The following is a 72,089-nucleotide window of genomic DNA, read 5'->3' as shown; positions in this document are numbered from 1 at the left end:
CCCCAGTCTCTATCGATCTTGTGCTTAAAGCTTGTTCTTGTGCTGTGATCAGTGTCTCTGTGCTGTCGTTAGGTCCAGCTGTTGGGAAGATTTCTCAGCCACTTCTTCTGCTGTTGCTACATGCCATGCAGGGGCCCGTCCTTTCACGATGGTTCACTTTCTTGCTCCTCTTCTTTCTTGGGTTTCTGCTGCCTGCGTTATTCATTAAGCACACAGGCAGTTGTGGCCACCAATGTGTGACACATTAATTCATAGGCTTTCTTCGTCAATCCAGGCAGTGCACAGGTTGAAAGGAAGTGAATGTGCTATCTGCAGATGGTGTTTTGCCCCTCTGGTGTTTCAGCCAATTCCTTTCTGGGCACTGCTCATTTTTGAGCCATGTGCTTGTTTATCCTAGCCAAATGGACAGGACCTTCCACATGGTGCTGCCAGAGGGGGATTGTCTGTAATGCAGTATTCAGATATTCTAGTAGAAGACCTCATAGAAAGTAATAGCAGTTGCTTCTTGTGGACTCTTACAGATGTTGGAACAGTGAGCAACTATATGTTTGAGTGTAAGTGTAAATTGTGGCGTTAAATAATTCATAGGTCCCAAATCCTCATGTAATCTCTTTCATAGGGGTAACTGGTGTAGTAGCATTCTGATAATACCCTTTCTCATAGCTTGTCCACTGGAACCATAACCTGGTTCCAGTGGCCACTCATTAACATGCCGTGCCCCTCAACACCTGATGTGGATCTTGTTAATATAGGCAACGTCCGAGCGGGCATTGCTTCATTTATATATTTCTTTCTCATATACTGAAGTAGGCTTTGGATAGCTTTGGTATATGTAGCCTGGGGGCCTTAGCCTCTGACCACCACCTTAGACTGGTGGTGGTCAGAGGGCCCGGTGGCGCCAGTGTCCGGCAGCCTCGCCTGTGTCAGTGCGCCCCAGGGTGGCTGTGGCTACAATGTAGCTGCCATCACCAGTGTGTGAATGTGTGTGTGAATGTGTGTGTGAATGGGTGGATGATGTAAAGCGCTTTGGGGTCCTTAGGGACTAGTAAAAAAGCGCTATATAAATACAGGCCATTAGTGGTTGGGATTTAAACTCCTGATGTACTGCTCTGAAGACAATTAGTGTTACCACTGAACAGCACAAGATTTTGTCCCATGCTTATTAGGAATTCCTCATTCATGGCAAAAACAAAACAGGAGCACCAGAAGGTCAAAAGACAAAAAGAAAAACAAAACACGAGTCCAAAACCAAAAGAAAAGAAGCACACCAGAGCACAGGAAAACAGAGTCCAAAACAGATGATGTCAGGGGGCCGGCCAGCACAGGAGTCAGTTCAGGGGGCCGACCATGTGGAAGGCAACGGTGACGACGACAGCACTGGTCCGGGGGCCGGCCGTGCGGAAGGCAACAGCGGCCACTCAGGCGATGGCGGACCGGGGGCCGGCCGTGCGGAAGGCAACGGCGGCCACTCAGGCGAAGAGGGTCTGGGGGCCGCCCACGACGGCGATGGCGCCTGGCCAGTGGCCTAGAAAGTGGCCGGTTAGCTGCAGACCCAAACGAGGCAGGACCAGGCGACGCTGAAGGCGAAGACACGGAGGCAGGACCAGGCGAGGCTGACGGCTCTGAAGCTGGACCAGACGAGGCTGCAGGCGGCGGCGTGGAAGCCGGGGGCACTGCAGGCGGTGGCGTGGAAACCGGAGGCGCTGCAGACTGGACGGATCCCTTGGACCCTCCAGCGACGACAGGAGACGAAGGCCGGACGGGCACCTCGGACCCTCCAGCGGAGACTGGAGACGAAGACCGGAGCGGTCCTACGGACCCTCCAGCAGAAGTCACTACTAAGCCAGCAGTCATGGAGGCCACTAGCTGACACAAAGGCGACTAGCAATGCACTGAGCACTGGCTCTGCCCAGGCAACGCTGACATGGTGCAGTTCTCAGGTGGCTGCTTAAACTTCAGGGGTCCAGAATGAGCTGGGGACTGAGACCTAGCCTCTGGGGAAGCCCTGGAGCGGCAAACTGTGCCAATGGCGGCTAAACTATGAAAAGCACCTTGAGTTGAAATTAGACTTTCTCCCTGCATGGAGTGAATGAGTGAAACTGGTAATACTGGAGCCTGAACTACAGGTGACACTGGAGGCGCAGGGGCCTGAACTGAAGGTGACACTGGAGGCTCTGGAGACTGAACTTAAAGTGACACTGGTGACACTGGAGACAGAACTGAGAGTGGCTGCAGGGCAGCTAACTGAGCTGAGAGTGGCTGCTGAGCAGGTGATATGCTGTTCACAATATCATCTGCCGCACAGAACACCGCCCCTGAATGAACAGTCACACAGTCCGAAAACGGAAAAGAGTCCTCACTCACCACAGCCGGCGAATTAGAAGCCCGAACGTCCGGCTGTGGGGTGGCGCGCCGGCGGCGCGATCGGCGTTTCCTCCCCGCAGACGGCTCCGACGGGCCGGGCAAGATCACATCCGGCGAGTTGGGCAGCGAGGCAGGAGTGGCTGAGAGAAGGTGAGGTGTGTGCCGGAGAAAAGCCTGCATGGTCAGAGGAAGCGATTTTAGAAGCAATGGCAGGCCGGAAAAGAGCCGTTGTAGCCAGTTTTCAACAGTGCGGCGAAGCTCGTACGGAGGATTCTCCAGCCACAGCCCGAGGAGGATCTCCACATTGTAGCTGATGTCATCCTGGAGCTCCTCGGACGGATTGAGTGCTGCAGGGTCCATGCTGGCTGGTTCGTACTGTCACGACCGCGGTGTGGCAGACGTGTGGAGTTGTAGAAATGACCCAAAAGGTGGCAGCTCTGGTGCAGGTGAGTATTTATTTGGGCGATCGTGGCTCAAGAGTTGGGAGTTCGCCTTGTAATCGGAAGGTTGCCGGTTCGAGCCCCGGCTTGGACAGTCTCGGTCGTTGTGTCCTTGGGCACTTCACCCGTTGCCTACTGGTGGTGGTCAGAGGGCCCGGTGGCGCCAGTGTCCGACAGTCTCACCTCTGTCAGTGCGCCCCAGGGTGGCTGTGGTTACAATGTAGCCTGCCATCACCAGTGTGTGAATGTGTGGATATGTAAAGCGCTTTGGGGTCCTTAGGGACTAGTAAAGCGCTATATAAATACAGGCCATTTACCATTTATTTAACAAAAGAAAATACAAACAGCAATGGTGTGGGTGAAGGTGAAACAGGAAAACCTAAACTGGGTAAAACTAACAAAACAAACCAGAAACGAAGATGCAGGGAGGTCTGGGGAAATACATACGGAGAGACCCAGGGAGACCGAGGGGAAACAACACAGACGAACCAGCAACTACTATGACAGAAGACACAACTTAAATACACTCAGAGAACACTGAGAAGCGCCTTGAGGCGACTTTTGTTGTGATTTGGCGCTATATAAATAAAATTGAATTGAATTGAATTGAACACAGGGAGATTACACACAGGTGGGGAACACAGCTGGGAGTGATTAACGTGACAAGACTAGGGAGGCAAACTGAAAACACTCACATAAGACGCAGACCTTCACAATAAAACAGGAAACACATACACGCAATGACATAACACACCAACTTAACACAGACTGGGGGACACAGAACATAGGAACATGAACCATGAAACAGAAGAGTACAAACACCCAAGGTAACCAAAACCACAGAATACTAATAAACTAAACATAAACACGGAGTCACAGACTCTGGACCATGACATGAGCAGAGAGGTGGAGATGCCAGGAGGAGGCCTGAACCCAAATCATTTTAAATAGAATTATTTATTTATTTTATAAATGTTTAATTACAGGATTGCAGCATTCTCTGAACTAGGCAAATAGATGAAGGGATTTTTTTCCTGTCTTGTCAGCTTGTCCGGGAAAGTTCAAGTGCAGCAACAACCGGTGCATCAAGAAGACTCTGCAGTGTAACGGCAGGGATGACTGTGGAGACAACAGTGATGAGCTCAACTGCAGTGAGTCCAAACCATCAAAGATCTCTTTGTGTAAAAGGAGTTAAAGAAGGTTTAGCAAAAAATGTGGATTAAATCTCAACTTGAATTGGTCTCAGAAGAGCTAAAAGCTACACAAAGCCTGTTTAAAAGAAGATGAAGTAAATATTCTGATAGAATCCTTCCCACCCCCCCAACTTTATCTATAGAACAGTTTTTTCTTTTCTTTATACAAAAGTCCCAGACATACAACTGATAGTTCATTTCACAAGCAACAACTGCATGTCAACACCCCGCCCACCTCCCTACCCCGCCAATTACCTACCTACCTCCCCATGTCAGGTTCAGGGCACGAACAGGACCCAAATGCAGGACTTTGTGGTTAGTGACAGTTAGTTTGTTTACTCACTATTCATTATAAATAATGTAACAGTTTCCAAAGACGTGACTTCTTCATGGTACTCCCGACTCCCGCACAGTGCTCGTGGTCCATGGTGTGAAAGATGAAAACCCAACACTCGATATTTACAATAATGCTCTTCTCCTGTGACACACTCCTTTTCAGGTTCCTAATAAAACAGGATATGATGATCAATTTAGCGTTCACACAGACAAGAGCAAAAGACAGGTTCATATCAGAGCCAGGGCTGTACTGACTAGGTCACTCAAAGATCCAGTGTCGATTGAAGCTCAGCCACACACTGTTAAGTTGTGGACCACTGACGAGGGTAATCATCAGGACCCGGCAAAGTTTGTAGACGACAGTTGTGCGTGTCTTCAGCGCAGGAATTCCTTCCGACTATACATACATTACACAAACATCACATGGGGAAGACAGGTCAGAGAGTTATAACAATGGAAAATGCACAACATGAAGAAAGATGAGGAGAAAAAAAAGAACTCCCCCAGACTGAGCTCCAACAGGGAGATCAGTTTGAGAATAGAAAAAAAAATCAACTCGGCACATGAATCATCACACAATATAGAAGACATAAGCTTAAGATCCCTTCCCAGACCCCTTAACGCCCACTCACACCCTGGGCCATATGACCTCAGGAAATCACATGATAGGGTGGGGCCAGGTTTCACAATGAGCTCACTCGAAACCCTGGCTGATTGGGACCCACACCCGTTTTCACACCTTGGCTCATGTGATTAGCTACAGGATCATCAGGGGGTCCTTTGTCCCTCTTTGGGGGAAACTCCCACTGGGTTTAAATCTGGGACTCTCCACCATTTGACCCTTAGAACTGAAGAAGCTTCTCAGATGAGAGGTGAAACATCTTCAAGCAACTTTTCTTTCCAAGCTCCTTAGACTACGATGACCTGGATGACTGAGAACCTTCACAGACATGTTAGATTAGAGTTTTCTTAGGGACTGATATCATGTGTGTCTCCTTTCATTTAGCTTCAGTGTGCTCAGCGTTCACCTTCCACTGCAGTAATGGACTCTGCATCAGTAAACTGAACCCAGAGTGTGATGGAGTGCAGGACTGTGAGGACGGCTCTGACGAGGCTAACTGTGGTACGTTTACCACACACTCACCCACAGATGGTTGCAGTGTGACTTTTCTAGTTACTTGGACATTGAGATCTGTGTTTGCTTTCAGATTGCGGGACGAATCTGTACAGTAGCACTCGTATCGTGGGAGGTCAGTCAGCTAGTGTGGGTGAGTGGCCCTGGCAAGTGAGCCTCCACTTCAAGGGGCTAGGACACGTGTGTGGAGCCTCTGTGCTGAGTGACCGCTGGCTGCTGACTGCTGCCCACTGCGTCCAAGACACTACAGTTTACAAGTAGGAGCTCCTCCATCTGAAGTACTGAGTGTTTAGTAGTGTTCAGATGTTTGATCATTGATTGTACTTGGATCCATGATCAGACATCTAAAATTTTAAAACCTTGCCTGAGTCTCTCGTTCATAGTCATCTACTCTGGAATTTCTAGACAGCTTCCAGTGCAATGCTAGTTTTCTCTACCTGGAATTCCAGTTCTCACTCTTTGGTTGTGTCGTCTGAAATTCCATCTCAGACCCAAAATTTTAACCCCGAGCATCCAATGTGCCTCACTTTGGATGCTTTTTTTTCACAAAAACAAAAATGTTTTTTAATGATTGCCATTTAGACACACTGAACGAGATTCAGAAGATGACCTTGAATGACAGATCAGCTTAATTTATTTCAGGTAAGGTTTCAGTCTGTAGTCTGAGGCCAGTCACAGATCCTTTTATAACAATTCATGTGTGACAGACACTGTTAATATGGCCTTGAAAAGGGCTTTCACTGCCAATAAGTAGTGGACTATATTAAATAATATGTGGAGGTTATGTAACTCTATCCTAAGAACCCCATTATGTTTTTGAATTATTAGTTATTATTGTATACTTTCTCTAAATGGCATTCCTATGGCTTCCTGTGAGGAATCTTGGAATTTTTCACCACCATGTGTACTTCAATGTGTATGTTAAACAGAAATGTAGGAGTGCTTTCTTGCAGTAGTAGCTCTACAATTAGAAATATCCTGCCTGAGAGTGATGCTAAAAAAAATAGCCTATGCATTTATTAATTCTAGGCTGGACTACTCTAGGTCGTTATTATCTGGCGGTACTAAAAACTTCCTGTATAGCCTTCAGTTGATCATAAAAGCTGCAGCAAGAGCACTGACAGGGAGTAGAGAGCATCTCTTTCTTGTACTGGCTTCTCCTTATTGGCTCCCTGTTAAATCCAAAATCAAAATTAAAACCCTTCTAATCACACACAAGGTCAATTCAACTTTCATTTCAATTTCATTTTATTTATATAGTGGGGAAATAGAACAACAATTGCCTAAAGTCTTGAACAATCAGGTACCTAAGTCTTGTACTCCTGGCTTACCTTTGTTCCCAGGATATTTAAAAGTAGAATGGGAGTCAGAGCCTTTTAGCCACCTCTTATGTGGGAACCAACTCCCAATTTGGATTCAGGAGACAAACTCTGTACTTTTAAGACAGTAAAAAACCAAACAAACAAACAAATTTACTCTGAGTTTGGAACAGTTCAAAACATTGTTTTAACGTTTGCATACTTTGACAGTTTTACAGTGTCAACAGAATTCGGAGAGTATTTAAACTAATTATACAAAAGTGACTTATTACAGGCAAAAGGTAGTTTATTGTGCCATCATTAAATACTAAGAAAAACAAGAGGCTATGCAAGTCTCTCCTCAATCCTTTTAATGCTTTGTTTAAAACCACGTAAAAGTAAAGATGCCTTTAAATATAAGTAGAAATAAATTTAAAATGATCTATTTATTAATTTACATGATTAGCCATTCAGTAAAAGGACTAGCTGTTAGAATCCCTGACAGTTAGTCTTTTCACTGAATGGCTAATAATCATTGATCTAATTCAGTATTTTATTTTAAATTCAATTCCAGATTTGAGGTTAAAGAAGTTGTTTACAGCCTTGTCTGTTTTATTGATACAGGCTCTCTCACGCTGACCAATGGGAGGCCTTTTTAGGCCTCCATGTGCAGAACCAGACCAATGAGTGGACAGTAAAGAGGGGTGTGAAGCAGATCATCGCTCACAGGTACTACAACAGATACACTGAAGACAATGACATCGCTCTGATGGAGCTGGACACCAGAGTCAGCCTAACCCAGCACATCAGACCCATCTGCCTGCCTTCCTCCACCTACTACTTCCACTCAGACCAAGAGGCTTGGATCACCGGCTGGGGGACTACCCTGCAGGGAGGTGAGCTGATAATAAAGAAGTACTGAAACACTGCCCGTCTCAAAGCTCTTTCCACACTGGAAGTGATGAGTTTGAATAAAATAATGAGAAAGACAAACATTTGAGTAGTTAGTGGGAGCAGATCTGTGGAGGTAGTTTGGTTTAATATAAACTTTTACAAACAGAATCTATTTTTTTTGTTATTCATCCACAAGCTCTACATGATTTGATCTTGTTGTCTCTCAGGTGTCTCAGCGAGTGTCCTCCAGATGGCGGAAATTCTGATCTTCAGCAGTCGGTTGTGTAATCTCCTCCTGTATTACAGGGTCACAGATAACATGTTATGTGCCGGATTCCTTTCAGGAGGCGTGGATACCTGTCAGGTACAAACCATTCACACATGCTTGCAATCTGGTTGTTAGCACCTTTTCTTTAGTGCCTACTCTGATCGACTGGCCACGACTCGACTCGACTCAGATCGACTGATTTGATTGTAGAAATTATTGTAGTTGATTTGTAGAAATTTCCTTTGTTGCCAGTGTTGTGCCAAAAAGTGATTTCCAATGGTTGTCTGTGGGTTTTTCTTTTTTACATCTGATATATTTACTTATATCAGTAAAAAGACTGTCGTGAAAAAGATTTATGACAGGGTTACATATAAAACAAAGAAATTGTCTGTTTTTAAAATATCTTCATAATATTCATAATATTCTTCAAATATCTTCTCTTTTTATTTGTACCCATATTCTCATCAATCCAGGTCTTTTTTGATCACTTCAAGTAAGCTTAAAATACATTTTTAATGTCAATGTTAATTTTACCTGGATAATTAAAGCATATATAAAAGTCACTTTCTGGCTAATTGATATTCTTCATGAGAGATGTGATTGACCTATTTTTGACAGATTTTAGGTCAACAAGTTATTTATAAGACCTTAAATTCCTGCAAACACCAGAAATCACTTTTTGGCAAAGACAGCAGTAAAGCTGTCGTACACATTGCAAGGCAGTTTGAGCTCTTGTTGGCAGCTTCATCTGATTTCCAAAATCAGCGATATGATTATTTGGATCAGAAAATCGAGCCTGGTTCAAGAAAAGAAATTCCACAAATCCTTCCAGCAAAATAACATCAGTTTTTAGTGTGTAAAAGCCTTCAGAAATTCACATGGTTTGTATTGTGATGCTTGTTGGGATTCAGTCGGAGATATTTCTCAGTAAATTAAGTGAGCTGAATGTCAAGTTCTGCTGTGACTCTTCTTTCTAACTCTCAGGGTGACTCTGGCGGGCCCCTGTCTGTCGCCAACTCCCATGGGCGTTTTTTCCTGGCAGGCGTGACGAGCTGGGGCAAAGGCTGCGCTCTAAGTTTCAGACCTGGTGTCTACACCCGAGTTACCAAATACCGCAGCTGGATAAAAGAGAAAAGTGGAGTGTAGCAGCAGGAAGGTGAACAGTTCTCCGGATTATGGATATTTTTGTTGGAAATCGAACCAGATGTTGACATTTTGAACCCCAGCTTTGTTTATTGTTTGCATGAAAAGTGCTAAGGAGCAATCACAAAGACGTAAAAGAGAGCTCAATAAAATCAGCCTTTCAATTATCTATTGAAAACTAAAACACATTATTATAAAACCCCAAGTTGAAATGTTTTATTCTGCCATTTACTTCAAAGTTTACTATGTAAATACTCTGCATTTTCATTAGTTTGGAAGTTTAACCTAACCCTGATCCAAGTTTAGCCAGGAATTTAATAAATAGATCCAGTAAACTTTTTGTTATTCAATATGAAACTAAATCATCATAATACACCATGTACTGCCTGAAACTAAATTGCTTTTAGCAGGAAACCACAATTTGTTCACAGGTTTACATTAGCAAGTGAACTTAGATAGACTATAGATTAATAAGTGTTCTATACTGGTCAATCATACGTGTGTGTGTGTGGGTGGGGGGGGGCTCCAGATATTCCCTTGCTCTCAGTGTACAGAACACAGTTGACAGCAACAGTACTGACAACCTGACATCAAAATGTCACAGACAATAAAAACACATATAGCACATTTATGGTGCAGAGATTCTCGATTATTTATCGAATACGTATGCCTAAAATATGCATAACTAGTTCATATATATACAGTATGTGTAAGGTATGTATGTATGGATGCTTGTGAACTTTCTGTTTTATTTTATGCCATGTCAGCTCAGTCCCTGCTGCCACCTCCTCTCCTATCAGCTGCTCCGATCGGCCATCCTGGCGTGCACTGCTCTGTAGCAGGGAGGAGCTGGATCAGGCTGTGAGGAGGGCGTGATGGCTCTGCAGTGATATTTCCTGCTTCCTGATACTGGATTTGTAAAAATCTTGAATCGAGAGCGAGTCAGCACAAATTATTTTTTCTGCAGACATCACAGTGCATTGCAGTCTTTTTTTTCCTGCTTGGTGGCTGATCTAAAGTATACAGTGATAGATGAGCACACTGGGTTACTGCATAAAAACTCCTGAGGCAGCTGGCACAAGAAGTACTGCTGGGCCTTTGAGATTCTGCATCTCAGAAGTCTGAACGTTTTCCAGAATTATATTTTTTAAAATTATATGAAACAGCAACATAGTTTTAGCTTGCTCAAAAAATGTATTGTACTTAGTTTGTTTTCTTTACATGAGATAAAATGTCAAAGTGTTGTTTGATGCCATCACTGTTCCTTTTAATGAAGTTAAAATATGTTTAATATATGTTCACTCTTGTTACTAAGACTTGAATCATGCTGTTTGGTCAGTTTGTCATTTATCATGATTTTAATTACTTGTGACGACTTAAAGATTTCATATTTTGCTTATTGATTAATTATTGTTCTACGCTTGCTAACTTGCTAAGCTGATTAAGTGGTTGATTGAATATCTTAAATAAGCAACAACAAACTTGCAGATGATGTATTGTGAATGTCTTTGAAACATGTCATCTTAATCAATCATAATGTGTTTACACTGTTTCAATAAAAATCTTTACCAGTCAAACTATTTTCAGCTGAAACTGTCAGAAGGTTTTTTTATTTACTTTAAAAGGATTTTAGTGGGCGCAGAATCAAATAATAGACACGGACATGAATATTGTAAACTCAAGCTCTTTTAATTTATGGAAAAAAACAACAACATTTAAACTACATTCCGATTCAAAACAGGGAAACAAAAATAATATCCCTGGACAAAACTGGGCAGACTTAAAAATTAAGTGTTATTTTAAGTACTTTAAGTACATTTTTTGTTACTATGTGACCTCCAAGTGAGAACAGTCACTCACATGGGACAGAAGTGGTGGGACTAATCAAATACTTGCGGGCCAGTACAGACAGCTGTGGGTGGGTCCCTGCTCACCTGGACCCTCACTGCAGCAGGCAGTCGTCTAGCTGATGGTGGATTCTGCTCTGCACAAGCTCAGGGCTCAGTTATACAGGGCTTCCTCATCTGAATCAGAGAGGATGAGGCTCCTTGTCTTTGGCTCCTTTGTGGTGGCATCTTTACACTGTACCTGCAGCAGGGCCTCAAGGCTGGTATAAACCTCTTTTCACTCTCCCCTTGCAAGACACTTTAATATAAGGGGCTACGGCTCCTTCAAATCTGTTTCGGTCTTTCCTATACAACTTACCATTCATTTCAGATTCATTATTCTCAAAGGCAGCTTCTAAATGTGTCTCAGAAATATTAACATGAGCTACTGAAAAATCTGTTCTGGAGAATCTGGGAGTAGTATAGTATATAGAAGTATAGAGTCGGCCATTTACAAACAGACAATCATAAAAGCTACAAATGACAAAATTACTGACGTCTGACGGTTTGACAATTAATTTATCATTTTTAAGGGTGGCAACATCACCTCTGTCTCTGGCCACTCTCAGCTGTGGTAACAGTAATTTTCTCTTCTTCCTGATGGACTCTGAAACATCTTCATTGATGTAAAGACTGTAAAGCTTTCTTTCGAATGAGAGGATTAATTGTCTCTTTTTACATCTGTCCACAGTCTGCCAGCTCGTCCATTCTACTTGTATGGACCGACTCTGTGAGCGCGTTCAATTTCAGTGCTGTCACTGGCCAGGCCCAGCTTCTTCTTCTGCAAGTGTCGGACTTTATCCTCCGATGTTTCCCAAGTTTCTGCTTTTTCTTCTATTAATCCTCCGCTACGTCCTCCATCCATCCTCCTCAACTGATTTTCTAAACAATCCATCTTGGTTGTTAACTCTTTGTTTTTCTCGTGCATGCTGCTGACCGCTGATTCAAACTCGTTCAGTTTGCTTTTCACACGCTTCTCTTCAGTTTGCAGCTCATCAACAGCACCATCATTCCTTCAGAATGCTGTCCAACCTCTTGTTAGTTCTATCTATGATTTGAATTTGACAAATGGCTTGAAGCTATCTTGCAGTTGATGAGTCAGATCCTCACGTTGCTGTTCCAGCATAGCTTTTAGCGTGCAAACACTGACATAGCTGTCATCCTCTACCGTTAGCCCCTTAGCGGTGTGGAGCAGGGAAATTATTTTACTGCTATTGTTAAATAATCATCATCATTACCATTGTATTAATAATATAATCTGCAGCATTGATATTGTATTCAGAGGTTTAAACAGTGTGTCTTTCAGAAAGACTAAGTTGCAGGCAGGAGTTGACAGGAAGTTGCAGAGAGTTTGTAGAACTGAAAGCAGAGTCTAAGTTATTCTGAGTAGCAGGTTAGACGAGGCTATTTGAATTACAAGCTTATTCAAATTGTCTGTTATACTTTTATATTCTTTTACTAAGCTTTTAGTAGAGGTTCTTGATTAAAACATTTATTCAACATAGTACATGTAGTTTCAGTTAGGTTATTACACATAAGGATGAGCCTCTGGTCTGGTAAAAGGTCAGAAGTGCAACGGGTGAGATGAGAGAGCATGTAGGGTCAACACATACACACACACACATTAGTAGACTCATTTATAGGTGAGAGGTTGGTCATGTTTGTCTCTGGAAAGAGGAACAGCGTCTGGCAGGATGTGGGGCTCGTGTTCCAGATGAGACGAAGACATCCATCCATCCATCCATCCATCCATCCATCCATCCATCCATCCATCCATCTTCATCCGCTTTGTCCGGGGCCGGGTCGCGGGGGCAGCAGCCTAAGCAAAGAGGCCCAGACCTCCCTCTCCCCAGCCACCTCCTCCAGCTTATCCGGGGGAACACCAAGGCGTTCCCAGGCCAGCCGAGAGATATAATCTCTCCAGCGTGTCCTGGGTCTGCCCCGGGGCCTCCTCCCGGTGGGACATGCCTGGAACACCTCACCCAGGAGGCGCCCAGGGGGCATCCTTGTCAGATGCCCGAACCACCTCAGCTGGCTCCTTTCGATGTGGAGCAGCAGCTGCTCTACTCTGAGCCCCTCCCGGATGGCCGAACTTCTCACCCTATCTCTAAGGGAGAGGCCAGCCACCCTTCGGAGGAAGCTCATTTCTGCCACTTGTATCCGCGATCTCGTTCTTTCGGTCACTACCCACAGCTCGTGGCCATAGGTGAGGGTAGGGACGTAGATCGACCGGTAAATTGAGAGCTTCGCTTTTACACTCAGCTCCCTCTTCACCACGACGGACCGGTGCAGCGTCCGCATTACTGCAGCTGCAGCCCCAATCCGTCTGTCGATCTCCGGCTCCCTTCTCCCATCACTCGCGAACAAGACCCCGAGATGCTTGAACTCCTCCACTTGGGGCAGGAACTCATCCCCGACCCGGAGTGGGCACTCCACCCTTTTCCGGCTGAGAACCATGGCCTCAGATTTGGAGGTGCTGATCCTCATTCCCGCTGCTTCACACTCGGCTGCGAACCGTTCCAGTGCGAGCTGGAGGCCCTCACCCGATGAAGCCAACAGAACCACATCATCTGCAAAAATCAGAGACGAAGACAACGTTCCTTTAAACTGTGTTAAAAGTCATTGTGGTTTTGATTTGACGTGTGTATATATTCTGTCTGTGACATATGAAGGGGCGTCGTTAATTTAAACCCTGATGCTATAAAAATCTGTGTATGCTTTGATTAAGTCGAAGATCAAGTGCTGTCTGCGTACAGAATGGTCTTCCCACGCGTGTATTCATTAAAATCAATTGTTTGACCAAGATCTTCTGGACCATGGTTGTTTGTACTCTCCTTCCTCAATATTTGAACCTTAACAGCGGCCTTCGGGGGCATAGTTGTTAGACAGTTTCGCCTCCCTACCAAGATCTCTGTTTCAATCCCAAATTGTGGAATGCTGCAACGTGTTTTGCATTTAGATGGTACTGTAAGGTTGAAGTGCTTCGGTTGTATGCAAGCTCCATTTTGCACAATTTGCACAAAACCACGCTTTTATCAAGGCTTTGGTCAGGTAGTCTTTTGAAATGAAATTTGCCTCAGATCAGTTCAAGCAACATGCTTTCTCCTGATTCTTTGTAGCTCTGATGTGTGCATCAGTGTAATCAGTATACCAGGAAATCTTGCATTGACAAAAGTTCCCCTTTGCTTGGAATGCAAAGTGCGATTAAATTTTTTCAAATTAATTAATCGCAATTAACGCATTAAATTCCCAACCCTAGTATTTAATAAAAATAAGATTAAAACAAAAATTGTATTGTTCATACATAAAAGTGATTGTTCAGTTTCAGTATTTCTTTTTCTTTAAAAAATTGAAAATGTCTCATTTTGATGAAAATTAATTCAAAATTTAATTCAATTTTTCAATTTTATTTATAAACATTATAACATAAAATGAATTCGTCGTTCATTTAAATTGTCTTCAGTGATTTTAATGTATGCGGTTGTCAGAATGAGGACACTGCATACTTCCTGTGGGAGCAGAGGATTCAGCTGAAATGAGTGTAAGAAAGTACTACTTTGTTTTGCTTTCAGTTAACTCTCCCTCTTTGGTTTCATGTGGTTAGGCAGTGGACTCACAACCACTGTTGGGTAAGTTACTTTAAATTAGTAACTTAGTTACATTACCAGTTACTTCCATCAAAAGTAACTCAGTTACTTCAAGTTACTCGTTACTTTCAAAGTAACTAGTTACTAGGGAAAGTAACTTTGGTTTTACTCAGACTTCTCTTGTTAATGTGTTGCTTCCATAACTTTGCCAGTCTTCTAGCTTGCTTACTTGCCACAACTGCACTGTGCCACCTACCAATAGAAAGGAAAAGATAATGTGCATATTTCCACGAGAGAAATCCCACGCCTGGACCGTCGTTGACCGCCGCCATGATTCTAGCCTACGTCACAGCGTCATGTGCGCTTTTTACATCCAACACAAAGACTGCAGTCGTGGTGCTTTGATTGTACTCAGAACTCTGAAATTCTGCCTTCTGAATAGGAAGATGTAGGTAACACCAGACTGCAGATGAGCTGCATACAGGGCTGGACTGGGACAAAAAATCATCCCGGGCGTTTTGACTGACCGGCCGCCATTATAGGAAAAATCATAAAGCCTTTGAATGAAAACAAACACTGTTGTGACAGTGATGTTCACTGTTTTGATGGTATATATGTATCAATCTATCGTTTGTTGTAAGATTCAGATAATTATTTATTAAAAGTGAGACATTTTAAATGAGAATAAGAAAGAAAAGTATTTCTTTGTGCCCCCCTCTCCCTGTTAATGCCCCACCTGCCCCCCTGGCAACACTTTGCTAGACCCGCCCCTGCACAGTTACCAGCTGTCAGCTACTTAGAAAAGGATCCTGGTGTTATTTGTCTCTCAGAAACAGTTCATAACTTCCCTTCAACTCATTCATGTCACCTAAAAGGTAAACCTGTTTCTCCATCACCTGTTCAGCTCTGATGATCCAGTAAGGACATCTCCTGGTTTCATCTTCATGTTTCCCTCTCACCACATATCCAAACCGACATCATGACCAGCAGCTTTACAGCTGTGGCTCCAGCAAACATCAGCTGATACTAGAAGTTAATATTAAATAAATTCTAACAACAGCTGATCAAGCTTAAACGTGCTGCTGCTGTTTAGTGCGACATCCACTGGGCGATAAACAAACAAGAGAGAAAAGCCGATCAGCTGATCATTGATCAGTTTTCATGATTGAAGTAGAAACGGGAGAGGGAGGGGAGAGGATGAGAGAAGAAGAGGCAGCTGTGCAGCAAAGACGCAGAATAAATCCAGCTTTGTGTCTTTTTCATTGTAGCTGAAGTCCGGGACAAACTGTGTTCCTTTTCACCTCAATACGAAACGAAAATATTTTCTCTGAATACGAGACGACTCAGTTTTTTAGGGGACGTTTGGAAACTCTAATAATTAACCTTATGAACAAAATAAAGTTTAACATCAGTAACATAGCACCACCCAGCTGTATAGAAACTCTGTCATGCTAGCTAGCACGCAGTACGAAAAAGTCAGCACAACGAAAATAAACTCCACCTAAACTTGGTTTATATCTGACCCAGATAGACTGCAGGTCATAACTTCTTACCTGAAGTTCAGTTCACCTGACACTCGGACCGGCGGCCGCTTCGGGTCTCTCCTCCTGCCTCCCCTTTCCCTCATCCACCTGCTGGCCTCCACCACTTGCTAATGTTAGTGAATCTGTGGAAGCTCCGCGATAGCCACCACACGAAGCAACGAATAACGAGCCTATCTAAATCCCAGTAACGACTAACGCGTTCCTGATTTTGGCATAATAACTACTTACCGTGCTCGTTACCACAATAATAACGTAGTTACTGTAACGCGTTACTTAATAACGCGTTAGTCCCAACACAGCTCACAACAGTAACCATCATCACTGCAGAAGACGCCAGCTCAAGAGGAAGACAAGCACGTGAATAGCTTAAGTGCTTTCATAAACCATAGTAATATTAACATAAAGTGTAGTATGATAATATTACTAATGAAATGTTATAATAAAAATAACCTCACATTCACATAAACAGTTTAACCTGCTAGTAAGTGGTGTCAGTGTCTTCATCACAGTATGTGGGACACAGTTGGTGACAGAGCGGTACAGTACATGCTTCCTGTCTCGTGGTTGCACTGCACTACAGACTAGTCAAAAGTCATCAGTGTCTGAACATGGCCAGTAAACAGTTTAGTAATGCTGGTATCATTTACAAACTGGGAGGGGAAGTTTGTAGTGACCAACATCACTGTCTCCTCCAGTGGTGATAGGCCGAGTGTTCAGATGTAATTTAATACTATTACTTGAGTACTTTCCTGTGCAAAATGAATGTTTGTATTTTAAGCATCTCTGTGTTGTTCTACTTTTAACTTGTACTCTGGATGGCTGTACTGTATTTGGAGGCCAGTATTTTACTTTGCTTTAGTTCAAAGCTTTGATTACTTACTATTTTACATATTTCATAATGGGTAAAATTATTGAAATCATCTCTAGCTGATAGACATAAAAATCTATTGCATAATATTCTGCCTTTTCTTATTGCTTAAAGTGAATTATGACTTTTAATAAATACTTAGCAGGTAATAAATAAATAATTTAATAAATAAAAGCAGGTAAAATTAGTTATTCAATTAAAAAACATGTTTAAACTCTTGTTCAACCCATTTTAATTCATCTACATAAAAGAACAAATCTTCACTTGATCCTGAAAATCATGTTGGTGTTTCTACATAAATGGTCCACACTGTTTCCACACTGCTTTATTCTTTTCTTTTTTCTTTCTTTTTTTCTTTTTTTAATTCAGATGGCCCATTTAAAAAAAACAAAACATTGATATATCTCTGACCTACATAATGAGTGAGTCACTTTGATGGATTTAGCAGAAATGACAAATGTGTCAAGTACTGCTAAGGTGCTGGTGTGGTTCCCATGAGTTTGGTTGAAGGCAAATGAGCTATAATGCAGATCAAACCACAAGCAACTGCAATGGAAATTCAAAGAAAAAGAAAACTGGTTTCATGCTGGAAACCACAGTTGTTCACAGGTGTCAGGCTGCAGGCTATTTGTTTCCTCAGTAAATTCTCACCTTTTATCAAACATGCAGTCACAACGAATCATGTAGTGATCCAGTCTGTTAAAATACCGCCATCTATTCTCTGCATCATGTCCCATCATGTCTTATTTGAAAATGATTTTGTGTGGATGTGCAGACCACCGTTCCCTGTTTATATATGACTCGGCCTGCGGTTGTCCTATTTCTCTGCATGGGATGAATCTATCAGAGGTTCTGGAATTACACATGTTTAGAATTTTCAAGTCTCTCTATTTTCTTTTTATTATATATTATATCGTGGCTCAAGAGTTGGGAGTTCGCCTTGTAATCGGAAGGTTGCCGGTTCCAGCCCCGGCTTGGACAGTCTCGGTCGTTGTGTCCTTGGGCAAGACACTTCACCCGTTGCCTACTGGTGGTGGTCAGAGGGCCCGGTGGCGCCAGTGTCCGGCAGCCTCGCCTCTGTCAGTGCGCCCCAGGGTGGCTGTGGCTACAATGTAGCTGCCATCACCAGTGTGTGAATGTGTGTGTGAATGGGTGGATGACTGGATATGTAAAGCGCTTTGGGGTCCTTTGGGACTAGTAAAGCGCTATATAAATACAGGCCATTTACCATATGAAATTTTATCGGTCTGCTGTGGTCTGTATCTAAGGTAATCAATGGACACAGTTGATGAGGTAACATTTACTTCTCAAACTCTGTTTGATAATGAGGATGACGACCATTATAGATATAATTAGGCAAAGAAAAGGGAAATTAACTTTTTCAGTTATATACATAGATATATAAAACAAATACCAAAAATTCAGTAGATGTAAAAGCCAAATCTTTGTCTCGGTCAATGTAACAGTGAGAGCTGGGGGTGTGTGACTGGGAGGAACTGCTGGGCCAATCTAAACCCAAGTGGTGTTCTGTTATTAGATTTGTTAGACTGTGCTAATCATGATTTATGCAAATGTCAGCATAAATGCACTTGGCTACAGGACATCAAAGGTTGTAGTGAGGCTTTACTTTGAGCAGAGGCTCAGTCCAACAAACAGCATTCCAACACTAAGTGTGAGCGGGTCATGTTCTTCATCTCCATTTCTCTGGCTGCTGTACTGAGTTGTGGCCATTTCTACTTTAGTGAGTTGGAATGTTTTTGGATGTTTTATACCTCATGAAGGTGAGTTGGAACAAAACACTGAGACTCATAAAATAGTGATAAGTAAGTCAATGTGCAGAGTTTTTTTCTTCCTATGCATCTCTCACACATTCAGGAGTGCAGAGATTTTGAATCGGTTGTCCTCTTCACTTATTTAAATAGTTAAGACAAATTCACAACAACAGTCAACTGATGTGTTTTATATTGTAAGGCAAAGACCAACGATAATGCAGAGAAAACCACAACAATCAGTCGACCCCATGAGCAAACACTTGGTGACAGTGTCAGTAAAAATCATCCATTTTAACAGAAGGAACCTTCGGCGAAACCAGGCTCAGAGAGGCGCAACCATCTGCTCTGATGGGTGAGGGGTGAGGGGAGGAAGAAAGGACAAAAGCAACACACCCAGAGATCAAAATTATTTTTAATCATTATCAATGATTAATTATTTAATACAAACTGCATCATAGTAAGCCACCAGCAGCCTAGGTCTATTGCAGCAGAACTAAGAGAGGGTTAATGGACACCTGATCCAGGCCTGACTATAAGATTTATCAAAAAGGAAAGTTTGAAGCCTAATTTTAAATGTAGAGATCCAAGGTCTCCCGAATCCAAACTCAAACTAGAAGCTGGTTCCACAGAAGAGGGGCCTGAAAACTGAAGGCTCTCCCTCCCACTCTACTTTTAAATACTCTAGGAACAACAAGTTCAACAAGATAATACAGGAGATATAATAATGGATTGGATTTATACAGCGCTTTTCAAGGCACCCAAAGCGCTTTACAATTCCACTATTCATTCACTCTCGCATTTACACACTGGTGGAGGAAAGCTACGGCTGTAGCCACAGCTACCCTGGGGCAGACTGACAGAAGCGGCCCCTTTCGGCCCGCCAGTAGGCGGTAGGGTAAAGTGTCTTGCCCAAGGACACAACGACCAGGACAGAGAGCCTCTGTTGGGAAGCGCATCTGTAACCGGAAGGTTACAGATGCGCTTCCCAACCCCCTGAGCCACGGTCGCCCACATATGGGATATATGCTCTCTCTCTGTGGTCCCTGTCAGGACTCTTGCTGCAGCATTTTGGATCAGACTTTACTGTATCTGGACGGTTTCACTGATATTTGCATTGATTTGTTTCTTTCTCCCTTCATGTAGTTATTTTTATTTTCTCTCTTCCACACCAAACATGAACACCAAGTCTTAAGTCTCACACCAGTACTACAGACAACAGTAAATGAATGCACATCTCACTACGATTCATGTTTCGTGTTTTGTTTTTTTTGTTTGTTAGTTTTTTACACTCTAGCAGTGGTGGGTGGTGAGAATGTGTCAACTGAAGTCACACCCCGAAGAAAGACTTGGTTTCCTGTTGGTTCAGATGTATCAGGATCAAAGTGACTTAGTTCTGTAGATTACAACCTGCCATATGTGCAGAGTTTTAAACATCTGCTGAAGTTTTCTAAAACAAGGAGCTACATCTACACCTGTCAGCAACACAAACACCTTTGAGCTGTAAAATAAGTCAAAGGTGAGTTGTTGATGTTTTTGTCTCAATGCATACAATTATATTCATTTTGTACATGCAGTCAACTAATCTGATGTTTAACATGATTAAACCTGCTAATGTTCTTCAGCAATCTATTCTGACTCTCTCTGAATGGTACAGTTACCTTTAAAGTATTTTCATGACTTGGTGCCTCTTGTACCTTTGACTGATGGTTCTAATGTACCTGTTGGTCTTTGAATGATGTGTCAAAACAGTAAAACAGTATATGGTGCACAAATGAAACTGAAGCGCTACAGAGGTCAGAGATGCAACAGGCACAAGATTTGAAAAAAAGGTGTTATGGTGGTGCAGTGGTTAGCACCGCTGCCTCATATTAATAAGGTTACTAGTTAAACTAGTGATTCTAAATCAGCTTTGGCTGTAAAATGTTCTAGAAGCATAAACATAAAAGAGCTTCATGAAGGTATTATTAAAACTGCTCTGAGTGGGCAGTAAAGCTAGAGAAATATTCTGTATTTATGCTATATATACAAATGAGTATATTAAAGTTTCACCTGCATGGTGCAATCACCCACAATGTAGCTCATTCTGAGATTCAAACTAGACCATTCAACAGGGGGAAATTATGACGACCGCCGAGCAGCCATTTGCCCCCCTCCCCCAGTTTGTGATTTGAAAGCACAAACTAGTTTTCAAAGTGTTAATTAATACTGAACTTATATTTATTGTTATAAATGGAAAGTAATAGGATGTTTTTGACGATACAGCAGTGAGAGGTTCAGAACGTTCATGCCACTTTTCATTTTTGATAAAAATATATTTAAATCATTGTGGCTGCTATGTTGTCATGTCTTTAGTAAAACAGGACTTGATGTGGTCTTTTTCCAATAACAAGTGTTGTAAATTCTAAAAGATAGACGTTCCCTCCTCTGAAACATTAAGGACTCACATTAACATCCTTTTAATAATGTCAGATAGCTTGTTCTAAATGTATCCACAGTCCTAAATTTGCTATAGATACTTATGAGGGAATTCTTGGCACAGGTCAGAATTGACCTAAACTGTGCAATATTGTGTATAGGCAGAAAATATGAACTGTATGTAAGTTTCAAACAAAAGCTTTGTGAGCCTCTGCACCATGCATGCCTTCATTCCCTCAAATCCTAAATTCGGACATCCAATTAAGGCGAGCAGCATGTTCTATTCAAATAAATTGCTACAGGTATAAAACGAAGTGTAATTTAGTGCAGTAATTACTCCTGGCTCATAATTTTTTGTATGACAGATTTATACTAAATTATGTTAACTCTGGTTTACTGTATAATACTTTCCTGCTTTGTTTATTGTACATTTAAAATGCTGTAAAAAATATAAAAAAGCCGAAATTATTGGCTTTTTTGACATGCCTGTATTTAGAATCTTTTATGAAACAGTTCCTACGTGTATACAGGAAGGCTCATAATGTGTTGAATTAAGACACTAATTTTGTAGTTTTGCCTCTGTACACCACCTCAGCAGATTTTAAATGAAGCAGTTAAGATGTGATTAAAGTAAAAATAAGCTTAAATTCAAAAGCTTTTAATAAATACAAGTTCTTAGTAAATTATAAGGAATAACAACCGTTTTTATAAACAGAGTAACAAAATTAACAAACATAGTTTTTAAATATAAGCATTGTTTTTAATACTTGGATGAATATCATTTGCAGTCAATGACTTCCTGAAGTCTAGAAGCCATGAATATCACAAAACAGGCCTACGCCTTGATTTAAAAATGAGGATAATATATTATTAAAAAAACAAACAACAATAGTAGCTGAATTAAAAGGTTTGAGCACCACGGTCAACTGCCAATATCTAGAGTATCAATGTAAATATTACAAAACGCATTAAACTTTCTAAATTCAGTCAGTTATGGGATGTTTCATACATGCTACCCTGAAAATGGTGTAACCGGCACCTGCTCAACTTCCCTGTTTGATTAAACCACACAGCAGGAGTGGGCATCCTCTCTAATCAAGGCTTTCCACGTCAATGTGCAAAAGGATTGAAACACTTCCTAATACAGAACACTACCCAGCTAACAGGGGAGCACTGAGGGAACATTGTCCCACGTTACATTCAGGTAAATTTTCAATTAAAAAAACAGACGTTCTGAGAAATTTCACCGTTTACAGCGCTTCTCCCACTCACAGCCACCTTCCAGCTGTTTCTGCTCCCAGGAAATTTAGCTGTGTTAAGTTACCAGGATCACCATTACAGACTAAATGCCTTATCCAGGGGCGGATCTAGAGAAATTTTCTTAGGGTGGCATGAGGGTGCCAGCATCATGAGGGAAGTCAAATAGGGTGTCTTTTTTTTTCAAACACATATGCAGGTGGTTGCATATGGTTAAAATGATTCAATTACAGTAAGTATACACGTTTTTCATATAAATATAGTCTATAACTGAATTATTTTCTGTAGCCCATATAATTAAACACTTTAGTTACATAACACATGCAAATTTTGATTTTATGTACTGTATAGCCCAGCGGTCTCCAACCTTTTTCGCGCCACGGACCGGTTCATGCCCGACAATATTTTCACGGACCAGCCTTTAAGGTGTCGCGGATAAATACAACAAAATAAAACTAGTTCCGGTACCGTAAAAAAGAAGATTTATTCACACGTGAAAAGACCCAGGAAAACCGAGTAAACGATAAAAACGATAACAAAATAACGCTGAAAACCGATAAAAACCCTGAAAACTATACATTTCACACCTGAGCCTCAACTCTCGCGGCCCGGTACCAAACGACTCACAGACCGGTACCGGTCCGAGGCCCGGGGGTTGGGGACCGCTGGTATAGCCTATATAATAAATGACTAAATATGTAGCCCAATAAGTATAAAATCCAGAAAGCAACAGAACGTGTGGTGGTTGCTTTACAAACACAATTCTAACTTCAGTTTCACACTGTTTTTGTTAGAAAAAAAACAAATTGTACATGCTTAAATTTACACAAAATGTCAGAAATCTGCAGCGTCATGAACAAAAATCTAAACCTAACTTTTCATGACTAACTTTGTTAGGTTAACCCTCTGAGATACAAAATAACAAAATATAAATGGACATTTTTGACTCCTTTTGATTTTACATTTGTATTTCACCCTCAAATTGTTTCATTGTATTTATTTTTTTCCTGCCTTGTTTTCCTGCATCATTCTTTTCAGCTCAACCTCTTGTGTCTGAATTTAGTTGTTTTTTTCATTGACATACTGTATTAACACAACTGATCTGAAATCACACAAAAAACATAAAATCCTAGTAGTTATTTTTTTACTGTCAAAATCACAGACATGTTGAGTAAATAATTTTTATAACTTGAAATTAGAGATGGACCGATCCGATATTACGTATCGGTATCGGTCTGATACTGACCTAAATTACTGGATCGGATATCGGAGAAAAATAAAAAATGTAATCGATCCATTAAATATCATGAAAGCACCTCACAAAACTTGCAACATGCTGTAACTCACCTCAGAACGTTAGCACGTCGGAGCAGTATGCATCACGTGATAGAGCGGCTGTGGCATGCCGACCTGTCAGTGGTCTGGATAGCATTTGGAGCTTCGCTAGCAACCCGGCATTTCATCTCCGACAAAGTTATCCCAAGAGAAGTAAAGCAAGTGTGTAAGTCCATCTCTGAATGTTTGTAAAGCATTCCTGCGTTAAGCTTAACAAGCGATATATGGAGCGACTGCCTCTTCTTGCTGCGTCTTCAACTTGTGTCAAGCCAGCCTCCAATTCGAGACTTGCAGTCAAGCCAGCCTCCAGTTTGTTTTACGTTCCCTGTGTATTCAAAGTATTACGGGAATGGATGTGGAAACCGGATTTCAAAATAAAAGCCAACTTCGAGTGAATTAACAGATATGTTAAGAACATAATAACATATAATTTAGGCTTTTTTTTTTTTACAAACTCTAATGTTAGATCTATATGACACAGCCTTGTACCCTAATTGTGCCCTGTCACTATCAAGGCCATCTTATTTTGGATTTCAAAGTAAAAGCCCTGTGAATCTTCATTTTTGAACTACTCTTTCAATGACTTAATAATGCTCTTAAAAGCAAAAGTCGTATTTCCAAATACTATTTGAACTTTATATCAACACTTTCCAACCACAGTCTTTTTACAGTGATACCATATCAATATCAAGTCAGTCTGATTTTGCCTTTCATAGTAATGGCCCTTTGAAATTGTCCATAATTGACTTAATCTTCTAACGATTCAAAATGCTCTAAAATGAAAAATTCTTGTTTCCACAGGGTAATTCCACCTTAGATCAACAGTATACAGCCCCACAGTGATACCATATCAATATCAAGTCATTCTGATTATGCCTTCCAAAATAAAAGCCTTTTTAAATTGTCCATAATTGACCTAACTTTCAGTGATTTCAAAATGTTTTAAAATGGAAATTTCCTGTTTCCACAGGGTAATTCCACTCCAGATCAACAGTATACAACCTCACGATGTTACCATATCAATATCAAGACATTCTGATATTGCTTTAAAAAATAAAAGCATTTTCAAACTGCCCATATCTGAGTTGCTCCTGGAACAATTTCAAAATGCTCTAAAATGGCACATTCCTGTTTCCACAGGGTAATTCCACTTTAGATCAACAGTATACAGCCCCACAGTGATACCATATCAATATCAAGTCATTCTGATTTTGCTCTCAAAAATAAAAGCCTTTTCAAATTGTCCATAATTGACCTAACTTTCAGTGATTTCAAAATGCTCTAAAAAGGAAAATTCCTGTTTCCACAGGGTAATTCCACCTTAGATCAACAGTATACAGCCCCACAGTGATACCATATCAATATCAAGTCATTCTGATTATGCCTTCCAAAATAAAAGCCTTTTTAAATTGTCCATAATTGACCTAACTTTCAGTGATTTCAAAATGCTCTAAAATGGAAATTTCCTGTTTCCACAGGGTAATTCCACTTTAGATCAACAGTATACAGCCCCACAGTGATACCATATCAATATCAAGTCATTCTGATTATGCCTTCCAAAATAAATGCCCTTTCAAATTGAGCATATACGGCCTACTTTTTTGACGATTTCAAAATGTTCTTAAACAGAATTTTGCTGTTTCCACAGGATAATTTCACTTTAGTTCAACAGTATACAACCTCACGATGTTACCATATCAATATCAAGTCATTCTGATTTTGCTTTCAAAAATAAAAGCATTTTCAAACTGCCCATATCTGACTTGATCCTGGAACAATTTCAAAATGCTCTAAAATGGAAAATTCCTGTTTCCACAGGGTAATTCCACCTTAGATCAACAGTATACAGCCCCACAGTGATACCATATCAATATCAAGTCATTCTGATTATGCCTTCCAAAATAAATGCCCTTTCAAATTGAGCATATATACGACCTACTTTTTTAACGATTTCAAAATGTTCTTAAAAAGAATTTTGCTGTTTCCACAGGATAATTTCACTTTAGGTCAACAGTATACAACCTCACGATGTTACCACATCAATATCAAGTCATTCTGATTTTGCTTTCAAAAATAAAAGCATTTTCAAAATGCCCATATCTGACTTGATCCTGGAACAATTTCAAAATGCTCTAAAAGTGAAAATTGCTGTTTCCACAGGATAATTTCACCTTAGATCAACAGTATACAACCTCACGATGTTACCATATCAATTTCAAGTAATTCTGATTATGCCTTCCAAAATAATGGCCTGTTGAAAATGCCCATAATTTACCTAACTTTCAGTGATTTCAGAATGCTCTAAAAAGGAAGATTTCAGTTTCCACAGGGTAATTCCACTTTAGATCAACAGTATACAACCTCACGATGTTACCATGTCAATTTCAAGTCAGTCTGATTTTGCTTTTCAAAATAAAAGCTTTTTCAATTTGCCCATATATGACTTACTCTTGGAGCGAATTCAAAATGCTCTAAGATGGAAAATTGCTGTTTCCACAGCATAATTCCACTTTAGATCAACAGTATCCAACCCCACAGTAAAACCATGTAAATTTCATGTTGGTCTGATTTCGCCTTTCAAATTAATGGCCCGTCGAATTTGTCCATATGTGATATACTCTTTCAATTATTTCAGAATGTTTTAAAAATGAAAATTGCTGTTTCAACACATATTGGGTTTTCATTTTGAAAAGCAAAATCAGACTCAATTGATTATGACAGAATTGAATCATAAAGATGATGTAAAAGGAAGCTGAAATTGCCACTAGGTTGTAATTGATAGTACGTTTATATTTTAAGTCTGTGGAAAGATGTCATGGTTGGTTTGCAAGCTGTTTTGTAATTTCTTTATTTAGAATGACATCTTTCCACAGACTTAAAATATAAACGTACTATCAATTTAAGAGCATTTTGAAATCGTTAAACGAGTAGGTCGTCTACGGGCAATTTGAAAATACTTTTATCTTGGAAGGCAAAATCAGAGTGACTTGATCTTAACATCGTATCTCTGTGGGGTTGTATACTGTTGATTTAAAGTGAAATTATTCTGTGGAAACAGAAAATTTCCTTTTTAGAGCATTCCGAAATCACTGAAAGTTAGGTCAATTATGGACAATTTAAAAAGGCTTTTATTTTGGAAGGCATAATCAGAATGACTTGATATTGATATGGTATCACTGTGGGGCTGTATACTGTTGATCTAAGGTGGAATTACCCTGTGGAAACAAGAATTTTTCATTTTAGAGCATTTTGAATCGTTAGAAGATTAAGTCAATTATGGACAATTTCAAAGGGCCATTACTATGAAAGGCAAAATCAGACTGACTTGATATTGATATGGTATCACTGTAAAAAGACTGTGGTTGGAAAGTGTTGATATAAAGTTCAAATAGTATTTGGAAATACGACTTTTGCTTTTAAGAGCATTATTAAGTCATTGAAAGAGTAGTTCAAAAATGAAGATTCACAGGGCTTTTACTTTGAAATCCAAAATAAGATGGCCTTGATAGTGACAGGGCACAATTAGGGTACAAGGCTGTGTCATATAGATCTAACATTAGAGTTTGTAAAAAAAAAAAAGCCTAAATTATATGTTATTATGTTCTTAACATATCTGTTAATTCACTCGAAGTTGGCTTTTATTTTGAAATCCGGTTTCCACATCCATTCCCGTAATACTTTGAATACACAGGGAACGTAAAACAAACTGGAGGCTGGCTTGACTGCAAGTCTCGAATTGGAGGCTGGCTTGACACCAGTCTACTTCAATCATGAAACTGCTTAACGATCAGCTGATCGGCTTTTCTGTCGCGAGTCCGTGTCTCTAGTTTGCTTTTGGCTCACTTTGCACCAGAAAGAGGAAACCAGCGGATAAACAACAGCAGCACGTTTAAGCTTGATAAGCTGTTGTTAGAATTTATTTAATATTACTTTCTACTCGAGGATCTTTTTCTACGTAGCTGACGCTGGTAACTGTGCAGGGGCGGATCTAGCAAAGTTTAGCCAGGGGGGCCGATAGGGCATTAACAGGGAAAAGGGGGCACAAAGACATACTTTTCTTTCTTATTCTCATTTAAAATGTCTAGCTTTTAATAAATAATTATCTTACACCCAAAGTTTTAATTTGATGTAAAATGAATAGAAGTCAATTACTGTATATAGTAACTATTAAGTCTAATATATATACCCTAGTAAGCTATAGTACTTTTTCCTTTGGGAAGGTACTATCTGTGCAGTCTGCAATTTTGTTGAAGAAAGATGTTGAATCTATTTAATATTTCTTGAAAAATAATTGATTTCTGTGTATTTCTTTTTCACACTGCATCAAATTAAGGTTGATTACGTCGATTAAGCATCATGAGGTGGAGCGTGAGGGGTGGTTCCCTATTTTTTATTTATTTATTTTTGTTGTTGCTGGGAGTTGGAACCCTATTAGTTAGGTTGCTTAATATTTATGCTAAGTACTCTTTAAAATACCAGAATAGGGAGGATGGTGTAGGTTTAAGTTTATTAGATTGATCAGTATTGCTGAACTATGAAATTTTTTTTTTGCATACAGGTATAACAGAATAGCTTTAGTGTAGTTGTTGTTTTAAACTTGAGTATGAACTTATACAAAATGCAGCAAGATATTTAAAAAACAGTTTTGTTTATTAAAAAACACTATATCGGATTCATATCGGTATCGGCAGTTATCCAAATTTATGATATCGGTATCGGTATCGGACATAAAAAAGTGGTATCGTGCCATCTCTACTTGAAATGCAAATATAAATTGTACATTTTGAAAACTTGTGCACACATTTTGTAAACATATACAACTTTATCTGAAAATGCAGCCAATACAGCTGGCATTTTTAAAATTTGGCACAACCATTTAAAAATACTACTAAAACTAAAATGAGAGAACAATCAGGTGTCACAATAAGATGCCCCACAAACTTCTTGTGCCAGTAAAAAAAATTGTCCGCCACAAGACGGAGGAGAACAGCACAAGGACAAACCTAACACTATGCAATAAATTCAGTTTTAGAATTTAGATTCACTGTAAACTGTAACTGCACTCAAAGTGTTAATGCTATCTTATTTTAACAAACAACACTGTCATATGCAAAACTAGGGTGGCACCCCATGCCACCCTTCTAGATCCGCCCCTGACCTTATCTAATACCTTAAAAACACGTGGTTTCACAAATCTTGCTACATTTTTACAATTAATTTGTCATCTTAATTTGTTGATTATTGTTGCGGCAGACATTCGCACATTTCTTTCCTTTAGCAAGTTCCACTGTTGCATATGTGAGGCACTGTTTAAATTCTCTACAAGCACAAAGATTGTGGAGTACATACATCATTAAGCACTCTCAGCACAGTATACTCGCTTAACAAGTATGCTTCTCAGAAGTGGAAGAGAAGCTTAATTACAAAGAAAGAAAAGAAAGAAAACGGGATTTCCAACACTGGTCATACCAAATCAAAAACACTGCAGTTTCCTGCCTTCATGACACATTTACACAGTGAAATTTGTACTTCTGTGGTTCCTCTACATTGACTGGAGGAAGAACCTGAGCCGGGACAAATGATGGCAAAAGATGGCACTTGGAACAAAAAATAATGACGTCACAGTTACCTACAGTCACCTTGTGGTTAGCCAGAGAACCAACGTCATCTATAAGAAAGACAAAGGGAAATTTGTTGAAACAAAACATTTTTACAGAAAAGTAGTTTTACTATTTTCAGGTCATTAAAGTCTGTGGTTGAAACAGATATTTCTAATGTTTGTCAGTGACTCAATCCCAGCAGATTCATAAACCCTTTCTTAATAATATAGCTGCTTTATCCTGACTACCAGGAAAAAAAATGTTGTCCAATCAAAAATTTTTTTAAATCCCCCAATGTTTGTAAGGTAATTAGAAGACTGAAAAAAATTTTTGGGAAAAAAAAGTTTACATTTTTTAGATATCACATGTCCACTGCAGAGGACATTGGAAGGCCGAACGTGTAAAAATGAACTTTGATGGCAAACATTTTCTTCAACTCTTCACCAAGGAGAAGTTTGAACTCAAGGAACTGTAGTGGTTTCTTCCCCCAAAACTGCAAGTCACTGCTATACTGAAGCCACGAGTTGGTGATTGCCAGATCAAAAAGTAGAAAACTGCACATACTGTCAATTTCTGAGTGTGAGAGACCATCCTGTAGAATCTCAACATTCAATATGGTCCACGTCACCTATATTGGTAGTGTACTCAGCAATTGCCAGTGGACTTGGCACATGGACAAACCTTTTGTTTTTCTTAGACCATCTTGTGCATCTGTCCTGAGGTTGATTGCCATAGGCAGAGGATGCCATGACAACTGTCCAACCACTTAATGACAGCAAGTTCAGGTCTGAGTACCATCCCTGATGCTCCTCCTTCTTTCTTCTTCAAGGGCTTATTCCCTATGATCTTCTTCATCAGACAACTCAAGATCTGGGTTTCCCTCATCAAACTGCAATAAGTTTCTTTCTGCTTCTAAAAAGGAATCCTTTTCTGGTCATTTAAAAAAACAGAACAAAATGGAAGAAATGACTACAAATGTCCACTATGGAGGCCATTTTTTAAACACTTCAATACTATACTAAAATGAAGTTAGAATTAAGCATACTATGTTTTAATGTGTTATTAAGAGACTTGTTTAAAATATGCTAACAACATTTATAGCTAAAAATTGCTCAATAAGAAGTTTTATGCACTTACTTTTCTTCTTCCCATAAAATGTGCTTGCAGCGATGGCTGCCATGTTCCTTAATGAAAAAACTAAAGTTCCCAAAGCTCCACCCCTTCACATTTGGTATCATTGGAAAGCCCTAAATGTCCTCTGTAGATACCAAAAGGAGGCAAATCTGTAGTATGCAGTGCATGGGAGATATTCAGGTTTAGAAAGGTGCTCTACAGAGGACAAATTTGCATTGCTGGTAGTCAGGAGAGGTTGGATGGTTTCCAGAGACGTGTCCCAATTCTATCCAACCGAACACAAACTCTAAATAAATGCAGGTGCAGTATTTTTATAGAATAAAGGAATGTATTTGTCAGTATCATATGTAGCACTGATCACATGACTAATCAGCCTATAATAGTTATTACGCAAAAACTATTTAAATGCACATGTCAGTAGCATAGTGTTGCTGTGACAATGAGGAAGAAGAGTAGCCCTTTATTTTCATTGTACATGTAAAACAAATTTATGGGTGCTCCGAGGGAACTGTGCAGGAATAAAACATAAATAGTAAGACAGAAATATATACAATCAAGACCAGTATATACAAACTAGAGCCTGCTGCTTAACTCAAAGAATGATTGAAATTTCCTACTCCAGGGTGGGTAGGAAGATATATTAAACACAGCAAACTATATCGCACAACATCCAGGTGCGAGTGGTTGCTGGATGAGAATGGTTGTAGCTGGATCTCTGCAGTGCTGCTCCCACACTGACAGAAGTAATGGACAAGTAGGATGTTCTGTGCTTCAAACGAAGAAATATTGAAATCTTTCAATCAAATGAGCTATTTTAAAACACAAGATTATTTCGTAGCATTATTACATTTATCTCTTATATTTGCATATTTATTTATTATTTTTTCTCTTTCAGTAAGTTTCCAGAATCATTTCAGTTTTTATTATTAAAAACATTTGACTTTAGTTTGCTTTTAGTTTTAGTATTAGTTATATTTTTCATACGTTTTGTTTTTTGTCAGAAGCAAATATCTGAGCTGATCTTGAGTAGTGGCCGTGCGCGGTCTCTTATCTGCATCTCTTTTTGGACCTTAGCTTCTTTCAGATCATCTGGCTCATTCTCAAACCCTCATAAACCGCATGCACTTATGCATGTGTTGTACTGCTCGCTTTCCATGCTGTACTTTGTTTAGAAATTATTCTGGTGTTTCCACTTTGACTGTTTGTGGTTTACTGATATGCGTCACATTTTGTGAAATGCTTGAATTCAGATGCTGAGGTTTTGTGTGTTTCAGTTCAGTTGGTTTCTTGAGTTGGTCAGGTGTTTTCCAAAGACCTGATTACAGATTTATCCAGGTCTGTTGGTATGGATAGCAGTGGCCCTCTTTATTGAATGCAAAATTGATATTAAAAATCCACCGTATTACCAGGTGGACATACTAGCCTGTATTAGAGGTTCTGTACAAAGGACTTTTAGGTGACTGTTAAGATTTAGTGCTGTATGAATAACATTGAACCGAATATAACTGCACAGGCATTTAAAGGATGCATGTGGTTCCTCCTCTCAGCTGTTTATACACCAGGAAATAGTCTGTGCACAGTCTTATAGTCTTTCTCATAAAGGATTCCAATGAGTTGCCTGTTGTTGGCAGTCACCGATGAATATCACTATAGTTTACTTTAAAAATGACAATTTCCCAAATAGTTGTTAAACTTTTCCCCCATCTTGCTTAGTTGTAACAATTTTTTAGAATAGGTAAAAGAAAAATGGCTCATTTCTTCTACTTTCCATTCAAAAATGTGCAAATGATGGTTATGACATGAACCTTTCCTCTCTTGCTTCACAGGATTAAACAAAGGAGGTAAACTAATCCCTGTGTGTCACCATCCTGGGTTACTTGACCCAGTGTTTTGAGTTTTCTTGTTTTTTGATGTCATTTTGTATTATGTTTCATGTTTAAGTCCTCTTTGGTAGTCTTAAGTTCATTCTCTAGTGTCTAGGTCTCTAGTGCAGAGGGGGGAGGGGCCGTGGTTACGCTCGCAGTAGCACAGGAACAGAGTGGGAGTTAAAGAGAGAGAAAGAGAGCAGGGACAACAACGTCACATCAGAAGAGTATAGTAATCATCCACAACTATTTTCATTTGTGGATGATAAAGCATTCAGAAAGTTTATTCATGCAGTGAATCCTATGTATGTAATTCCAAGCAGGAAAACACTCTCCCAAAAAATCATCCCAGGCCTATGTGACAGAGAATGTGCATCTTCTTTGCATCTTTTCATTTATATTTTATTGTGTTGTGGTTTGCAGTGTTTTGTGTTGTTTTGAAGTTTGTACGTGCTTTGTCTGTAGGGGCCACCGTAAATATACTTGTATTTATTCACTCCACATAAAATGTAATAAATAAATTATAAAATACAAAAACCAAGTATTTACATTTCAACTTTTAACTATTTAAATTTTCAGCTTTTTCCTTTTAAACAAATTTAAAGTGAAACAACACAAAACACTGCAAACCACAACACAATTAAATATAAGTTAAAGTGTGAGAGTGTTTTCCTGCTTGGAATTGCATACATAGGATTCACTGCATGAATAAACCTTCTGAATCCTTTATCATTTGCAACTGAAAATAATTGTGGATGATCAACACGGACGATTACTATACCTTTCTAATGTGACTATGTTGTCTCTGGTTGTTGTCCCTGGCTCTCTTTCTCTCTGTGCTTTGTCTCCAGGGGCCACCGTTTAGATTTATATGTTTGTTTTTACATTAGTAATAATAATGGATTGTATTCATAAAGCGCTTTTCGAGACCCTCAAAGTGCTTTACAATGCCACTATTCATTCACTCTCACATTCACACACTGGTGGAGGCAGCTACAGTTGCAGCCACAGCTGCCCTGGGGCAGACTGACAGAAGCGAGGCTGCCATATCGCGCCATCGACCCCTCTGGCAAACACCAGTAGGCGGCAGATAAAGTGTCTTGCCCAAGGACACAATGACCAAGACAGACAGAGCTGGGGATCGAACCAGCAACCTTCTGGTTACAAGATAAACTTCCCAACCCGGAATTCCTTTTGTGCATAATTTCATATTGTTGTTGATAATAAATTAATTAAAGCAACAAAACAACCTGAAGAGCCGGTTGGGAGCCGGCTCTTCAGGTTCTAAAAAGAGCCTGAGTTCCCATCACTAGTTGTGTGTAATTTGCCCCAACTGTGTTCCCCATGAGCTTCCTGTTCCCTCGTCATTCCCTGTGTATTAAGGTCTTTTGTTTTCTTCTGTCCAGCGTTGCGATCTCCCTCATTCATGGCTGTGTGTTTCCCAGTGTGCCTCTTCATTTACTAGTTCACAGACATGCCCCAGTATAGTTTGGTATCATTTCCCTTGTGTCAGCAATAAAGCTGCTTTTGAGTTTACATTTCGCCTCCGTGAAGTCTGTGTTTGGGTCCTTTCCTGCCTGCGCACAGCCGTTCTGTGACACTGTGCTACTTGTGATGTCACATAAAACTGAATTACATTTCACTTCCTTTTCATAAAAGGTGTGATACCTCCTAATAAAGAATTGTTCAGCTGAAGGTTAATCATTTTTGCTAAGCACAATATGAATATAAATCATATTAAAGGCAGAACTACAGTCAGTGGCATATGCAGACACTTTAGAACAAAGTGCATCGTTGTGGAGATGGCACCACCTGTGCTGTGATTTCTTCTACAGGTGTTATAAAGCACAGCACAGTGTCTCAGTCAACAAAGAACTAAATGCATCTGTGCTGGGCTGCAGTGGGTTCCTCTGCAAATGTTCTGAAAAGAAATGCAGACATGCAGCCCGACCCTATAGCTGTGTTAGACAGATATGTGTGCATAGTCTTGAAAACCTGTTAACATTCTGTCATCATTGATGCTACACTTTACTTCATCTAAAATTTCAAGGCACTCCTCAAATATCTTTTTCTTGTTGTTGTTGTGGTCAGTGTCCCTTTAAAGGCTTCCTTTCGTAGTTCATATTTGTCATAGCTTAAATGTTTTAATAGCCAAATCTTGTATGTGTTCCTTTAAATATCCTTGCAGCACTCTGTGGCTGATAAAGTCCTTGTGTGCCGTCTTCAGTTCAGCAGTGTCTGCGTGTCATTGTCTTCCTCATAATACCATTTTTTGTATTTCAGTGGAATATTTTTTAGTCTGTAACAACTGATAAACTCTAACAGTGGTCTCCCTCTCTGTCTACAGTTACATAAACTGTAACTGTTTACGTAACTTCATCTCTGCAGGATGAAGGTGTGGATAGGAGTCACCCTGCTGATAGCAGTCGCTATTCTGCTTGTGATGAGTCAACTGCTGCCCTGGCCCTTTCACTGTAAGCTGCCTTTATACAACATAATACAATACAACTTTATTTATATAGCACATTTAAAAAACCAACAGTACACCAACGCCCTTTACAATAGAAACAGGGAAATTAAGACATGATTAAATAAAATGCTCTTTAACAAAGTACCACATATCTCAGCAGGTTGAAGGCACTAATTACACTACAATAAAAGGGAATATAAGAACAAACTTACTAAGAACAGATATATATATATATAACTAAAAGATAAGTAAATAGATAAAAATGGAGCCAAATATAAAACAAGGACACTAACTAGAATTTGAACTTTGCTGTTGTGTGCAGTCCTTTCAGATTCATTTTGCAGAGCTGGCATTTGTGACCCCATAACTAAAAAGTGACAGCAGTCAAGTCAGGTTAAGACCCAGCAATTCATTTTTGTCTTCTGTGTAGGACATGAATCCGAGACCTCTATGTCATTCACCTTTTACACAATCTATTTCAGTCCTATCGTACTGTCAAGAGGACATGCTGGGTTTTCTATCAATGCCACATTTGTGGGGGTTACAGAGAACATGAACCTTCTTTCCAGGATGATGGGAGAACTGTAAATAAAGGATGGCTCGTTCTGTAATCAGTCTACTGCTGACTATAAGCTAATGGCAAAACAATTCCCCACTGCAGCCAGTTTTGATAACACATTCATTTCTCTATTTGCTATATAATTGCAGTTCTTCAAACTATCACAAGTCATGATGGAGGCTGTGTTTCAATATTAAGTATTCTAATATTTGTGTATGTGCTGTATTATGGTCTGTGTGTTACTTTCCCACAAATATTTTGTATTAGTTCCTGTTAATATAAAGTGAAACTTGCTGCAGTTGAAGGTTTTGGTATAACTCGGGTAACTTTTCTGAAAAACATGCTTTCACAGCTAACTGTGACATTTTTTATCTAAGTGTTCAAAAATGAACTTTTTCAATTTAGTTGAGTAAATTTTGAAAAAATTCCAGGTTGTGTATAAAATATTTTAAACATTTTGTGTGTCTTTAGTACACAACAATGACACGGTGCAGAGAATTTACATCGGCTCCATGGGAATCAGCAACCAGCGATTCCTGCCAGAGCATGAAGACCCCAGCAGCTCAGAGTTTACTCAGCTGGCCGCTCAAGTCAGCCAACAGGTGAGACCTAACAGACTCACAGCATATATGCTTTATGACACGTTATGGACTTTATGATGATTCCAGTTTTTATCTTGTGAAGAAAGAATTATTCAGGAAACAAAGAAGAGTAGTATGAAATATACACACCTGTCATAAAAGTGAGAAAGAGCAGCATCACAAAGTGCTTTAATGCAGACGGTTTCCTTTTCAGTGAGTTCTTTATATTTGACCATTTTGAACAACAGTGAGGAATTTCCAACTGAATTGACATTTTTATACCCAAATTTGAGGCAGCACACTGTCACAAGTCAGAAATTAATCAAGCATAACATTCAACCACTAAAACACCAACAAAAGTAAATAACAGTAATTTAGCATCTCAATGACATAAAAAATGGCATTAAGATGAAAAAATATAGAATTTTTGTCACAGAGCCTGCTGATACTGGTTGACTAACCATGGGGGAAACATAAAAAATAATTTGGGTAATTACCGATGCTGCTAATTCGGGGTAACTGCGGCATAAACCTTAGGGTGGATGGTGGCCGAATAAATTTGTTAAGCACTATAAAAGCATTTATTGTGAGATTACAACAATCCTAAAGTTCTATTCGCATACAGTTTCATAAATTGGCCTGTAAAATCAACTCTAAGAAATTCAAAAAGTCTTGAGTTCTAAGTCTCTGTTGTGACATTTGGGTCAGAATTTGGTGTAAAACAACAGGAAACCATGACTCCATCATCCCTTCTGTCAACACTTCAGGCTGCTGGTGCTATAATGATGTGGGGGATATTTTCTTGATACATTTTGGACCACTTCGTACCAACTGGACATCATTTAAACACCACAGCCTGTCTGAGGATTGTTACAGTCTCTTTATGACTACAGTGTACCTACCTTCTGATGCTTCCATAAAGATAACGCGCCATGCCATCCTGTCGATTTGGATCAAAATGACTGCTTGCTATGAATCTGTATTGTAATCTTGATGTTATCACAAACCTGTGGCTTCCTCTGTTGTGTGTTTCTGTCTTTGTTGAGGCAATTAAAGGAAGTCACTGCAATGATGTGTGACTTTTTTCTCTTTCAGCTCAAACTGATTTACTCCAAAAACTCAGTGCTGGCCAAATACTTCAACCGCAACTCCGTCCAGGCCTTCAGGTACTGTGAAACAGGAACTTGACTGTGCCTGTCAGTTGGCCATGGTGTCATGCTGACTGCTAAGTGTTGTGTGTTTGTCATTTGTTCACTGTGATCAGCTTATCTAGTTAAAGATGTTAGGGTGCTGAACTGTCAGTTCTTGAAGGTAATGTTTCCTAAGATGGATTAGAGTCAGTGCAACTCTGACATGTATCAAGATGTAATGGTTATGACTGCGCTTCCAGAACAGCTGGTCTGTTGCTTGCTCCTGATATCCAGTAGTTCGTTCTGACCAAAAGGTCAAAGGAAGGACAATCACTGCTGTGTGCCCGGGGCTCAGTAATGCTCAGAGGCATGCGTAGATACATTATACACAAAAGTATTGAGACATCAATACATTGCAGCTACAGGAGTGCCTTGGCCATGGAAACCTATGCCATGTAGCCCCACCCAGTTTCTGTGCTGGTTATACATGCAAAAGTTTATGAATCTGCAGATGATTTGATCTTCTTCCTCCTAGCATTATTGCCACTCTGCCGGATCCGCTTTTCTGCAAAGCCGCCTCCATTCAGCACGATCAAGGGCATCGTTCAGGTTGGCACCTATCTTCTTCACGTCATCTTTGATTCTATCCATCCATCACCTTTTTAGTCTGCCCCTTGATCGCCGGCCTTGGGGGCTGAGTCGCAGTGCTGTTCTTGCCACTGAGTTTTTATCACTTCTGACCATGTGCCCATACCATTGCAGTCGCGCTCCTTGCATCTTCTCTGTGATCGGTGTGATGCCCAGCCGCTTTCGGATGCTGATGTTCATGATGTGGTCCCATCGTGTCAGGCCCAGGCACCATCGCAGCAACCGCATTTCCATTGTGGGAAGGGCCTGTTCGTGCGTTGCGGTTGCCGGCCAACATTCGGATCCATCAAGGGCCACAGGGCGCACTACACTCTTGTAGATATTTCACTTGAGGCAGTCGGGGATTCGTCGGTCACACAGAACACCAGTGACTTAGCGCCACTTCATCCAGGCCGCATTAATCCTGGCTTGTACTTCTGGCAGGATGCTGCCATCGTTGCTGATCATCGATCCGAGGTACTTGAAGTGAGACACCTTCGCCAGATCTTTTCCATCAACGCTGATGTTCCGGTTGGTTTGGGGGCCGGCTTCTAAGTACTCAGTCTTGTTGGTGTTCAATCTCAGCCCGTCACTCAGGTGTGTCTTCCATTGCTAAGTTTGGCATTGCAGCTCCATTCGGGATTCTGCAGAGTATGGTTGGTTTTAATATGGTGGATTGGTTTGTACCTAAAATACTGAACTCTCTTGTTCAGTGGGGCACTTTAAAAATAAAGTCTGTATAAATCCTCTCTGTGTTTTGTGGAGCAGTGAGGGTGACAGCGGGGACAACAGCATTGTGGTGTATTATGAGTCGGAGTTTGATGTCCCCGTCCCTGAACGGACCACTGTGGATGAAGCCATTGAATCTCTGGAGCCTCCAGCAGAAAGTGAATGGAGCCAACAGGGACAAGGGCTGCTGAAACCCAGTGACACCCTGAACATCAGCAGCATCATCTCACAAGGTTTGACAGCTCACAGATTTATTAAGTTCAGTTTTCCACAGGTTTTTTCATCGTTTGTTACCAACTTTATTGCCAAACAAATCCTACATCTAGTGACTGAAAGAACAAGATCATACAAAGTGAGCTTCCTTCGAAGGGTGGCTGGCCTCTCCCTTGGTGATAGGGTGAGAAGTTCAGCCATCCGGGAGGGGCTCAGAGTAGAGCCGCTGCTCCTCCACATTGAAAGGAGCCAGCTGAGGTGGTTTAGGCATCTGACAAGGATGCCCCCTGGGCGAGGTGCCCCGAACATGTCCGACGTGAAGGATGCCCCAGGGCAGACCCAGGACACGCTGGAGAGATTATATCTCTCGGCTGGCCTAGGAATGCCTTGGTGTTCCCCCGGATAAGTTGGAGGAGGTGGCTGGGGAGAGGGAGGTCTGGACTTCTCTGCTTAGGCTCCTGCCTCCACAACCCATTCCCGGATAAGCGGAAGAAGATGGATGGATGGATCCTACATCTTTTCAATAAATTTGCCATAATTGAGATAATGTGAAATCATTGAGAAATCCAAAACTGAGTAAGAAAGAATGCAATTGTTAAGAGAAAAAATGATCAAACACGATAATTGTTGTGCTTGTAATGCTTCATAAATATGAATCATAAGTATTATACTTACAAGCATCATTGGTATCTTTTGATAAGGAGAGTCTCAATGTAAGCACGGCAACCTACATCCATAGACCTTGAACAACAATACAGTCTTGTGTGCAAGATAGTGCTGTTCAATGTTGTTTTGGCTATTAAACTGTTTGGCACTGCATGTTTGAATGCAAAAGTGAGTTACTTCTCACAGCGTGCTCAGATCTGACAAGTGAAAATACACCAGGGAAGCTACATTCAGCATATGCAGTCCATATATTTTGATGACGATGAGCTGGGAAGCAAAATTCGCTTTCTTGCAAGAAGAATAATGGCCTACTAATGCCTCCTAGTAAATTAGTAAAACTACTAAATTTGATAGATGTAAAGTTTGACGCAAGCAACTACGTGGAAAAAAAAAGGAGACTGTGTACACTTTGCATGAAGCATGCTATATACTCAGTAAACTGCAATGTTTGTTTTGCACTTACAGCACTTAGGCAGTATGTGTGCCTTGAAGTTAATTGTGTTTAGTGGAGCCTCAGACAAGAGCACTCAGCGAGGACACTGTATTAACTTAATGGGGTGAGGTGGAAAGTTCTCACCCCTTGCATGGTTGTGAGAGTCAAGAAGGTTGTATGCAGTATTAGCAGGTGAAATACTCGCAGTGTCACATGGACTAGACAGCGCCATCTTTCCATCCACATTAGACTGTGATTTTACTACTTACACTTATAACTTCTGTCACAGTCAATGTCATCTGCCTCCCATTCTACTTTTAAATACTCTAGGAACAACAAGTAGGCCTGCAGAGCGAGAGCGAAGTGCTCTAATAGGGTGATATGGTACTACAAGGTCATTAAGATAAGATGGGGCCTGATTATTTAAGAGAGGATTTTCAATTTTATTCTAGATTTAACAAGGAGCTAATATAGGAGAAATCTGCTCTCTCTTTCTAGTCCCTGTCAGGACTCTTGCTGCAGCATTTTGGATTAACTGAAGGCTTTTCAGGGAGTTTTTAGGACTTTCTGATTATAAGATGAAATCATCTGGCCTAGAAATAATAAATGCATGAACTAGTTTTTCAGTGTCACTTTGAGATTTAATGAATTAATAATAGAGATATTGTGCAAATAAAGGAGGCTTAGATATTTTTTGATATGCACATTGAAGGACATGTCCTGGTCAAAAAAGGTTCCTCACAGTGCTACTGGAGGCCAAAGTAATAGCATCCAGAGTAAGAATCTGCTTAGATACCATATTTCTAAGCTTTTCAGGGCCGAGTACAATAACCTCAGTTTGATCTGAATTAAGAAGCAGAAAGTTAGCGGCCATGCAGGTCTTTATGTCTTTAAGACATTCCTGCAGTTTAACTCATTGGTGTGTGTTATCTGGCTTCATGGACAGACAGAGCTGGGTGTCATCTGCATAGCAGTGTAAATGTATGCTATGTCTTCTAATGATGCTGCCTAAGGGAAGCATGTATAATGTAAACAGAATTGGTCCTAGCACTGAACCTTGTGGAACTCCATAATTAATTCAATTCAATTCAATTTTATTTATATAGCGCCAAATCACAACATAAGTCGCCTCAAGGCGCTTCATTAACCTCAGTGTGTGAAGAGGACTCTCCATTTACATGCACAAACTGGAGTCTATTAGATAGATATGATTCAAACCACTGCAGCACAGTACCTGTAATACCTACAGCATGTTCTAATCACGGTAATAATATTTTATGGTTAACAGTATTGAATGCTTCACTGAGGTCTAGCACAACCACACAGATGAGTCCACTGTCAGAGGCCATAAGAGGATGATTTGTAACCTTCACTAAAGCTGTTTCTGTGCTGTGATGAGCTCTGAAACCTGAAACTTTTCATTAACATTAATTAATGGTAGGACTTCCCTGAGCAGTCTTGTAGGAATGGGTATTGGAGGAAGTAATTACTGAAGTTAACTCAGAAAGATCAATTGAATAAAAAGACTCTAAATAATTACCAATGGTAGTGAAATTAGCTGTAGATAATGTTACATCTGTAAAATGGTTACAAGTTATTTATTTTTTCAAATGGCCACAATTTTAACAGGAGGAGAGAAGAAGCAGAGAGGTGTTTAGGACTGCAAAGTTTATTATCTATGTGATTTACTAATACATTTATCTTTGTGTTTACAGTTATAGATCCACGCTTGACCAGGTCCAAATTAACTAGTGAGTACTGGGTTTTCTTCAAGCATTTCTAAATGTAAAGCTTAAATTTTCTTAAAATAATTTAAAACAGATTTAAGTTGCCTCAAAATGTAAAAGAGTCTATTTATTTAGGTGAATACGTTACAAAGCATAAGACCTTCATATCCTGTTGCACAGTAACAATGATGCAATGTTACTTTGTTAACATATTTTTAGAGAGGAAGTTCTTCAACATCCATGTCAGGAATCGTGGAATTGTGCATTCTCCGGGGTTTCCAGACTATCCTTATCCTCCAAATGCCAACTTCCAGTGGAGGCTTCGGGCGGAACCCGGCCACCGAGTTAGGCTCGACTTTCACACTCTGATCTTGGAGGACGACTGTCAGCGCGACTTCATCAAAGCCTATGATTCGCTGGCTCCCATAGAGAAACGTGCTCTGACAGAGTGAGACAAATAATCCCTCTCCCAGAATTTAAACTGTCAGTTATCTCAAAGTTTCTGTTTGTTGCCTGAGTAGACTGAATGTTTGGGTTTTTAGGTCAGAAAAAATAAGACATCCATCCATCCATCTTCATCCGCTTTGTCCGGGGCCGGGTCGCGGGGGCTGCAGCCTAAGCAAAGAGGCCCAGACCTCCCTCTCCCCAGCCACCTCCTCCAGCTTATCCGGGGGAATACCAAGGCGTTCCCAGGCCAGCCGAGAGATATAATCTCTCCAGCGTGTCCTGGGTCTGCCCCGGGGCCTCCTCCCGGTGGGACATGCCTGGAACACCTCACCAAGGAGGCGCCCAGGAGGCATCCTTGTCAGATGCCCGAACCACCTCAGCTGGCTCCTTTCGATGTGGAGCAGCAGCTGCTCTACTCTGAGCCCCTCCAGGATGGCCGAACTTCTCACCCTATCTCTAAGGGAGAGGCCAGCAACCCTTCGGAGGAAGCTCATTTCTGCCGCTTGTATCCGCGATCTCGTTCTTTCGGTCACTACCCACAGCTCGTGGCCATAGGTGAGGGTAGGGACGTAGATCGACCGGTAAATTGAGAGCTTCGCTTTTACACTCAGCTCCCTCTTCACCACGACGGACCGGTGCAGCGTCCGCATTACTGCAGCTGCAGCCCCAATCCGTCTGTCGATCTCCGGCTCCCTTCTCCCATCACTCGCGAACAAGACCCCGAGATACTTGAACTCCTCCACTTGGGGCAGGAACTCATCCCCGACCCGGAGTGGGCACTCCACCCTTTTCCGGCTAAATAAGACATTTAAAGATTTATGTATGTCCATCTTAACTGAAGGTCTTGCATTTGGTGACCTCTGTGTGTTTGACGTTTCACCTTATTATAGGGATGCACAGATGTACCATGCAGGCCAGATGCATGAAACATGCACAAATTTTTTAATTGATGGAATTATAACATTCACAATGAAGTAGATGTGTTTGGAAATTAAATGCAAACTTCTTTAATTCCTGTTTAACTTACGTAAAAAGACAATTATAAAAAAACATAACAAAACCATGTATAAACCTTGTCTAAACTATATGGGATAGCTGTGTATTTTTAAAACACCAGTCTTTTACTATAAATTCCAGTGTATGTTCAAGAAGAGGAATTTTGTTCACACACATCCTTTATGCATCCTGCCCCAGGACTGTGGTATCTCTGCTGTGTGTTATCAGAAATAAAACAGGCTTTTCAGGCTTCTGTAAAGTTCCTCTTTAAAGGTTAACCTTTCTGTCTCTGTGTTCTTTTCTCAGACAGTGTGGGAATCCTCAAAAGTCATTGTCCTTCTTCTCTTCTGGAAATGTCATGTTACTGACGCTGGTCACAAATGAGAAGGAAAACTTCCCTGGTTTTGAAGCAAGCTACTCCCAGATTCCTTTGGCTAAACAAAGTAAATTCAGATACAATTTGTATTGTTTTGTTTGTTTTCTTTTTAAAAACAAATATTTTCACTGGGAATATGTGACGAAAATGCATATAACAACGGGTTCCATTTATATAGCGCTTTACAATTGCACTATTCATTCACACACCGGTGGCGGCAGCTACAGTTGTAGCCACAGCTGCCCTGGGGCAGACTGACAGAAGCCAGGCTGCCATATCGCACCATCGGCCCCTCGGTAGGTGAAGTGTCTTACCCAAGGACACAACGACTGAGACTGTCCGAGCCGGGGCTCGAACTGGCAACCTTCCAATCACAAGACGAGCTGCCAACTCTTGAGCCACGATCGCCTGTATGCCACATATGTGAAATGTGAAAAGTACAGACAGTAATTTTTTGAAGGTATTTAGCAGAGTCTATAAGGAAACTTAAAGAAATCCAGATGCTTTTCTTTCCAAGCTCCGTAGACCAGAGAAAAGCAGATATTCATTTGTATCTAACACTGATCTGAGGTCTAGAAGGACAAGCACAGAGATGAGTCCATTCTCAGAGGCCATAAGAGGATGAGTTGTAACCTTCTTGCATTTGCGCAATATCTCTACAGTTAAATGTCCAGTCTGCTCACCTTGTGCTGTAATGCTATATAATGATCTTCAACAAAATCAACAAGCAACATGCTGACCACTAAGTTTAACTCAAACTCCTCTTAGGTGTCACCCAGCATTTCATTGTGGACTTCAACCCAACTGATTGCTAAGATATTTTTGTCTTTAAAAAAAAAAGTTTGACTGAAGGACTGCAGCAATTTCTAAAGTAGGTAGAAACCAGGTAAATAGATTAACTGATTTTTTTTTGTCTTATCAGCTTGTCCAGGAAGATTCCAGTGCAGCAATAACAAGTGCGTCAGCAAGAGTTTTCAATGTGACGGCTGGGACGATTGTGGTGACAACAGCGATGAAATCAACTGCAGTGAGTCCATCAAACTTCTCATTGTCTAAAGTCTAAAAAGAGTTAAAGAAGGTTTAGCACCAAATGTGGATTTGTTTTTTACTGAGATAAATGTGCATCTACAGTATAACGGTCACTGTCAAAAGCAAAAAACAACATAATGACTACTAAGTTTAAGTTTTGACTTGTTCCACATCTCAAGCAGGATTTCACTGATGAGTACTGACTTCAACCCAAGTGATCGCTAAGATGATTTTTTTTCTTTTTAAAATGAATGTTTACATGGAAAAAGTAACAGATTTTCTGAACCAGGTAAATAGATAAACTGATTTTTTTTGTCTTTTTAGATTGTACAGGAATGTTCCAGTGCAGCAATAGCAGGTGCGTCAGCAAGACTTCTCAATGTGACGGCTGGGACAATTGTGGGGACAACAGTGATGAAATCAACTGCAGTGAGTCCATCAAACTTCTCCTTTTGTGAAGTCTAAAAGGAAGGTTTAGCAGCAAATGTGGACTAAATCTCAACTAGAAATTGTTTAAGAAGAACTGGCAGTCACACTCAGTCTATCTAAGTCCGTTCTTTACTATCCCATCTTTTGGAGTGTCAGCTTAGGGTGGGATACTTCTAAGATACAATATAAAAAAAAGTCCATATAAACCAAAATAATGCCTGTGTCATGGGTTGGATCTCTATGGTGACAACACAGATAAAGAAAACTGTATCAAGACCAGCAGAAATTGAAACTATTCTGCTTTGGGCGATCGTCGCTCAAGAGTTGGCAGTTCGTCTTGTAACCGGAAGGTTGCCGGTTCGAGCCCCGGCTCGGACAGTCTCAGTCATTGTGTCCTTGGGTAAGACACTTCACCTACCACCTACTGGTGATGGCCAGAGGGGCCGATGGCGCAGTATGGCAGCCTGGCTTCTGTCAGTCTGCCCCAGGGCAGCTGTGGCTACAACTGTAGCTGCCTCCACCAGTGTGTGAATGAATAGTGCAATTGTAAAGCGCTTTGAGGGCCCCGAAAAGCGCTATATAAATGCAATCCATTATTTGTACTTACTGAGATAAATATATATGTAAAGTATAGTGGTCACCATCAAAAGCAACAAACAACATAATCAACACTTAGCTTAACTCATTCTATGTATAAACCAGGGTTTCACTGATGAGTAACGACTTCAACCCAAACGATCACTAAGATGATTTTTTTTCTTTTTTAAATAAGTGATTACACGAAAGACTAACGCATTTTCTGAACCAGGTAAATGGATAAACTGATTTTTGTTTGACTTTTCAGCTTGTACAGGAATGTTCCAGTGCAACGACAACAAGTGCGTCAGCAATACTTCTCACTGTAATGGCTGGGACGATTGTGGTGACAACAGCGATGAAATCAACTGCAGTGAGTTCATCAAACTTGTCTTTTTGTAAAGTTTAATCAATCAAGCCTTTTATTTGTTACATGCAATGTTTACACCTGCATCAAAATTGGATCCCACACACACACACACACACACACACACGCACAGACCCGTGACCAGTGTTGGTCAAGTTACTTGAAAAAAGTAATCAGTAACTAATTACTGATTACTTCCCCAAAAAGGTAATCCCGTTACTTTACTGATTACTTATTTTCAAAATTAATTAATTACTTAGTTACTTTTTAAAAACACGATTTACAACCTGAATAGGTGATAAAGCGATAGATCTTTCAGCCCAATTCTACTTTTTCTGCATAATCCATCATACAAAATGTAATCAAATGGAAAAGTCTCTTTTTTTTAAACTTGTTTTATTAGTTTTAATCTTTTTAAACTTTATGCATCAAGCAAAAATTAAATTATATGCACCATTCTCTGACTGGAAGAAATTAGTTTAACATTTAAACCTATTTTCTGCACATTCCAGCACATAAAATAAAATATTTTTGTGTTCACACTCAGTCTTTCAAATAGATGCAAGTAAAACACAGCAGAAAATAAATAAAACCAAAGACTCAGCGGTCCTGTTGCTCTATTTTCACCTGTAAAGCAGGAGTGGGGTAGGCGGAGGTTTACCCTGGTGCAGGTGTGGAAGAATCCGCGAGTTTCTCTGTGAGTTTCCCATTACGTCGTAGCTACTCGGTGCTTGCTCGGAAGTTTAGGGGTTTTTTTCGCTGTAAAAAGAAGTTTTCTTCCCACGCACAGCGGACACTAATGTTTTTGTCACTTTTTATGGAATCAAACTCAAAGTAAGGTCAGTACTTCCACGCTTTAAACGCTGCACGCTCATACTCTCTCTGCACTCGATATATGATCCATTGTTGATCTGCACACAGCTGTTGTCACGAACGTCGCACTCGCTTACGTCACTGTCACTGTTACAAGTAAGGCGTTACTGCCCATCTCTGCCCGTGACCATACATACATAGCAAAGACATGACGTGGGAAGACAGGTCAGAGACAGGTGGTAATTTGGAAAAAAAGATTGAAATGTACAATACAATGAGCAAGTGGAGGAGGGCAAAAAGAGACATCTACTCATACTGGGCTCCTTATGGGAGGTCAGCATGAGAGAGGAAAACAAAAACTTGATTTACTTGATCGACTTGATCTACATGTCTTGTAAGACTAACATATTTTCTGAATCAGGTAAATAGATGAACTGATTTTGTGTTTGTCTTATCAGCTTGTCCAGGAAAATTCCAGTGCAACAATAACAGGTGCGTCAGCAATACTTCTCAATGTGATAGCTGGGACGATTGTGGGGACAACAGCGATGAAATCAACTGCAGTAAGTCCATCAAACATCTCTTTGTCTAACGTTTAAAAAGAGTTAAAGTTAGCCCCTAATATTTAGTGCAAGAAATGACTGGTTTCACTGTAACTTCCACATGTATGCAATGCAGGGACTCCAGCAACACTTAAAGGGAAGAGGAACAACTTTTTTGACTGTCCAACACGTTTTGGCTTGTGGCCTTCATCAGGGTCAAAGTAACACATAGTAGAAGTTTGCTTAAATAAAAGGCAGGAAACTGAAAAAAAAATTAAATTAACCAATCACATCTTCATAGATAAACCAGCTGACATATAACAGGTTGGTATTGGTTAATTGGTTAAGTCACGCCCAAGTAAATACTGGACTAGATCCTTATAATTCTACAACTGTTTATAACTGTTTATAACTTGCATATTTCTGTATAGCTTTATATTTCATATGTATGTATAGTTTCATATTTATATCCTGTTCATAGCCTGTACATAGCTTGTATACCAACTACAGCCTGTACATACTTATAGTTATAGCATATTCATAACATACCTTCATACCGTGTACATTGTAACAAACCCATAACAGTCCCATTTCTGTAATATATCTATATACCTATATTATTGCTAATATATATTTTTTAATATATCTATATTATGGCTAATATGGATGGATGCAAACTGCATTTCGTTGCCTTGTACTGGTGACATGTGCAATGACAATAAAGTTGAATTCTATTCTATTCTATTCTATTCTATTCTATTCTATTCTATTGATGGGGGGAACACACATAATCTCCACCTGTCTTAAAAGCCAAAACGTGTTGGTCAGTCAATAAATTTGTTCCTCTTCCCTTTAAGTGTTGCTGGAGTCCCCGCATTGTGATTTTTTTTCATCCTCTCCATGCACCTTGGAAGCATGTGAAGTTGTGCCAGAAATTTTTGTTGTGATTTATTAACTTCCATATGTACTCAGAGCTTTCTGGAAATGAGAGCAGCCTAAGCTGTGGCATTGTAATGAAATTGGCTTTTTCAAAGGAGCTTTGGGTCAAAGGTCTGATAGAAAAAAACACTTTTCAAATAGTTTTTGAAAAGTGAAAAGTTTTGTTGGTGAATGGGCAATATTGATGCAAAAATAGGATCTGCATCTGTCGTGGAAAAGACGGGTGTCTGATGCAGTGTTTTTCAACCTTTTTTGAGTCACGGCACATTTTATAGATTAAAAATATCCCACGGCTCACCACCAACCAAACCAAAATGACACATTCTAGCCTAATAAAGTACACATAATGGCAAGTTAGTCTCTTGATCTTTTTACACTGAGTGTGAAACCTGGGCCTGTTTAGCAGAACACAAAGATGACACTCTGGCAGGAATTGAAGAACGGCAAACATGAAGCTCTTCCTCAACAGCTCTTAATCGCACTCTGTTTTTAGTTTTTAGAAAGTCTGGCAATTGTGTTATCTGAGATCTCTCATAACACAAGTGCTATCTGAGAGCCTTGAGAGCTCTTTCAGACACCTTTGTGTTTTTTCTCATTAAAGTTACCTGTTTCTCAGCATGTTCACGCAGGCAAACAACATAGTCTGCGTCCTTGTTTTGAAGTGAGGGATGCTTTGTGTGCAGATGGTGTTTAACCTTGCTTAGGACCATGGCACTGTTTGAGAGCTTTTCCCCACACAAACATAATAGAATTGGTGCAGTTGGATCTCCAGTGAAAGTAAATCCAAACAAAAGATAACTTTCGCTGTACTGCCTCGAGCCCACCGATTTTTGCTTTCTTTTGACCACCACTCATACTCGGCTCTTCTGGACTAGAATGTTGTCCAGGCCCCAGTTTGGAGTCTACAATTTTTCCTTTCAAATATTTATTCAGCTTTGTTGTATGTCTTCCAACTGCCACGTACCACATGCATCACTAATTCTATTGTCTTAACTTAGCAAGCTCACTTTTCGCTACCCACTGCCACCTACTGACATGAAAGAGTAATTACTCTACCAGTCACTGCATTGAAAGCACAGATGCCCAACAATGATTTTAGTATTTGCTGTAATCATTAAATTGTATTTTTTGCACCAGTTAATTAAAATTAAATAATTTTAAATAAATAACACCAGAGCAAAATAATTGCTCTGGTGCAATTATTTTATAGGGCAGCACGGTGGCACGGTGGTTAGCACTGTTGTCGCACAGCAAGAAGGTCCTAAGTTCAATTCCACCATCAGGCCAGGGTCTTTCTGTGTGGAGTTTGCATGTTCTCCCCGTGTTTGCGTGGGTTCTCTCCAGGTACTCCGGCTTCCTCCCACTGTCCAACGACATGCACTTAGTGGGGATAGGTTAATTGGTTAATCCAAATTGCCCATAGGTGTGACTGTGAATGTGAGTGCGAATGGTTGTCTGTCTCTGTGTGTTGGCCCTGCGACAGACTGGCGACCTGTCCAGGGTGTACCCTGCCTCTCGCCCTATGACAGCTGGGATAGGCTCCAGCGCCCCCCGCGACTCTGAAAAGGATAAGCGAATGGATGGATGGATGGATGGAACACCAGAGCAGTGGTTGGGAAACACTGGCCTGATGAATGTGAAGAATGACAAAACTTTAAGCTAATATAAATGATTTGGAGATACTAAAAATTAAGATTAGATTTCATGAAAAAAACATTTTAATTGATATTTTGACCTAAAAGATGCCTTTGTATTAGAATTTTCTTAGAGACTAATGTCATGTGTGTCTCCTTTCATTTAGCTTCAGTGGTGTGCTCAGCGTTCACCTTCCACTGCAGTAATGGACTCTGCATCAGTAAACTGAACCCAGAGTGTGATGGAGAGCAGGACTGTGAGGACGGCTCTGACGAGGCTAACTGTGGTACGTTTACCACACACTCACCCACAGATGGTTGCAGTGTGATTTTTCTAGTGTATTAAGATCTGTGTTTGCTTTCAGATTGCGGTACGAGTTTGTACAGTAGCACTCGTATTGTGGGGGGTCGGGGAGCTAATGTGGGCGAGTGGCCCTGGCAGGTGAGCCTCCACTTCAAGGGGCTAGGACACATGTGTGGAGCCTCTGTGCTGAGTGACCGCTGGCTGCTGACTGCTGCCCACTGCGTCCAAGACACTACAGTTTACAAGTAGGAGCTCTATTTTAAGTGATAAATATTGCTGCAAATGTTGTAAAGTGTAAGGATTTGAGCAAATTTGTCAAGGGCCAAATTGTGATGGCTAGGCGTCAGAGCATCTCCAAAACTGTCTCTCCTGTAGTTCCCAGTCTGCAGTGGTCACTATGTACCTTGTGGCGGGGAGTGGTTTGTAGATGCCACGCAGGTGCATCCATTGCGCCTGCAGCAGGAAACTCGCCACATACCTATAATGGTCCAAGGAAGGAACAGTGGGGGATTAACGATCTAGCATCTGTGGGATGTGCTGGACATAAATGTCCCACTTTGAAAAAACTTCAGTTGATCCAAAGTGCAGCAACGAAAGTACTGACAAGGAGTAGAAAAGAGAGAGCATGTTTCTCACTCATTGGATCCTTGTTAAATCCAGAATTAAATTTAAAATCTTTCTCATTACATAAAAGACCTTGAATAATGAGACCCCATCTAATGCCCATAGTATCATATCACTGCAATAGAGCACTTCATTCACAGACTGCAGGCTTACTCCTTTTTCCTAGAGTATTTAAAAGTGGCCCCGCCCCTCCCCGAGCCTTTTTCTGCCCGAGGTTTCTTCCTATTAAAATGGAAAAGTTGTCTTACTGTTTGGGATTTTTTCTTGATTATTATTGGGTCTTTACCTCACAACGTGGTGCTCTGAAGCAACTGTTGTTGTGGTTTGGTTTTACAAATGTGTCACAGTTGAATTGAACTGAAAACTAGTAGCCACCTCACCTGCTCTTTCTTGTTGTAAATGTAAAACTTTTTGTCGCATCCAATGGAGCTGGCAGGACTCGAGACATGGGACTTGCTTCTTTCTTAAAACTTCAAAGGATTTATTTTACAGTCACTTAATCCAAAAAGCACAGACACAGGGGATTGTTATCCAAAGGCTCCGGGGACATAGAGGGAAGGCTCACACATCCAGTTCACAATAAAAGCTCTCTCTCAGACGTAGGAACACTCTCTCACTATACACCAGGGATGAGACACTGGGAAAGTCACTAACGAGGTAGGTCAACGATCCAGCAAAGAGGTCGCAGCAACAACTCGTCAGCACTAGGTGGGTGATGTTCCTCAGGTGTGCAGGGCGGGAACCCAGGCAGAGTACTCGCATGAATACAGACACCAAAACAAACAACAGAGTGAAAAGAGAAAGAGGCAGAGTGTGGCAAGATGCTTGGAGAGAAGGCGGGACCATAGCAGTGCACCCCACCTCCCCACCCCTTCTTCTTCTACCCTTAATGGGAACCTCCTGGAAGCCGCACATGCTCACAATGGAAGTCTGTAGGCATCACTTTATACAAGGTGGCAGCCTGGGGATGCTCCTCCAGTCTGTACCCCTCCCACTCCACAGGATATGGAAGGCCCCTCCCTCGGCACAAGGATTCAAATTCCTTTAAAGCAGGGGTTTCAAACTAAAATCAGCCGCGGGCCACTGCTGGCACCATCATCACATTGGAGGGCCACTTCAGTGTTCAAGTAGTACAAACAAACAAGAAAAGACTCACAAATATTTCCTAAAATGTAGTGTTTGTTTGATTTCAGGGCGCAATTTCAAATATTGTATAACAAAACAAAACTGCAACTGAAGCCTTTCATTAAACTACCAAATAAATAATTTGGTCCTCTCTTTCTGGCCAGACACATGTCAGCACTTCTACTATATTTGTTTGTATTTAACAAAATAAAAATGCAGACATAAGTGTACACATTCATTTTTGACAGCTAGTGAAAATAGTTTTCTTTTTGTTTGTACTCTTTTGTTACCTCGGCCACGTCTGCGGCTCTGAACCGTAGTAAAGGGACCTCTGGCTAATACTTCGGGTTCGTGTCGGGCTCGTAGCCGAAAACTAGCTTTACTGTCTGGTTCAAGTTTGCTAGCAAGAGACAGAGAGAGGTGTTGAAAGGCTGCTCCAACGGAGCTTATTGTTTCAGAGGAAAACACGAACACGGTGTACAGTCGAGTCTTAAAAGCTTACTTACAACTGGGCTCGTCAGGCTCTCTTTTTGGCTGCAGTGGTTATTATTATATTTACATGCTTCAAAAAATTCTTTGTGTCTAAAAATCTTTTTTTTTTTTTTGAAAGCAAGCTTTATGTCAGTTTACTATGAAGCTGCAACAGCTCCAAACATTGTTTTGGTGTTAAAAACTAAGAATTTAGTCAGTTAGTTACAGTGACAATTTTAGAAAGTAGAGACATCAACAAAATTACAAGAGAATTTAAATCAAACAAATGTGACCTAATGAAGGCAAAAGATAGTTTACTGCGTCATTATTAAATACTGCATGTCTTTTCTCAGCATTAATCCTTGTTTAATATTTTTGAACCATCTTCATTTGAAGTGTAATTACATTACAATTGCAATTAAAGCATTTGTTTACATCCCTGACTGTTTTCATGGTGCAGGCTGTCTCAGGCTCACAAATGGGAGGCTTTCCTGGGATTGCAAGTGCAGAACCAGACCAATGAGTGGACAGTAAAGAGGGGTGTGAAGCAGATCATCACTCACAGGTACTACAACAGATACACTGAAGACAGTGACATCGCGCTGATGGAGCTGGACACCAGAGTCAGCCTAACCCAGCACATCAGACCCATCTGCCTGCCTTCCTCCACCTACTTCTTCCCATCAGGCCAAGAGGCTTGGATCACCGGCTGGGGGACTACCCTGCAGGGAGGTGAGATGAGAATAAAGAAGTACTGAAACACTGTATCAAAGTTAATATCTTTCTACACTGGAAGGTGATGACAATGTAACACAGTAAGGGGAATTACTGAATAGATTATATTAATGGGCCAATAGGTTCAACTATAGGAGCACAGGGGTGTGTTTAAGAGAGACAGAGACAGGAATGTGACTGAAAAGAACCAGCTGCCTTTAGCGAACCATAAGTTTTGACAACCACAGGGATAAGGCACTTTACACAAGTGTGGAAAAAATTCAATTCAATTTGATTTACATAGCACCAAATCAAAATAAAAGTCTCCTCAAGGCGCTTCATAGGTAGAGAAAAAAACACAACAATCATATGACCCCCTATGAGCAAGCACTTTGGCGACAGTGGGAAGGAAAAACTCCCTTTTAACAGGAAGAAACCTCCAGCAGAACCAGGCTCAGGGAGGGGCGGGGCCATCTGCTGCGACCGGTTGGGGTGAGAGAAGGAAGACAGGATAAAGACATGCTGTGGAAGAGAGACAGAGATTAATAACAAGTGTGATTCAGCAGAGAGGTCTGTTAACACATAGTGAGTGAGAAAGGTGACTGGAAAGGAAAAACTCAATGCATCATGGGAATCCCCCAGCAGCCTACGTCTATTGCAGCATAACTAAGGGAGGATTCAGGGTCACCTGGTCCAGCCCTAACTATATGCTTTAGCAAAAAGGAAAGTTTGAAGCCTAATCTTAAAAGTAGAGATAGTGTCTGTCTCCCGAATCCAAACTGGAAGCTGGTTCCACAGAAGAGGGGCCTGAAAACTGAAGGCTCTGCCTCCCATTCTACTTTTAAATACTCTAGGAACAACAAGTAGGCCTGCAGAGCGAGAGCGAAGTGCTCTAATAGGGTGATCTGGTACTACAAGGTCATTAAGATAAGACAGGGCCTGATTATTTAAGACCTTGTATGTGAGGAGCAGGATTTTGAATTCTGGATTTAACAGGAAGCCAATGAAGGGAAGCCAATACAGGAGAAATCTGCTCTCTCTTTCTAGTCCCTGTCAGGACTCTTGCTGCAGCATTTTGGATTAGCTGAAGGCTTTTCAGGGAGTTTTTAGGACTTCCTGATAATAATGAATTACAGTCGTCCAGCCTGGAAGTAATAAATGCATGAACTAGTTTTTCAGCGTCACTCTGAGACAGGATATTTCTAACTTTAGAGATGTTGCACAAATGGAAGAAAGCAGTCTTACATATTTGTTTAATATGTGCATTGAAGGACATGTCCTGGTCAAAAATGACTCCACGGTTCCTCACAGTGTTACTGGAGGCCGAGGTAATGCCATCCAGAGTAAGAATCTGGTTAGATACCATATTTCTAAGATTTTCAGGACCGAGTACAATAACTTCAGTTTGATCTGAATTAAGAAGCAGAAAGTTAGCGGCCATGCAGGTCTTTATGTTTTTAGGACATTCCTGCAGTTTAACTCATTGGATAGATAGAGCTGGGTGTCATCTGCATAGCAGTGAAAATGTATGCTATGTCTTCTGATATTACCAAAGGGAAGCTTGTAAACAGAATTGGTCCTAGCACTGAACCCTGTGGAACTCCATAATTAACCTCAGTGTGTGAAGAGGACTCTCCATTTACATGCAAAAATTGGAGTCTATTAGATAGATATGATACAAACCACTGCAGCACAGTACCTGTAATACCTACAGCATGTTCTAATCGCTCTAATAGGATATTATGGTCGACAGTATCGAACGCTGCACTGAGGTCTAGCAGGACAAGCACAGAGATGAGTCCACTGTCAGAGGCCATAAGAAGATGATTTGTAACCTTCACTAAAGAAAGAAATGAAAAATAAACAAATAAAAATAAAAGCACATAAAACTACTAATATAAAGACTTGGCCAAGTCTTAGCTCTCAGTTCTCAATGTTGGGTGCACCCTGGTAACCTGAATCCTAAACTGTTATAGAAAACAGATTTCTCAAATTCAGTGTCCATTCAAAGGAAGATCTCACACACCTTTCAAATGTGGAGAATATTTTCTTATTATTGACAGTCCCAAATAAAACTTGTCCAAGGGGTAGCCTATAGTCCAAAAATGCAACTGAGAAAATGTCAGTCAGTGGTCTTATGTATAACCAACTGTGTGTGAACATGTGGGTGATACAGGCCTACAATACCGTAAGGTGCATCAGATCCTCAAGTGGAAAACGATGGAAAATCCGTCAAGGTGGGAAGGCTTGTCATCTATCACTTGAGGAATCCACCTCAGGAGCAATACAGCATGCTAAAAAACCTGACCTAGCAACAGACAGGGTCAGAAGAGTAATTATTCTAGCTATAATCCACAACTTGAGCTTGTGTTGACATCATATTTGTTTTACAGCTGCCTATAAATGTGTTTGCCTAGCCTGTATTTCTTACTCAAAAGTGTGTACCACTGGAAGCAAGGTTTTCTTGACTTGAGTAAAGAATAGAGGGTAACCAAATGAGTTCAAGGTTTTAGCAACTTGTTAGAAGCTACGATTGATTATAAACCCCACTTTGAAATTAGGATTTATGTGCTGCCTTTAAAACAGCATAAACAGGATCAAACAGTAGTGAATTGCTTTGTCATTCATCAACAAGCTTTATAGAACACGACTTTGTTGTCTGTCAGGTGCCGCGACGGCCATCCTCCAGAAGGCGGAAGTTAAGATCATCAAAAGCTGGCTGTGTAATATTCTACTGAATTACAGGGTCACAGGTAACATGCTGTGTGCTGGAGTCCTTTCAGGAGGCGTGGACACCTGTAAGGTACAGATAATTCACACACACTCGTAATAGTGAGAGGAAAGGTGAAGTACTTTGCTGCTGTTTTGGTTTTTACAGCTGCATTTGTTTGATGAATTTACTAAACAAGGGTGCTTAGTTCAAAGAGGAACCTATAGACTGTATATAAAAGATGCATACAGCCACTTCACTGCCACCTACTGGTTTGTGAGCTACTCATCAGCCTCAGTGTTAGCTTCATAGCTCTATAATATGTGATTTTCTGGAGCCAAAAGTGACCATGTCTGGAAGAGTGTAGGAAGTGCATGAAGAGAGTAGGTAGTGCTAGCTTGGTTAGCAAGCTAAGTCCATAAGGCTCCACATAGCTACATGCTATGCTAAACAGGTTAAAAATAATATAGCAGAAGTGAAATGTATTGGGAGTGTGGTACCACACAGCTATATGATCACAGATGAGTCCATTTGATGATGTAGAGTCTATGCTGCCTGTGCTGTTAAGGGGGCCATGCCTAAAACTTTAAACCTTAAAAAAAACCCACTGGGTGAGTTATGCAGCTCACAATAGCTTCTGATTATTTTTAAGACCAGTCTGCAAAGGTAATTACTAATAAATGGTATAAAGGTTTTCGGCACCAGACGTTGCAACTTAAGGGAAACTTACACAGTAGAAGCAACCAATGTATGTATATGAAACATAATAAATGAATTTAGCCTTAACGGCAACTATTGTTATTTATTTATTTAATTTTAAGTTTTTTGTTTTTTAATTGTGATGCAGTTTACATCAGCAGTAGCTTATTATAGACACTACCAGCTGCAGTACTGTTCTGCTCGCAGGTTGAATCATCTGGAGAAAAACAGGAAACAGACCAGATGTGTTCATTGTTAAATGATAGCTATGCTTTCTTGAATCCTTTCTTCATGTGAGCTTCTGTGTCACAGTATCAGGGACATGACATGTATAAAGGGAATGAACTGATTAAACAGTGACCTCTAGTGTTTCTTATTCATATTACATCACATAGTCCTGGCACATTTTACAACAGATACAACTGGTTGGTTTTCAGTACAGTGGTCCCTCACCATAACGCGGTTCACCTTACGTGGCCTCGCTGTTTCGCTGATTTTTTTTTTTTTACAGCGCATTGTGTTGTGTGTCCTGATTGGCCGTAGGCCACTGTCAATCAATCTCGTGCCGTGTCTCCTGTACAGTACAGAATGCGTTCAGCTGGTCAAATATACATAAGTCTTCAATCGCTAGCAGTGTGACTCTGAAGTGCTGTACTGTAAGTTTTCTACCCAACAAACACAACAATGTCGACGAAACGTTTTGCACCGTCAAAGGCACCTGTAGTAGCACCCAAAAGCTAAAGCTGACTATTATAATAATGTAGGATCTGTTGAATAATACAGTATAAAGTGCATTGGGGTGACTGTTGCTTCAGCACTGATTAAATACAGTAGCATTTTGTATAAACACATTGACAATATCAAAAAACAGAATATTAAGAATACAGTGGATTTCAAAATTGTTTGTAATGTGATGCTTCTTGGGACGCAGCTCAGTCGCAGATATTTCACAGCAATAGTTGATTGTAATGTTCTGCTCTCTCTCAGGGTGACTCCGGCGGGCCCCTGTCTGTCGCCAACTCCCGCGGGCGTTTTTTCCTGGCAGGTGTGACGAGCTGGGGCAAAGGCTGCGCTCGCATATACGCACCCGGCGTCTACACTCGGGTTACCAAATACCGCAGCTGGATAAAACAGAAGACTGGAGTGTAGAAGCTTATGGATTACACACATTCCTCCTGGAAATGGAACCAGATGTTGACATTTTTTGAACTTTTTTTTTAATGACCCTAATACCAAAAATGATGACATGCACATTTACAAGGCATCAAATGCAGTATTTTAACAGTTAAACTGTTACATTAAGATAAGATGCTCAGTTGAATGGCAGCATCTCTAATAAGATTTAAATATATTAACCTCAGCTGGCCTTTGATTTTGCAGATGTAAAAATTGCAAACAAATGTTTTATAAACTATAAATAATCCAGTATGCACAAATTCTAGAAAAAGCAGGACCAAAGTTATTATCAGGTTGCAACAGCTCAAAACATTGTTTTGGTATTAAAAATCTTTAAGGACTAACTCGACAGGCACAGAGACAATTTTACACCTCTGAGGCATCAACAGAGTTAGAAGAGGATTTAAATGAGTCATAGAAATGGGACTTAAAGGCAAAAGGTAGTTTATGCAGGCATGAATGCTCCTAGTGGGCGTTGTGTTGTGCAGGCTGCAACTCCCACTAGGAGCACTTAGAAATTCGTGCATGAGCAGCATGACTGAGCAGACATAGTGCGGTACTGTATCTTTTAAAAATATGTGAAAAACAGCAACATAGTTGTAGTTCGCTCAAAGTATATATCCTAGTTACTCAATTTAATCTCATATAAATAAACTAAATGTGGTGCTTATGTGTGTTAACCTAACTGAATTCAAAACATCTCCACCTCTCTGGGTAATATTGTCGCTGTATTTTTATTGTTTTTAAAAATAAAAAAATACATTTTTATGTTTTTTATGGATGACTTATGCTATTAGCATTGTATTTGATCTGATTGTAATTTTCATGATTTTAATCACAGAATGACTTCATAATGGCCTCCTTATATTGTTTAGTCATTAGTTATTGATCCACTCTTGCCACCTTGCTAAACTGATCGATTAAGTGGTTGATTGTTGTCTGGTTTGATCTGGCTTTTTCCAAGTTATGCACTTCACAGGTGATGTAGGCTGAACTTGAAACATGTAATTCTTTATCAATGTCTTTACACTCTTTGAGTAAAAATCTTTTTAAATATCACTGAAGAAGATATTTTCAGCCATACTTACCAGGTAGATCGGAAATAAGCGACTGTGAAATTGGACGGTCTAGCCTTCAGAATTACGTCACCGTCTGCTCCTTGCTGTCTAAAATATAACCGGACGCTGGCGTAAATTTTCGACCATCTCACACTTCTATTTGACGGGGGGACTGAAATTCGGGATTCTCCCGGAAAAATCGGGAGTTTTGGCATGTTTTCAGCTGCTCCCTTGTCACAAGGAGTCCCCACAGTGGACCACTCTGCATATCTGATAAATGAAGGATGCCTATACGAACCACAAATGCCCAGTTAATAATAATAATAATAATAATAAATATTATTATTATTATTATTATTATTATTATTATTATTATTATTAGTCAATATTTCATTTTCCAAACGGCTTGAAAAATGTTTCCATTTACAAACATGATGAAAATTATTTCATAATGTAAATAGAATAAGCAGTACAGTGATTTGTAATTAATGAGCATAATTTCAATAGATTAGCAGTTTAATTGGCCTCTTAATTAACTGAGGAATAGAGCAACATTTTCACCTGCAGATCGCTCTGTACTTGAGGAGGCAATATATAAATAACACAATCATTAAAATCACAGTTAAAAAAATAACTTCTCCGAATTACTTTTATTAATGGTTGCTTTAGGGTTATTGCATCAGTATATTAATATGATTTAGTCCCTTTTATAATTGGCTGAATAAATAACCCAACAATATGTTTTACATTTATTGATCAAATAAATGAATTTAGCTTTAATAGCAACTATTTTTTGATTTATTTAATTTTAAATGTCAGATTTTCCTTTTGGTTTTGAATCAAATATGGATTTTTTTGTTTTGTTTTTATTTTTATTGTGATGCAGTTTCCATCAGGAGTAGCTTAGACTCTACCAGCTGCAGTACTGTCCCGCTATTAAAGTAATCAGGTTTAATCATCTGGAGGCAAACGGGACACACACCAGATGTGTTCATTGTACAATGGCTACGACAGAATAAATGAAAAGGACAAAAATGCTTTCTTGACGTGATCATTTGTGTCACAGTATCAGGGACATGACCTGAATAAACACTGACCTCTAGTGTTCCTTATTCATATTACAACATTTTACTTGCTGTACATACAACTGGTTGGTTTTTAATACCTCATTTTGAAGTGAAATGCTGCGTGCACATGGGAGATCATCTGATTATTGGATTGAATTTAATGTAATATCATAATAACGCAGGATCTGTTGAATACTGCAGAATAAAGTGCATTGCTGTTTTAGCGCTGTATAAATAAGGTACACTGTACACACTGTATAAAAGATAAGATAAGATAAACCTTTATTAGTCCCACAACTGTGAAATGTGCTTGGTCACGGCAGAAAGCGGACGGCACAAAGTTAAGAGCAGCATAAAATAACAAAAACAATAGAATAAAATAAAATAAATACTATGTCAAAACTGCAATGAAGCCAGATACGAGGTGCATACGCTGATGAGTTTAGCCGCGGCTGATGGGAAGTCTGTAGATGAAGTAACAGGTGTGTGCTCCACCCGCAGCACACAGTCTCCTCCTCTCTGGCCCCCCCATTGATCTCCGCCCTGCCCTGTTTCCTCATTCTCGCTGTAGAACCCGCTCTGACACCGACCCAGAAACACCACCGACTCTGGCCAGGCTACAGCATCTTTAACTAACCTGTCAGAAAAAGACAAAAATCCAAAGAAGAAGAAGAAGAAGAAGAAGAAGACAGCTGTTTACGTTTCTGCTCAGCTGGGAAGAGAGAGCGAGAGAGAGAGGGAGAGAGAGAGAGACACCTGCCGCTGCTCACCTGTCGCCGCCATGACCGCGCTGCGATTTTAGTGTTGGACAAAAATCGATAAGCGACAAAAGAGGGAAAAAAAACGAAAGAAAAGAAAAAGTCAAAGGGACTAATGGATTCCCTGGATTCAGGACAAAAGTTCCGTCCCAAACCGGTAAGTCCAACACCTGTTATGGTAACCTCTCAGTGACGTCACACCAGGAACAGGTTTTAAAAAACATAAATATGATTGATTTATATCGGAATTATGAACGTACTGATATGCACAATGTGCAGAAGGATTTCTGGATTAGCTTTACAACATAGGCTGAACCTGTTCCCACGTCACACTGCGGGTTTTATTAGTTTAAGTGCGATCTGTTCGAGTAATGTGAGCACTGGTTTCTGTTGAACTCCACTGAAACCTGGCGCGCCTCTGGCATTGAACCTGCATATTTTCACTCTTTGAGGGTGGATTTTGGTTTTATTGATTAGTTGTTTAAATGACAGAACGGCGCCTGGTTCAGTTTTAATAATCAAAGAGCTGGAAACGACATCAGCGTTTGTTCTTTTCTGATTTCTGGTGTTTTGTATGATAATGAGCTGATTAACATTTTCTGATCAAACATTTAACTTGAGAAACCGACATGGAGATGGATTGAAGCAATCAATCTCAAATTTCCACCCCAAAAGCAGTTATGTTCCAGTGCCTGATTAATGTGGCAACATTATACAGTTTCACTGTAAATGTGTTTGTATGTTTGTTAATGTGAAACCAGAAGTAGACTAAACACTGCTCAGGCATCGAAAGAATGTAGATGGTTTCACCTCCTCCACACCTGTCAGTAAATAATCTGTGGACACAGTTGAAGGTCCCCTGTGATCAGTGACCTGGGCACAAACAACCCCACTGTTAGGCACCCGGTCCAGGGTGTGCACCGTCAGGGTGTGCAACCTTACAACTCTTATCTCACCACCAGTGTTTCTGCAGGTGTGTGGACGTCAGTGGAGTGATTAGTATTTGGACTAGATTGGTTATTTCTTTGCCAGTTGTAACATTAAAAAAATAAGGCTCACAAAGTATTTTCCCCCATGAAAGTAGTAACTAATTAGTAAAGTAATACTGACCTTAACCTCTTTACCAAATGGCTTCAAAAATCCAGAATAGAGCTGGAGCTCATTCAAGAACCTGGTAGAAAAGCTGCGCAAAACTATACTGATATCAATTCTATCTTCTGAAGACAAACAGTGTTTGTTTGGTCAGTCATTCTGGATCTTCTATGTAAGCGTGTAATATCTAGTTTATTAAAGAGATTAATGTTAATCACACATTGTGGTTAGATGTGCACATTATGTCAGGGTTTGTGGAAGGGTTAGTTCACAGTTGCTAGTTGCATAGTTGCTTCACACAATTTTGCCTTTGAGACAAATGACTTTTTGGATTGTTTGAAGGGAGAGCATTTATGTCACACCCTATAATGAGGCACCAACCAGCTCTTTAAAGCACTGCATTAGAGATCTAATGGTGTGTCCAGGATACAACATGCTGGCATTTCATAACAGTCATAGAGACATTCCTGTGCAGCAACACCCTGCTTGACACAGCTGAACAGGTTTACAGTGCATTGGAAAACACACTGTGTCCTCATTTGCTGCCTTTACAGTCATAAGTACAACTAAAAACTGAAGGTAACACCTTTTCACAAATTTATCATCAACTTTGAACTAAAGTATCAGGTTGGGGCGATGTCCCTGGTGCTTACAGTCTGCTGTGCTCACTGTATATTCTGACTCCACTTTGTTGTAGCACTAGTTAATAGTTCTAGATGTTTTCTCCCATTCACACTGCTGGATCATTACATCTGTTATACAAAATCTGGTTTACCCTGTGGGGCTAGTTTTCTAGTTGTCATAATAGCTGTTTTTATAACTCCTCTTTTTGTTAACTTTAATACTTGAAATTAGGGATCAGATGGAGCACTCCATTTTGCTTGGTGCCTTTTACTGACTATTGTTAATGGACCAGTCAAGGGTGTAAGAGCTGGGATGGGCTCCAGCTGCCCGGAATAAGGATGAGCAAAAGAAGATGGCTGGATTCTCAGTCAGGCTGTGACATGGATATAATAACTTACTCAGGTCACTATGTTTCCCATTAAGTTAGGAGTCCACTCTGTGGTCCAATTTGGACATTTTAATCCTTAAAAACTGCAAACTGCTGGTTCAGGCTTCAAATCTCACAGTGAGTCTTCTACATTTTTATATAGAGTCTGTAGTGAATACAAACATGCTGAACAGCAGCATCTTCAAAAAGCTGGGGGACTGTTGAATTTAGACCGAGCGCTGTGCTGCTGTCACTGGAAAACACCATCCAATACTGCAGTCGAGTAAATAGCCCACAGTCTGCTGTCTACTAACCTGCTATTCCTACCTGATAACGTTGCACGCCAGACTGTGTAAAAAAACACACACAAAAAAACAAAGATAAAAAACAAACTTTGGCCTTGAACAAAACAAAAATGTTGAGGCCACTTTGAGATTTTGTACAGTCCTGAACCAATTGATAAACTTTGTCTTCTCCAACTATCTCTGTATGCAGGACAATGACGTTGAGGAAGCATTTCTGCAGGCTCCAGATCCCAAGGACGTGGAGAAGAAGTCATGCAACAAGAAGGGGGCAGGGATAGGAGTCGCCTTGGTGATTGGTGTTCTGGCTGTGATTGCATTGCTGGTCGGGCTGTTTTGCCGTAAGCTGACTTCATCAAACTACATTCAGCTAACCTGATGCTGGGGGTTGGATTTGAAAATACATATCTGAGCGCCTTGATGTCAGACAGGATATAAGATAAGAGAGAGAAGATAAGATAGAACTTTATTAATCCCTCGGGTGGGTTCCTCTGGGAAATTCAACTTCCAAAAAAAAGCACAGCAACGACCGAAGTTACAGTTACAGAATTGTTATATATATATATATACACACACACACACACACACACACACACACACACACACACATATATAAATACAGAGACAAATATAAATAAAATATACAAAGGGGATAAATAGAATAAATAGGAATAAAAATAAAAATACAAGTGAATTGCACATTTCAAGTATTGAGTCTATTGCACTGTTGACTATTTACAAAAAGTATTGCACAAGGTATTGTACAGTGAGGTGCAGAGGCACTACAGCTTAGTTGTTCCCCCCTCCTTTGTCCTCCTGTTTCCCCTCCCTCTCCCCTCCAGAGAGGAGTTAAACAGTCTGATGGCGTGTGGGACAAAGGAGTTTTTAAGTCTGTTAGTTCTTGTCTTGGGGAGAAGCAACCTGTCACTGAACAGACTCTTCTGGTTGTTTATGGCCGTGTGCAGAGGATGCCCAGCATTGTCCATAATGTCCATCAGTTTCTTTAATGTCCTTTTCTCTGCCACTGTCACCAGAGTGTCCAGCTTCATGCCGACCACAGAGCTAGCCCTCCTGATCAGTTTCTCCAGCCTGCATGAGTCCTTCTTTGCTGTGCTGCTCCCCCAGCACACCACAGCATAGAAAAGTACTCCAGCAACCACCGACTGGTAAAACATCCTCAGGAGCTTCCTGCAGATGTTAAAAGACCTCAGCCTCCTGAGCAAGTACAGTCGGCTTTGGGCTTTTTTATACAGGTGCTCTGTGTTGCATGACCAGTCCAGTTTATTGTCCACCCACAGCCTGAGGTACTTGTACTTGTTGACCACCTCCACCTCCTCCCCCTCTATCTGAACCGGCAGTGGACCTTCTCTGGACCTCCGGAAGTCCACAACCAGTTCCTTAGTCTTTGAGGTGTTGAGTTGCAGGTGGTTTGTGTGACTCCATGCGACAAAGTTCCTCACCAGACTTCTGTACTCCTCTTCCTGATCATCCCAGATACACCCCATGATGGCCGTGTCATCTGCAAACTTCTGAATATGGCATAATTCAGAGTTGTAGCAGAAGTCAGAGGTGTACAGGGTGAAGAGAAGAGGGGACAGCACAGTTCCCTGTGGTGCTCCTGTGCTGCTGACCACAGTGTCAGACGTGATGTCCTTCAGCCTGACGTACTGTGGTCTGTCGGTGAGGTAGTCGGAGATCCAAGCCACCAGGCAGGGGTCCACCTCCATCCTGTTCAGTTTTTCCTGAAGCATACAGGGCCGGATGGTATTAAAGGCACTGGAAAAGTCAAGAAACAGGATCCTGACCGTGCCTTTTCCCCCATCCAGGTGTGAGTGGGCTCTGTGTAGGAGGTACAGGATGGCATCCTCCACTCCGACACCCGCCTTGTATGCAAACTGTAGTGGGTCCTGGGCATGTTGTACCTGTGGTCGGAGGAGGTTGAGGAAGAGCCGCTCTAGAGTCTTCATAAGATGTGACGTCAGTGCCACCGGTCGGAAGTCATTCAGCTCATTGGGCCGGTTCTTTTTGGGGACCGGGACGATGCAGGATGTCTTCCAGAGGGCGGGCACTCTCCCCAGTCGCAGACTGAGGTTGAAGACTCGTTGTAGCGGCTCCCCAAGTTCAGCAGCACACGCCTTAAGCATCCTAGGACACACCTTGTCTGGCAGGTGTAAGGTCTAATTGAAACAGAGCAGCTACCTGGACTGGATTATCTCATTAATAGTGTTACGTCCTCGCTGCGTATGACTCTGGATACTATGGCTCCTATGAAAACAAAAGCTTCAAATTCAGAATAATTGACTCCCTGATATAAATCTCAATTACACAGCTTGATGCAGATAATGGAGAGGAAATGGTGTCTCGCTAATTTAGAAGATCTTCATTTATTGGAAAGAAGAGTTTGTCACTATAAAAATACCCTCGGCAAAGCCAGGACGTCTCACTAATGAGTGAAGAAACTACCCCAGCTTTCCTCTCACGACTGTAGCAGTGTTATTTGTCCTGTAAGAGAGAAAGGTCCAGTCCACAAGGGAAACTCACCCATAAAATTGTCATAACAATTATATACAGTTGTGATCAGAATGTTGTGTATAAAGATATTGGAAACATCTCTGTGTGTCTTCAGAGCCCCAGCATGTGAAAATGAAGAGAATTTATATCGGCTCCATGGAAATCAACAACAAGCAATTCCTGCCACAGTATGAGGAGCCTGGCAGTTCTGAGTTCACTAACCTGGCTGCTCAGGTCTGCAAACAGGTGAGACCTGACAGTTCCAAAGCATCATGGGAATTTTCCATATATGCGGTGTTATACATTCATCATGAGACCTTTAGGTTTGCTCTGTGATAGAAATAAATATTTAGAAGACATACAAGAACAATCTGAAATATAGATGCATGTATAGTGGTGTGTGTGTGTGTGTGTGTGTGTGTGTGTGTGTGTGTAATTGGTATCTTGGAGTGCAGCTGTCTTCATTCACCAGCATCCATTACACCCTCAACTTAGAAACACAAATTTCTAACATAGAACCCTCCAACAACTATCAGCACTATCAGTAGGCAGAGGTGATAGCACTCCTACACTTCCACTCTGCGTCACTACATGATTGTGTGCTGCGAGTCTGAGTTGTAACCTTGATGTTACTTCTAACCACTTCTGCTCTGTGTCTTCCTCTGTCACGTGTTTCTCTATTTGTTGAGGCCATAAAGGTAATAGGTGCCATAATGTGACCTTTTTCTCTTCAGCTCAAACTGATGTACTCCAAAAACTCATTGCTGGACAGATACTTCAACCATTCGTCCGTTCAGGCCTTCAGGTACTGTGAAAGAGACAGCGTGTACCAGCCAGCCACAACAATATCACCAGTGACGGGAAAAGTGAATATCAATGAAGATCTTTTAAGGGGTCAGAAATAAAGACAATAAGTGCAGTCCACGCTCTGATAGTTCAGAGAGCAAATGGACCTACACAGTACTAATCTGATTGTTGTATTGAGGCGGCTGATTGGTACATAGCTGTAATGCGCAGTTGCTTCTCTGTTGCACTGAATGAAGCCTGTACAAATCCTCTGTGTGTCCTGTTGTGCAGTGAGGGCGACAGAGGGTCGAACACCATTGTGGCTTATTACGAATCAGAGTTTGATGTCCCCCCACCCCAGCAAGCCTCGCTGGATGAAGCCATCGACTCTATGCAGCCTCCAGCAGGAAGTCAGGAGGGCGGAAAAGGACGATTCCTGCTGAAACCCACAGACGCCCTGAGTGTCAACGACATCGTGACACAAGGTTTGACGGCTCACAGATTAGTTTTCTACAAGGTTGTTCATCCAAAACAATTTTCAAGCTTTTTTTTTTACATCAAATTATTATTAGCTTTGTATTCACTATGGGCACTTAACCACCAGCTGTTCTCCATATGTCTGTTCTTCATCTGCCTGCACTGAAAAGTAAAATCTACGCTCTGATATGACCCTTTAAACCTGGAGCACTGTGCTGTCTTTGACAACTCTTGGAAAAATTAGTTAATTAATTAAAAAAAAAATTTATTAAATTAATTTAAAAAGTATATTTAACTTACATGCAGACATTTTAACGATGAATGGTTCTTCTTCTAATGGTTAATGGATTCTTTAACTCAGCTCTTATCTTTTCTTATGGGGAAACATCTTCTAGAAGCTTCTTTGTCTCATACAAACATGATGCTGGACACTGTTAAAGACTGAGGAGCGAATAGATTCCTAAAGTGGTGAAACTGCATAAACCCTTGGAGGATATATAGTTATATGTAGTAAGAGTCATAGTCCTGGTGTATATGTATAATCATAACTATAACATTTGGTGACAGACAGGAGCTTACTTGTGTCTCACTGCGATTCACAAATGATCAAAAAACTGCAGCACTGCTGCTTGTACAGCAAAACTAAGCAGTAAGCTTTTGTTTCCAATGACGACAGTGAGACATCAAGACGTCCCGCTACGATACGTCTGTTCTCAAATATTGACGCTACATCTGCTCTGAATTCTTCCTCCAAGGTTTTGTTAAAAACATCGAGTAAAGTTTAATCAAAAACGCAAAAATGATTATTGTTGTTTTAATTAGTAACGAGGAACTGATATATGTGGTTTACTAACACATTTATCTTTGTGTTTACAGCTATAGATCCACGCTTGACCAAAACCAAGCTTTCAGGTATAAACCAGTTTCGTGGTGGGAACTTCTTTTTTTTCTGTAATTCTCTATGTAAAGTTTGACTTGTTAAAATGTTCCAAAAAAATTAAAGTTGCTTGTTTCACAACTGGTATACTTCATCCAAAACATGTTCTTCTCGTCATATTTTCAGAGAGGAAAAGCATCGACATCCACATCGAAAACTCCGGGCACGTTGAGTCTCCGGGATTTCCAAACTCTCCGTACCCTTCAAACGCCTACCTGCAGTGGAAGTTTCGGGCAGACCCGCAACACCGAATCCAGCTCGACTTTGATGACTTGATCCTGGAGGACGACTGTCAGCGAGACTTCATCAAAATCTACGACTCGCTCGTCCCCATAGAGAAACGCGCTATGACAGAGTGAGACGAACGATCTCTTCCTAGAATTTAAAGTGTCAGCTATCTCAGAGAAAACAAGACAAAACAGGCTGATATTCTTATTCTGTGTTTTAATAGCTGCTCATTTTTAACACAAAGGGATGTTCAGACTAAAGTAACCGGGTTCCTGAATATTGTTTACCCTGAAACACTGGCTCAGGTTAAAAAATTGGCAGAGACTATGGAACGAATGTAAAGATATGGAGATATATATTTAGTTGTTTCAGAGTGACCATAATTGGACAGGATACGGAATGAGGAAATCAGAGGGACATGTCAGGCATACGCAGAGGAGGGAGAGGGCATGCCTCGTACAACACCAGTTTGTGTTGGGGAAAAGGCATTAAAACGTTTTTGTGCCGACACATGCGTTATGCACCCGGCCCCAGGAGCACTAAAGGTTTCTTTCTGTCTCTCCCTTGTCCGCTCAGACAGTGTGGATACCCTCACCAGCCGCTGTCCTTCATCTCCTCTGGAAACGTCATGCTGCTGATGCTGGTCACTAATGAGGAGAAAAACTTCCCCGGCTTCAGAGCAAACTACTCTCCGATTCCTCAGACTACACTAAGTAAATCAAACGTCTTCTGAACAGCTGTCAGCTCTTTGTGAAATATTTCCACTGGGCATGAAAGACTTGAAATGTGTGACTTAAATGTGTGTTGGGAAAAAATGCAACAGCAGCAGAAATCTTAAGACTGCCTAATGTTTCCAGCCCAGAGATTACAGTAATAATTTTTCAATCAGTACATAATAATAATAGTAATTGTGTTAAAGGCGGCACGGTGGTTAGCACTGTTGCCTCACAGCAAGAAGGTCCTGAGTTCAATTCCACCATCAGGCCGGGGTCTTTCTGTGTGGAGTTTGCATGTTCTCCCCGTGTTTGCGTGGGTTCCCTCCGGGTACTCCGGCTTCCTCCCACCGTCCAAAGACATGCAGCTTGTGGGGATAGGTTAATTGGATAATCCAAATTGTCACTAGGTGTGAATGTGAGTGTGAATGGTTGTCTGTCCCTATGTGTTAGCCCTGCGACAGACTGGCGACCTGTCCAGGGTGTACCCCGCCTCTCGCCCTATGACAGCTGGGATAGGCTCCAGCGCCCCCCGCGACCCTGAAAAGGATAAGCGGAAATGAATGGATGGATGGATGGATGTGTTAAAGGTCAGATCTAAAGGATGCTATCTCGGCATAAACTTTATTAATTCTGCAGCTAAAGTCTTTGTAGATGATCTAACATGTCAGTATGAACTGTGCGTCCCTCAGACTGTGGCGGCACGCTGACTGGAGAGAAAGGCTCCATCTCTTCACCGTTCTTCCCGTCCAACTACCCTCCTCGCACCACATGTGTGTGGAACATCGAGGTGAGCCTTCATTTTACTGAGGCTTCTGCACAGCATCCTATTTGTTCCTACGACCGCACTCCAGCAGACTCATGGTAACAGACACCTGAACAACCAGCAAAGACCAGCAAACTGCCAAAACACCTGTTTTTATAGAGGCGCTCACTCTGGATGATGCCCAATTACTCGAGTACTCACTCTCTTAATAGGAGTGTACTTATTTTTCTATGCACTCTTGCATTTTGGCTTGATTATTGTTTAATTAATAATTTGCAGGACATTTAGTGATTGTATGCAACTTTAAATTCTGCCTCCAGGTGCAAATGCTTCACTGCCAACCTGAACACAAACTGAATTTCATTCCCTCCACTGAAATGACACTTTTCAGTTAGCTGACCTAGAACCAAACGAACTTTTCTCTTACACTGACCAACTGAGTCTTTAGCAAAACAATATAATTATTATTTATAAAGATAAACCCCATAGATGATGATGATGACGACAATGACATTTTTCCATCATTGCTCATTTTAAATTTATTAAAAGCACAAATCAGAAAATCTATTTATTGGACTTATTTTTATTAGTTGATCATGTTTTAAATATTTTACACTCCTGTTTCATTTGTTTTTTACTTTGTTTTTCAGGTTGCAAACAACAAATTTCTGAAGGTTCTGTTCAATAAGTTCTCGCTGGGAAATAAAACTGAAGGTTGCGGCCATGACTATGTTGAGATCAATGGTGAAAGGTCAGTAACGAGCAGTGTTATGCCTTTTAAAGAAAGGTTATTCTTAGTATACAGTGCTGTTAAAAGGTCTTACATTACCACCAATGTCCTTATATTTAGCTTGAAGAACGGGAAATAGCTGAAGTGAAATACATGGAAATACAGTATATAGCTAGGTTCACACTGCAGGTCTTCGTGCTCTATTCCGATTCTTTGATCAAATCTGATTTTTTGTCTGCTTCTTCACACTACAAATAAAATGTGACAGCAAACGCGCTCTAGTGTGAATCCTCAGAGAGCTCCGCATGCTCAAAAGAAGACGTCACACACAACGCGCTCTGTTTGGACCCAGACCAAACAGCATTGTGTGACTGATGGCCCTTAATATAAAGACTTGTTTCGGATTTTACGTTTCCCAATTTTGCTTTAAGTTATAAAGTTATTTTGTTATTTACATATGGCCTAATAATGATCATTATTGCTGTTTTAGAGGAGCGGTGCTTCACAGGATAGTTGCAGATTTCTGTCAGAATCTGCAGATTATATACAAAGAAAATGTTCGCATTTCTCCAACGTTGTCTTCGCAACAATTTCACTGGATGGCCAGGAAGCGTTCACGATGTTTTCTCAGGTGCTGATAATTGGTGTCTGTCTTGTGTCGGTGACGTAAAAGACGGATTTAATGCGACACCACCTCCACAGGACAAGACTCAGCAGTCCATCTGCATCTAAAGGTCAAAGGTCACTCTTTTGAGGATGCCAATGTCCACATTTTGGACAGAGAGGACAGATGGTTTGAAAGAGGAGTGAAAGAAGCCATCTATGTCCACTGTGAGCGACCATCTTTGAACAGAGGCGGGGTTTACGACACCAACTGTCTGCAATCTATAATCCAGTTTTGAGATCCCTCCCCAGACGCCTTAACGCCCACTCACATCCTGGGCCATCTGACCTCAGGAAATCACATGATAAGGTGGGGCCAGGTTTCACAATGAGCTCACCCGAAACTCTGGCTGATTGGGACCCGCACTCGCTTTCACACCTTGGCTCAGGCGATTAGAGGATCATCAGGGGGTCCTTTGTCCCTCTGTGGGGGGGTCACTCCCACTAGGTTTATATCTGGGACTCTCCACCATTTGACCTTAGAACTGAAGAAGCTTCTCGGATGAGAGGTGAAACGTCTTCAAGCAACTTAAAGAAGTCCAGACGCTTTTCTTTCCAAACTCCTTAGACAGATATGTATCGGATTCAGCACCACATACGAAAGTGACCCAGGTCGAATTTGAAAATCAGATTTGTGCCGTTCACGATGTCACACCATGATCGGGTATGGTCAAAAAAGTCGGATTTGACACGCTTTCGCCTGCAGTGTGAACGTAGCCTATGAGGCAAAAACCTGGAATGGCTACTTTTTATTCTTGGGCAAGTGTTTTTATCATTTCTTGAAGTCGTCTTCAGGAATAGTTCTCCAGGCTTCCTGAAGATCATTTCAGAGGTCTTTGGATACTTGCTGATTATTCTGATTTCTGTCCAAATGTTTACTGACTGTTGCAGTAATGTTGCTGCATGAGTTTGTTGCCTTGATGTTTGAATGGTTGATGAGTTAGTCATGATTAGTCACTTATGATTAATGAGTGGCTTAATAAACCAAAACATTTTGTCCCAATGGTCGGGTACAAGGACCGGACTGAGAATGACAGAAAAAGTAGATAAGTGTACTACTGTAAATGCTGTGTAGACAATCATACTGTCCAATACAATAATTACAGTTTTATAACTGTTTACAACTGTTTAACCATATGTATAACCTGTACATAGCTTGTACACTTACTACAGCTACAGCTGGTACATACTTAAAGTTATAGTATCTTCATAACATACCTTCATATGTGTAACATACCTATAATAGATCTATATCCTGTATTATATCTATATTATTGCAAAAGCCCTTTCTGGATGGATGCAAACTGCAATTTGTTGCCTCATACTTGTGACATGTGCAATGACAGTAAAGTAGAATTCTGTGTGTGTGTGTGTGTGTGTGTGTGTGTGTGTGTGTGTGTGTGTGTGTGTGTGTGTGTGTGTGTGTGTAAAATATGTAACCTAGTTACATTGTTTTGTGTTTTTTTGTTATAGGCTGTGTGGCAGCGACTTGAAGAGCCCAGTGTTCACCATCAACAGCAACAAGATGACCATTACATTTAAGTCGGACTCCTCCTACGTTGATCAGGGC

At 40.8% G+C, this 72,089-nt stretch overlaps 3 protein-coding genes across 4 annotated transcripts in view; all 3 read left to right on the top strand.

The window, feature by feature from the left end:
* The window catches only part of LOC147305562 (suppressor of tumorigenicity 14 protein homolog), a 22,086-nt gene extending 12,530 nt beyond the window's left edge, over window positions 1–9,556 (top strand). Inside the window, exons 15-20 of the mRNA XM_086279011.1 lie at window positions 3,851–3,955; window positions 5,340–5,456; window positions 5,542–5,725; window positions 7,391–7,662; window positions 7,888–8,024; window positions 8,913–9,556. Coding sequence (XP_086135137.1) covers window positions 3,851–3,955; window positions 5,340–5,456; window positions 5,542–5,725; window positions 7,391–7,662; window positions 7,888–8,024; window positions 8,913–9,074 — 977 coding nt within the window. The 3' untranslated portion in view covers window positions 9,075–9,556. The remainder of the gene's footprint in view (window positions 1–3,850; window positions 3,956–5,339; window positions 5,457–5,541; window positions 5,726–7,390; window positions 7,663–7,887; window positions 8,025–8,912) is intronic.
* A 25,138-nt stretch (window positions 9,557–34,694) lies between these two features.
* LOC147305561 (suppressor of tumorigenicity 14 protein homolog) lies at window positions 34,695–58,138 on the top strand. 2 transcript variants are annotated; one of them, XM_086279013.1, is made up of 16 exons: window positions 34,695–34,808; window positions 35,835–35,965; window positions 37,040–37,110; window positions 38,470–38,663; window positions 41,458–41,493; window positions 41,689–41,917; window positions 43,219–43,355; window positions 44,211–44,315; window positions 44,642–44,746; window positions 45,591–45,695; window positions 46,961–47,065; window positions 49,785–49,904; window positions 49,983–50,166; window positions 52,602–52,873; window positions 55,522–55,658; window positions 57,252–58,138. In XM_086279013.1, the coding sequence occupies exons 1-16, from the start codon at window positions 34,724–34,726 to the stop codon at window positions 57,411–57,413; spliced, it is 2,178 nt and encodes a 725-aa protein (XP_086135139.1). In that variant the 5' UTR covers window positions 34,695–34,723; the 3' UTR covers window positions 57,414–58,138. The 2 variants fall into 2 exon arrangements, with proteins under 2 accessions (XP_086135139.1, XP_086135140.1); XM_086279014.1 differs by lacking the exon at window positions 44,642–44,746.
* Window positions 58,139–60,241: 2,103 nt separating this feature from the next.
* The window catches only part of LOC147305560 (suppressor of tumorigenicity 14 protein-like), an 18,750-nt gene continuing 6,902 nt past the window's right edge, over window positions 60,242–72,089 (top strand). Inside the window, exons 1-11 of the mRNA XM_086279012.1 lie at window positions 60,242–60,480; window positions 62,902–63,049; window positions 65,335–65,465; window positions 65,954–66,024; window positions 66,297–66,490; window positions 67,359–67,394; window positions 67,546–67,774; window positions 68,224–68,360; window positions 69,053–69,150; window positions 69,777–69,877; window positions 71,993–72,089. The exon at window positions 71,993–72,089 is cut by the window's right edge and continues 37 nt beyond it. Coding sequence (XP_086135138.1) covers window positions 60,439–60,480; window positions 62,902–63,049; window positions 65,335–65,465; window positions 65,954–66,024; window positions 66,297–66,490; window positions 67,359–67,394; window positions 67,546–67,774; window positions 68,224–68,360; window positions 69,053–69,150; window positions 69,777–69,877; window positions 71,993–72,089 — 1,284 coding nt within the window. The 5' untranslated portion in view covers window positions 60,242–60,438. The remainder of the gene's footprint in view (window positions 60,481–62,901; window positions 63,050–65,334; window positions 65,466–65,953; window positions 66,025–66,296; window positions 66,491–67,358; window positions 67,395–67,545; window positions 67,775–68,223; window positions 68,361–69,052; window positions 69,151–69,776; window positions 69,878–71,992) is intronic.

This window comes from Aulonocara sp. 'chitande type north' Nkhata Bay, linkage group LG20 (genome assembly GCF_057382095.1).
Source record: "Aulonocara sp. 'chitande type north' Nkhata Bay isolate Kocher_YH1m ecotype deep benthic linkage group LG20, A_spYH_male_GT1.1, whole genome shotgun sequence".
Classification (NCBI taxonomy): domain Eukaryota; kingdom Metazoa; phylum Chordata; class Actinopteri; order Cichliformes; family Cichlidae; genus Aulonocara; species Aulonocara sp. 'chitande type north' Nkhata Bay.
This window is presented reverse-complemented; position numbering and strand designations above follow the sequence as displayed.

Bases quoted from the DNA above. Each gene is read 5' to 3' on its own strand.
- LOC147305561 (XM_086279013.1), top strand. From the start codon at position 34,724: ATGAAGGTGTGGATAGGAGTCACCCTGCTGATAGCAGTCGCTATTCTG. The intron at 34,809-35,834 runs GTAAGCTGCCTT...GTGTGTCTTTAG, and splicing joins GCTGCCCTGGCCCTTTCACT to TACACAACAATGACACGGTG. The intron at 44,747-45,590 runs GTGAGTCCATCA...TTGACTTTTCAG, and splicing joins CAGTGATGAAATCAACTGCA to CTTGTACAGGAATGTTCCAG.